The 65,448-nt window shown below is 34.4% G+C and overlaps 4 protein-coding genes and 1 long non-coding RNA gene across 6 annotated transcripts; 3 read left to right on the forward strand and 2 right to left on the reverse strand.

Annotated features, from left to right (window-relative positions):
• Window positions 1-20,318: 20,318 nt before the first annotated feature.
• On the forward strand, window positions 20,319-24,226 carry LOC125061645. 2 transcript variants are annotated; one of them, XM_047667170.1, is made up of 2 exons: window positions 20,319-20,448; window positions 21,473-24,226. In XM_047667170.1, the coding sequence occupies exon 2, from the start codon at window positions 21,490-21,492 to the stop codon at window positions 22,957-22,959; it is 1,470 nt and encodes a 489-aa protein (XP_047523126.1). In that variant the 5' UTR covers window positions 20,319-20,448; window positions 21,473-21,489; the 3' UTR covers window positions 22,960-24,226. The 2 variants fall into 2 exon arrangements, with proteins under 2 accessions (XP_047523126.1, XP_047523125.1); XM_047667169.1 differs by lacking the exon at window positions 20,319-20,448 and adding an exon at window positions 20,664-20,789.
• A 905-nt stretch (window positions 24,227-25,131) lies between these two features.
• On the forward strand, window positions 25,132-47,739 carry LOC125061162 (sterol regulatory element-binding protein 1). The gene is made up of 16 exons (XM_047666389.1): window positions 25,132-25,318; window positions 25,435-26,049; window positions 26,325-26,581; window positions 27,174-27,410; window positions 28,433-28,625; window positions 29,308-29,492; window positions 30,073-30,260; window positions 31,362-31,598; window positions 32,610-32,802; window positions 34,921-35,056; window positions 37,285-37,435; window positions 39,696-39,795; window positions 40,651-40,728; window positions 44,912-45,061; window positions 45,916-46,051; window positions 47,303-47,739. The coding sequence occupies exons 1-16, from the start codon at window positions 25,252-25,254 to the stop codon at window positions 47,518-47,520; spliced, it is 3,141 nt and encodes a 1,046-aa protein (XP_047522345.1). The 5' UTR covers window positions 25,132-25,251; the 3' UTR covers window positions 47,521-47,739.
• A 1,865-nt stretch (window positions 47,740-49,604) lies between these two features.
• On the forward strand, window positions 49,605-51,725 carry LOC125061164 (caltractin-like). The gene is made up of 3 exons (XM_047666391.1): window positions 49,605-49,772; window positions 49,939-50,311; window positions 50,557-51,725. The coding sequence occupies exons 1-3, from the start codon at window positions 49,770-49,772 to the stop codon at window positions 50,718-50,720; spliced, it is 540 nt and encodes a 179-aa protein (XP_047522347.1). The 5' UTR covers window positions 49,605-49,769; the 3' UTR covers window positions 50,721-51,725.
• A 154-nt stretch (window positions 51,726-51,879) lies between these two features.
• Window positions 51,880-52,935, reverse strand: LOC125061163 (ribose-5-phosphate isomerase). The gene has a single exon (XM_047666390.1). It carries the CDS (start codon window positions 52,789-52,791, stop codon window positions 52,003-52,005), a length of 789 nt encoding a protein of 262 aa, XP_047522346.1. The 5' UTR covers window positions 52,792-52,935; the 3' UTR covers window positions 51,880-52,002.
• A 2,301-nt stretch (window positions 52,936-55,236) lies between these two features.
• LOC125061165 lies at window positions 55,237-57,128 on the reverse strand. Its single transcript, XR_007118997.1, has 3 exons — window positions 56,999-57,128; window positions 56,142-56,284; window positions 55,237-55,925 (listed from the first exon to the last, which is right to left on the reverse strand). It is a non-coding gene; the product is annotated as an uncharacterized LOC125061165 (long non-coding RNA).
• Window positions 57,129-65,448: the final 8,320 nt, after the last annotated feature.

A 65,448-nucleotide genomic window follows, 5' to 3' on the forward strand; every position in this document is an offset into this window, starting at 1 on the left:
CGTTAACATATACAAAATATTGTAAACCTATGTAAAAAGAGTAAGTGTGGATTTGCCCATTCTTCTCCAAACGCAACTACCTTTTGGAAGGGGCAACTAGAATCATCTTTATGACATTTTAGGTGGTCTAATTGAAATAAATGATTTGACTTGACTTGTACATTAAAGTCCAAATTAAAAAATTAATTGTAAACGGCCATTAAACATAGGTTTGTTTATCACTTCTAAAAACATATTAGCGGTTGAGCCTTGGCCTCAAATCCGAGGTAACCTCGGCTTACGCGTGTTGTTCAATCAGTATCGCAACTGTATAGATAAATATTTGACAGTCGATCGATATTTCCTTCCGAACCGTATATTGGAATTCGTGGTTGTCAGGTTTTTATTTAAGACACAACCAGCGTTAGTTTGGTCTTATAACTCTTGTCCAATAAGTAGATTATAATCAGTCATGTATCGTATACCTTCAGATTATAACACAAATTACCAGCAAATAGATATATTTAATGTTATTAAAAAATGTTTAAAAAACTTAAATAATTTAAAAGTTCTTCCTTTGCATTAAATATATATTGTGATGAGCAATGAATCTTAGGTCTTAGAACTTAGAATTTATTATAAATACATATATGTATTTGTATATTTTTTGTATATGTATAGGTGAAATTGTGCTTTGTGTATGTTTAAATGTGTATACCGTTTTGGCTTTGTAGGTACAGTGTAATTGTTTGAATATTGTTTAATAAGTAGCTGTAGGAATACCGTTGATCAAATAAATAAATAATTATATATAAGTGGCGCTATAATCCTAAAATGACGACTCATTGGTCTAGTGGTTAGTACCCCTGACTGCGAATCCATGGGTCCCGGGTTCGATCACCGGCTCAGACGAACATCGATGTGATGAGCATTTGGTGTTGTGCTTAGGTCTTGGGTGTTTAAATATGTATTTATATGTCTATCTATCTATAATATGTATGTATATCCGTTGCCTAGTAACACAAGCTTCACCAGCTTATCATGGGACTAGGTCAATTGGTGTGAATTGTCTTTAAAAAAAAATATGGATAGTGGCAAAATGCATCTATCACCGACATCAATTATAAGGAGTATTGTGAATGCATCTGACACAGAACAGGACACGCTTCAATGGACTGACGGCTAACCTCTAGTACTGGAGAGGTAGATATGTTAACGTAAAATTGTAAACACCGTTAGATTGTAATCTATCTCGCGAGATTATAAACTGTCGAAAGATTGTGAACCTCAGCTTAATGCTTACAATTTAACGTATTATTATTCGGTAGATTGTACTACACTAACTTAGTTATCATTCAAACTTCTTTGGTCAATTACAGATTAATTTTACTTTCCAACAATTTCATATAACTACCGAATAATAATACGTTAAATTGTAAGCAGTTCGTTGAGGTTCACAATCTTTCGACAGTTTATAATCTCGCGAGTTAGATTACAATCTAACGGTGTTTACAATTTTACGGTGAGATATACAAAACGAAACAAAAAGAATGCATCCGTTTCTTCGACCATTTTTATTTCATAGACATGTCGTCATTGGGTTTGATGCCTCTTTCTTCTCAATGTATTTACCGTACGAGCGAGTGTCTGCACATACAAGATATGTGCGCATGCGTTGTTTCAAAGTACCACCTAGGCACGCTGAAGCCACTAGGCCAACATTGGTTCAGATTACTGAGAAAGCACTTCCAATTAATATTAGTATATTTGATAATTACTCAAACCTGTCCGTTCGTTTTTGATGGACTTTTAGACGGAATATCCGATAAGCGACTAATTTAATGAAACACAGGGTTTATAGTGCATTTTTAGTGAACTAATTTAAATGTTTGATAGGCTTAAATTACTTCTTAAGGATGTTCAAGGCTAATTTACTTCCTAGTCGACTTTAATTTATAACATATGGGAGTCTTGTTTTGCAATAAGTCTGAATATACATTTATTTTTAAACACAAATAACATAATACATAAAAATTATAAGGCATGCAACGGGCGGCCTTATCTATCGATCTCTTCCAGGCAACCCTAGTATAAAGTTAAAAACTAAAAAAAGTAATATGATGTGTAAAGTGCAAGAAGTGCATAACCAAATCTTATAAAAAATATTTTAACTAATACCTATTTTTTTAAATAATCAAAAAATATATGATACGGAATGGTTTCATACGAAGACCACTATGAGATAGTATTGACGTTGAATATACGAATTGTAATAGCAACTTTATTGCTTTGTATTAAAGCTCATATTACAGTGTATTTGTATTTATTATAGTTCTATTTGGTTTGCATTACATGTGGCGAATAATTTATTCAAACGAGTTTTAAAATAAAAACTTTATTTATGACAGACATATAAAATCTTTTACAACGTTTTAGGTCTGGGCCTCAGATTTCTGTAGCTGTTTCATGACCATTTTACTAAAAGTAGGTGATCAGCCTCCTGTGCCTAACACACGCCGTTCACTTTTTGGGTCTAAGGCAAGCCGGTTTTCTTACAATGTTTTCCCTCACCGAGCGAATGTTAAATGCGCACATAGAAAGAAAGTCCATTGGTACACAGCTGGGGATCGAACCTACGATCTTAGGAATGAAAGTCGCAAGCCGAAGCCACTAGGCCAACACTTCTGATTAATGTAATAAAACATTATAATCATATAATTTAATTATAGATTTCGCTTATTTTATCTATGTATCATTTTGTAATACGCCTTGAATGATATCGGTTTTTATATCGTCGAATATGACCTTCACGATTATATATTGTATGTAAATACCAGGAGCACAGAATCATAGCGCTATATATTTTTATCACATGGTCACGCCTCCGCGAATCTTCGCCAAATATATATGTTTCACACATACAAAGATCTCATTAATGCGTTGTATATAAACGTATAGTTTATGCAAAGTGTTTGACGTCGCATTCTATTTTTAAATTTAAGAACACATCATTAAATATTTTTAATATATTATATTATAAGTTTGTTCAAGTATTACGTAAGCAGATTTACTGCAATTTATCCCCCCCCCCCCCCCTCCTCTTGTCAGCAAAAGTAATCACGCTCTCAAAAATAAAAGTACATAAACGTATTAATTTTTTGTAGGAATCGTCGAAAATGCATTTAGTTTTCAAGCATAGACAATTTTTTTTTTTTATAGAACGGGGGGCAAACGGGCAGGAGGCTCACCTGATTTTAAGTGATACCGCCGCCCATGGACACTCTCAATGCCAGAGGGCTCGCGAGTGCGTTGCCGGCCTTTTAAGAATAGGTACGCTCTTTTCTTGAAGGAAAACACATATTACCCAATGTGTGGGTAATATGTGTAAAACGTAAAAAAATACGGTTGACGTAATCCAAATAAGAAATCAAAGACACTGTCCAGGTGACGGCGATACAAGTAGTGTATGAGTAGTGACTCACAAAATACATAAACATTTTATCAACTGTTATATACCAAATCTACATAAACATACACATAAGGAAGTCCGCGATTTATCTCCTTCGAATTCATAATGCCTTGGTACAATTGTGCGAAATTGACGTAACCACACGGTCTTAAACATTTTTTGCGAACGGCACGCGTCGAATCATTGTTATTGCAAATTCTGAGAAGGGTTCCTCGCTTGTGCAAAAATGTCTTGAATAGTTTTTTTTTAATAGTGATTATCTATGAATTGTTGACTCGTAAAATGGTTTTAAATCCATTTTGTTCACTTGTTTTTATTCGCATAACCGCAAGGAGTACCAGGAGTAACCATTCTGCTTCTGCCTCTCGCATTATTAGATTATCTCGCATTAAAAGAGTACCGAGAGTTTTTTACGCCGGCTTTTTCTCTCGGCCTACACCCTCTGTCTTCTTTGCCGATGAGTAGGGATGCGTACAAATTCAAATTTAATGACGGGGAATTAATTAGTGATACATATATCTTATGTTCCATAATAAACATTTTTTTTATTTTTTTTTATTTGATGATAATTTTTTTAAACGGATGACGAACTCTGTACTGGTCGCCACGATTTTTGTGTGTATGACAGTCCGTTTTCGAGTGGCTTGATTTGTGTTGCGTAGAGATGTGGGGTCTACTTTTAAAAGGCCGGCAACGCAATTGCGTGCTTTCCGGCAATGTGAGTGTTCCGTTTGCCTACTGTGACATAAAAAAAATGCCAGCTGTCTCAGGGATTTCATCGTTAAGAAAAGGGTTGTAGCGCAACTGATTTGATTGATTGGCTAACTAAATATTATTTTATTATACCGAGTGATAAACAAAATTTAAATTTAAGTGCAAGAAATATGTTCGTGAATTCCAATTTCATTAGTTCGAATTACTTTATTATTATTCTGTATTTGCAATAATTGTATAAGTTATTCTATAGAATTTTTCACAATTTTATAAATGCGTAACGCATTGGAATTTCATAATAAACATCACGTATAGGCGACTAGGCACATGATAGTTTGCGAAAGTAGTTTCTATGCAAGAACTAAAAACGTGCGGGAAATACGTGTGCGTATCGCGCGAAATGCAATACGCACGCACGATGCGTACATGCAGATAAAGTGCGTTCGTCTGATAACGAATGATAATTCAAAATGCCCGTAGGTATGGCCTGGAATCGCGTAATACATAAAATGTAATTATTTGTATGTAGTATGACTCAACGCCCATTTGGTCAGTGCGTAAACTTCTGGCTTTACTGGGCACTTCGCAGGTTCTGTTCTGTTCGTTGGGAGGCCACAGCCACGCATTCCAGAACTACGTAGATGACTGATGCCTGTGCGCTGAATAGCCCTTGCTAAGAAAAATTAAATTTAATTAATGTTTTATTTTATTTTTATTATTCTGCCCTCGCGAACTACGTCTGTAGGTGTTTCTTTTTTTTCTATTGTTCCACTTTATGATTGCCTGGAAGAAATCGCTTGTTAGCGATAAGGCCGCCCGTTGCCTTATTTTTTTATATATAATATTGGGGCAAACTAGCTTGCGGGACGACCAAAAAGGGCAGTCTTCGCAGCCCAAAACTTTTGTAACCTGTTTTTTTTATTTTTGTTTTGTGTATGTTTTTGATTAAGATAATAAAGTATAAATAATTAAACAAATACGTTTTGCCATAATATGTGTTTTACTTAGCCTTCATTTTTAGTAGCTACATGCTAACGTATGGTTTCTTTGGTATATAGAGACTCCGATTTTCCAGAATATAAACCTAAGTACATTTTTTTTAAATTTCTAAATTTTTTCATAAAAACCTCGGAAAAGTATAATCGGATTGGTCCAGCCGTCTTCGATCCTTGCGCTTAGGAATTTTGCGGTTCATCTTTATTTATATACATTTTGAATCAGAAGAGAGAAGAGGCTCTGATTGTAGTAGTGTGATTTACACAGCTCTGAAAAGCATACGTGTTTAATGCACAACTTAGAAAATGTTTTATAAAAATAAATGTATGAACTAAATATTGAGTAGTGTTGACAGCATGTTAGTAGTTGCTAGAGGCATCAGCGTACGACTCTCATGCCTGAGGTCGTCGGTTCGATCCCCGGCTGTGCACCAATGGACTTTCTATGTGAGCATTTAACATTCTCTCGAACGGTGAAGGAAAATATCGTGAGGAAACCGGCTTGCCGTAAACCCAAAAAGTCAACGGCGTGTGTCAGGCACAGATGACTGATTTAAAAAAATTATCATGCAAACTACAGAAATCTGAGGCCCAAACCTAAAAGGTTGTAGCGCCACTGGTTACTAAATATTGACGCGAATAAAAGAATGTGCATGTGCAATAATGATACGTGGTTAGCAAGCATAGGCCCACACAGATAATACTATCATTACTGGGAAAAAAATGCGATAAAGCTGATAAGTAATGACAAATTGCAATATCGAAATTTTACCCAAAACGCGACGCGATAAGTGTTTCGTAATGACAATAATATGGGTACGGATTCCCGACGATATTTTTAAGTGGAATAACACAGTTACTGCATTAATTTATTTACACTTAATTAAAGAATAAACAAAACACGGTCGAATCGAGGAATGACAATGAGGAATATTCCTGGTATTGAGAATATCCATAGCGCTAAATCACCTGCATCATGAGCATACGTCACTCATGAATCATCGATTAACGTTCTACGCCCTTGATTTGAGAACTGGCATTAAATGTAAAATTAGAAGCAATTAATGTATATTTCTTTTTTGACGTTCATAAGTGTACACTCTCACCACTCTTTTTAATCGCCAAGTATTTGTTTTACACAATGTTTGAACTGCAACCATTACACCATGTTTCACATGACATCTTAAGTAATTCAACAGTTAATTATTCATAATAAAATAATGTGTATAGAGCTGACAAGAAGTGGAAGAAAAAACTCCGCCAATCTTTTTAATCGCAAAATTTAGGAATAAATAGATATTAAAAATTACGTAATTACAAAATAGAAGCAGAATTAAAAATCCATTATCCACGTTCAATACAAAAACAATCTTATTTTCGATGTATTTGTCAATAATGTCACAATTGGCAACATTACCTCACGGATTTTATTTGGACATAAAAATGAGAAAAGGGTTTTACACAAAGCCCTTTGATACGGGTCCAATTGAGTATGGACAGTATTCGCTTAGTTCTTTTGCTATTTCTATAATAAAACTGTCAGATATATCATGCTTAAGTAAAAATAGGGATTTTGTTTGTGATCGAAAACACTGGTCAGTTATTCAGATGTACTGTCTCTTTTTATCACAGCATAAAATACTTTGACAGAAAGAGACGGACTACTTTAAACGTGAGCAATTACTGATTTAATGAGGATAGTAGTACGTATATGGTCTTACAATAAGTCGTAGTCTGGGATTCGATTTCCGACCAATCATTTGTTTTTCGTTAAGGGACAAAAATAAGTAATGAAACGCAAATCTAACTAATTATTGATTGATATTTGCTGCCCCCGCGAACTTTGTTGTTTTAATAGAACTAAAATAGGAGTAGATGGTCAGAAGGCTCGTCTGATGTTAAGTGAGACCGCCGCACATGGACACTTTCAATGCCAGAGGGCTCGCGAGTGCGTTGCCGGCTTATTTCGCCTTAATATGATTTTTACTTAGGCTGCCTTTTTAGGAGCTACCTACCAACATACGGAACATTTTGCCATGCTACTCCATTGTGACTGATCGCTTTTCCGGAATAAAAACTTAAAAAATATAACTAAATTTTCATTGTTTTGTCCAATTTTTCTCTCTATAAACACCTTCCTCAGAGTTCAAGAAATATAAAAATAACTCGACTTCGTTTGTTGAGCAAATAATTAGCGATTCTTATTATTATAAATAAAATAAATGTGAGTTGTGAATTTTGCTCTAAGTAAATACGTCAATACGTTTTTGACATAAAATAAATAAATCAGTGGCGTTACAACCTCTTTGGGTCTGGGCCTCAGATTATTTTTCAATCTAATAGGTAATAGTAGCCTCCACACGCCGTCGACTTTTGCGTCTAAAACATGTCGGAATCCTTACGATGTTTTCCATCATTCATCAATGTTAAATGCGCACATAGAAAGAAAGTCCATTGGTGCACAGCCGGGGATCGAACCTACGACCTTAGGGATGAGAGTCGCACGAAGCCATTAGGCCAACACTGCTCTCGACGTTTTTGACATACGTCTTACTTAACGCTAATTTATTCCAAATTTAATTACTTAAGTATAACTCTAATTAAAATGGCTCAGTTACCAGTTGATCGTCTGGTGTATCTGGTGTTCCACACGAGTATTAAACGTAATACAAACTAGAATTACACAACATATTGTTACCTTTAATGATCGTTATGAATCGTTTATTTGCAAACACCCCTTGCATGTTGATGTGGGGTTGTGGCCAAAATTGTATTTTTATTATAATAGCCTTATTTTATTGAGAGTAAGCAAGGGTAAACATAGTAGGGTGGTTCAAGTTCCGATTTGTATTCACGTATACTCAACAATTAACATGTTTACATGTTCTAAAGCAATGCACTTGCGAACCTGGCAATTTGTCCATGGGCGGTATCACTTAACATCAGATGAGCTTATATATTATAGCTATAGTTTCACTAAGCATTACATGTGCAAAAATACAGAAGACAATTAAAATAATATTGCGTCTGAAACTTTGAGAGCCTATCTTCTAGTCTATTAAATATGTGGAATATCTTCTCTACTGATGGCAGCAGGGCTATTAGCTTTCAGGTTTCTATGAAGAACTACTAAATTTTCAGGGGATTTCGACAAGGGTGCAGTGGAGAGGCTCTCGGAGTCACCATAGTGTAGTACAGTAGAATCTGAACTCATAAGATGTATGTATGTGGTTTCTTTGCTACTAGAAGGACTACGAACTTCTAAATTTTCAGAGACTTTCAACAAAGGCGCAGTGGAGAGCGTCTCGGAGCCTAGTGAGGATAAGGCATGGTCATCTCATCAGACCCACCACAGTAGGAGCTGATATCATAAGTAGGACCTGAAACTTTGAATACTTACCATATATGACAGTATGAGTAATAAAATCGACTCGAAACCTTTAATAAAAAGCCATGGATATTTTTATGACAGGTTTTAATTTACCCGTAGACAATTTTATTGCAAATGATACCTGTAATTATGGTCCGCGATATCGTGTTGGCATCTATTCGCACCGTTCGTGCATGTGACGGAAATAACGTTATGATTATTGTACTATTGATTTGGACGCACTGGCCTTCATTTTTTAAACATCACCAGTATTAGTGGCCAGTACTTTTGTTACTTTTTATTTGTCTATGACCCGATGGATTAAAACCTTGCCTCTTTATTTGTTGAGGTGGAGGGGGGGATTGCGAGTTGGTTAGCCGATAAAGATAACTGCAGCGCAAAGACTGGATAAGCTTTGGAAAATCTACGAGTGTTTTGCTGGTTTTTAAGGAAAATGTAGTTTGTGAAGAGATCTAATTCGTATCTTCGAGAGAAGACTGGAAACACAATTCGTAGTATCTTCTTTTCTTCTGTAATGCAGAGAACGATCATCGTTAGTTGAAATTGTATTCAATATAAAACTCTGTCGTTCTTATAATAAAAGTAAAGTATTCATCTCTCTCTTTCTATCACAGCGTAAAACAAACTGCTAGAAAGAGACGAAAGACTGCTTTAGTTGAATGTGTACAATTAGTTTTTATGAATGCTATTTGTCCGCATGAAGGGAGTCCTAGGATGTTTCTATATAATCCACGAATTTATTTTCGCAATAAAACAAATAAAATTTCATTTAAAAAAATCAGATTCCTGTATCTTTTTCACGATCATTTGCCAATCTAATAGTAGGTGCAAACAGCCCGCTGTGCTTGACACATGCGGTCGACTTTTTGGGTCAATGGGAAGCCGAACATAGACAGAAAATCTCTTGGTGCACAGCCGGGGATCGAACCTATTACCTCAGACATGAGCTCCACACGCTAAAGCCCCTAGGCCAATGCTCTTTTATTTAAGCAAATTTAATATATTACTACTGTGTAGTAAACGTTTAATTTTATAAGTAAGGGGAAAGTTTTTAACCAATATTTTTGGAGTAACGGCCATGACGGAATGGGATTTTAACGTTACGAAAGTTTTACATTTAGCGACAGAGTCGTAAATTAGTTCTACATTTCGTCTCATTAACGTTGGGTGCGGACATTTTCAATTCACAAGGCCAACAATTACAAGTGTCTTAACATTTTGACATAAATAAAATCTAAGTTTACTCCTGTCGAAATCTAATATATAAAATTCTCGTGTCGCGGTGTTTGTGGTTAAACTCCTCCGAAAAGGCTCGACCGATTCTCATGAAATTTTGTGTGCATATTGGGTATAACTGAGAATCGGACAACATCTATTTTTCATCCCCTAAATTGTGAGGGTAGTCCACTCCTAATTTTTTATTTTTATTTTTAGATACATTTTTTAATATTTATTTTTTTATGATACAGCATTAAAAAATACATACAACCCCTAACTTTCACCCCTCTACGATCGACCCCTATTTTTTTATTATAAATGATATACATGGCAAAACGACGTTTGCCCGGTCAGCTAGTATTAATATATATTTATGTAGACGTTGCAAGAAATACAGTACAATTAAAATAATTAAATAAAATGGCGGCTTTATCGCGTTCGAGCGATCTCTTACTTCTGAACTACTGTTAAGAAAATTAAATACGGTGGACGCAAGATGTGCAAACACGATGTAATTATTACTTAGACATTTATTTACACTTCGTAAGGAATACGTTACAATTAAAATAATTAAATAAAAAGGAGGCCCTTATCATTTTCCAGCGATCTACTCCAGACAACCATTGTGAAAAAAAAATTCAATAAGGCGAAGTGCAAAACTACATAAGAACAAAAAAGAACAGAACAAAGTATATATTGTAACTATTATTGCGTTTATCGCTGAAAGTAGAAAATTTAATTAAGTTTTTTCCCTTTACCACGCATTTATTATCCAGAAACTTCTTCATTTGTTTTAGATAATTGTGGTTGTATATCAATATAAAATTGCAATAATTAAATATTAAATTAATTGTGACCGCATTTGTTATATTATTGACGTAAACTAAAAATGTTATTTTTATAATTTTGAAATGGAATAAGTAAATTTTTACCATTAAAACAGTTAAATTTAATAGATATGCTAATTTCTGATTAACAATATTTTAGTTAAACCCATTCATTAATTGCCTTAATAAAGTGCCTATCTTAAATCTAATCCGCTATTTTACTAGTATTTTTTTCCTTGACAATAGGCAAAAAAAATGTTAACCATAATGGTCGTGTATTTTAGATCTAGATTTAGCATTATATATGTGAACTTTAATAAATATACAACTCCAAGCGTGTAATCAAAAATATCATAACAGGTCTCAAGCGACACAAGAATCAAGAATGTGGGATTTCATTTACTAGTTTCTAATGCATTTAAAATGCATAGTATCAGTGCAACGACCAACTATGGGACGATCTCTAGCAGATCGGGTCCGTCCAAGGACGTCCACTATTCCACCACCCACTACAGCAGAACCTTATTTCTATTATATTAAGAGCTATTTTCGAATGAGAGAAATTAATCCATCGCTTGAGCTGGCAAGAAAAATGATCCTGTATAAAAAAGTAAAAAAAGATGTGGTTGTTTTATTTTGTAGTGCTTCGATGAAACCAACATGGCGGCGAATTTTGTTATGCGGCAATAATGATTCTTATCGCTTTGTAACTGGAAATATAAGCTATATACATATTGAATGCGTATATAAGGTAGGGAAATACCTACTTGAACATTTTAGAAGATAAAAACGTTTTGTTAATGGTCGTTTTGGACACAATTTTAGTTTAAAAAACTTTATTAACGGGTTATTGTTCTTGATTAAAAAACAAAAATATGCGATTTAATTGACTTACAACGTTACAACGTTCGTTGTTTGTAGAATATTGTCCTGTTATAATTTAGACGCAAATAGAAAATTTTATAACTTTGTAGCTTTTAAAAAAGTTATAATTAATAACTATTTAACTATTGCGCTCATTAATACGCGCTTTAATTGACTTAAAGAATACATGACAATTGACTCATCACGTTTTGACGTTTGTAATTTGTAGATAATAAAAAAATACGCGCCATTCCGTCTGTGAAGCAGGTGCAGTTAATATTTTGACAACAATACTTAGCAGAAACACCCATTAATTTTTTTATACCCTCTTGACCTGGCGATGTTATCTTTACCAAATTTGATATACGCTCTACGATAACTGTCAATTGGGTTTGGCGGTTATCTTTGAATAATTGTTGTCATTTAGATTTTGTGTCTGTGCCGTCAATGCAATTTATTGGTAATTTTTTATCTGTTCAATTTTTTTGACTGATATGTGAGATTCGTAGAATTTCGATTGTCTATATCAAAGTGTATGTAGGTAATTAAAAATAAATCAGCGGCGCTACCTTTTTAGGGCCTCAGATTCATGATCATTTATCAATCCAATAGGCAAGTAGGTGATCAGCCCAATGTGCCTGACACACAACAACTTTTTGGGTCTAAGACAAGCCGGTTTCCTCACGATGTTTTCCTTCACCGTTCGAGCGAATGTTAAATGCGCAATAGAGTGTGGTGCACAGCCTCATCGAACCTACGATCTTAGGGATGATATTCGCATTCTGAAGCCCAACACTGCTCTATATTAATTATTAACACAGGGCATAGTCTAGCCTTGATGTGTAAATCCTGATATAAGCAATAAATTATAAATATTAGGACGAAAAATGATTATATAATTTGCACATGTATATAGATAGGTATATAAGCAAGTTTGTCACACAATCTTATATTAAATTCAAAAACAATGGCAGGAAAGAGTATATTGTTTCACTGTGGGTCCCGGGGAGTTTCGCTACAATGGGTAGCATCCGGACTAGCCCGGCTCTCAGTTCCCTAATATTTGAATATTATGCTTAGTTAATTGGATGTAGATATGCTGCAAATTATTTAAGTCAATTGATTGTTAATAACTAGATAATAAACTTGCTCGATATTTTAGTACATTACTCTCGTTAAAACTCTCTTACGTACTCTCTGGAAGGACCAAGAGGAAGAAGGAAAAGAGGCCGCCCAAAAAAAAGGTGGATAGATGAAATAGAAGCGGTAGGAAACAAATGGAGAAAGAGAGCCATAGACAGTCAGTTGGAAAAAACTGGAGGAGGCTTTTACCTACTGAAGGTAGCTAGGATATAGGATAACAAGCAAAAGAAATAAAAATGTAAAATCATCATGATTGAAAATAAAACGGGCTTTATTATTATTACTCTCGTTAAAGTTAACTAAAACAAAGTTGTTTTTAAAGAATACAGTTTTATTGAACTAGTAGAATCAATAGGTCAGAAATGTTCTTCTCATGTCGAATCTTAAAATTCGTGAAACCCCTACTGATACAACTGAATTCTATCACTCCTCCTTAGTCCTTTACTGTGCAAAGTAACCTGCTTTGCCTCTTGATATCAGACAAGTTTAGCAAGTCTTAATATGTTTAAAAATCTTTTTGATCATTTATCTTCTGCCTTGTAATTAGTTAGGACTAGGTTTTACATTTTAGTTTGTATTAATATGTTTTTTAGATTTTACTTTATTCTAGTTATAGTTAGTGTTACAAGTTATTTTATGTGTTTTTTAAATTAATTATTTATTCACTTCTTATACTTTACCTTCTGTAGATGTTTCTTTTTTAATGTTGCATACTAGGGTCGCCTGGAAGAAATCGCTTGTTAGCGAAAACCCGTTGCCTAATAACTTATGTAACCTTTTTTATATGTTTTTGTAAAAGGTTACGAAGTGTAAAGAAATAAATATTTTATATTGCAATCATATCTTAGGGTCCCTCAAGAAAAGAGCGTACCAATTGTTAAAAGGCCGGCAACGAACTCGCGGACCCTCTGGCATTGAGAGTGTCCATGGGCGGTGGTATCACTTAACATCAGGTGGTGTCCTTTTACCCACTGTTCTATAAAAAAATCGTGTGTCAGCCAGGCTCTACCAATAGACAAAAATGACCATAGAGTCTCATAAAACGTTTGAATGATATCAGTGGGATGTCTATTATATAATTGTCTCGTATCTAATAGAGGGTAAGGTCACCCCAGATAATATAAAATAATAAATTCAGCGCGTGGCAGGATGCTGGCGACAAATGACCAGGCGGTCGCTTTGCGTGAAATTTAAATTATCTCGTACCCTTTGCTCATTATGCAAAATCTGGAGTGGCTTTTAAAGTATGCCTAATTGTCCAAACAATTATTATAGTAGCACAGAAGTTCACCAACTTCTCTATTTATTTATTTAGATATAGACATAACAATTGCTAACAAAAACACACACACATGAACACACAAAATAACAATAGTTAAATAAAAATATATAATGATAGATCATATCAAAAAAAATATTTTTATCCTTTATCCGATTCGGATTGTTTCAAGTGGCTGTTATTGGCCCTGGCTCAGCATTATGCTGAGGAGCAGAACGTTCCACAGCGCTGGTCATTCTGCCAGACCACGGCAGCTTATTAGTAATCTTACAGCTAACATACATATTATGAAACAAAACACTTCGACAATATACAAAGCCAAAGTACGTAAAAGTAGAATGTTTATTAAAAATAAATAATAAATCAGTGGCGCTACAACCTTTTTAGGTCTGGGTCTCAGATTTATCTTTCATAATTTGACAAACTAATAGGCAAGTAGGTGATCAGCTGTGCCTGTGCCATCGATGCGCACCGTTCGAGCGAATGTTAAATGCAGTGCACAGCTGGGGATTGATACTATGGCTCTCTGCTATTTAAACATAGTAAAAATAATCGAGCAGTGTTGGCCTAGTGGCTTCAGCTAACGACTCTCATCCCTGAGGTCGTAGGTTCGATCCCCGGCTGTGCACCTATGGACTTTCTTTCTATGTGCGCATTTAACATTCGCTCGAACGGTGAAGGGAAACATCGTGAGGAAACCGACATGTCTTGGACCCAAAAAGTCGACGGCGTGTGTCAGGACCTGGCTGATCACCTACTTGCCTATTAGATTTAAAAATCATCATGAAATAGATTCAGAAATATCAGGCCAAAACCTAAAGAGGTTGTATCGCCACTGATTTTTTCAAATATAAAATATTGTATCGTCATATTTTCTTGTATTTTTAACATTCTATTTATAAATAAATGAATTTAATATACTGGCCTTTTTATAATTCACACAAGTATAGCTACAATTGCTAAACAATGCGACTTAAGCGTATTATGCTAATACCAGCATAAACCATGACCTATCCCACGCGCGCGCAGCAAAAACACTGCGAAGCGGGGCTTATTGAAAAAACTAATAAAAAAGCAATAATGCGATCCCGCATGGTGTCTAGTATGAAATTGACAAACCATATGTAAGGGATCTAATATTTGATAATAATATCAATTATATTGATGGTTGATTAAAAAACATATTTTTTTAACTGGCAACCCTTTATGTTTTTATAATGCTATTTAAATTTGTACGAATTGAATATTTCATTTAAAATTAATATTAATATCATAATACCATCCGTATCACCTCGACGTCCGCCGTGCCATTGAGCGTTTTAAGGCAGGCTTTGTCGCGCACCACCACTATGTGGAACCAGCTGCTCACTGAGGTACTTCCGAATAAATTCCACTTAGAGTCCTTCAAGAAAAGAGCGTGCCAATTCTTTAAAGGCCTGCAACGCACTTGCGAGCCTTCTGGCAATGTGAGTGGGCGGCGCTATCACTTAACATCAGGTTATCAAAAAAAAATATTACATAATTCGATGTTTCGAGTGTAATTTTACTCTCAGCCTTGCGATTTCAAAACTCACTTTTCGAACTCTCGCGGCGGTTTTCGCAGCGGCGGTCGCGCTCAAATCAGTCGTGAAGCAGTCATTTTACGATTTGGCATTCTGATAAACAATAAACTACAAGCTCCCTCCTTATCTCGACAATCGAAAAGTGAGTTATAGAATCGCAAGGCTGCACAGATTAATCTTCAATCACTAGAATACACTGAGTTCTGCATTCTCTGTCAGCTAATTGTCACATTTGAATTTCGAATGTCTTCCTGACAATGTCATATAACACCTCAATAAAGTTTATTGCTCCCGATGTCAATACGCTTCCGCAAAATTCGTGTCTAAATAAGACAATTCATGTCAAAGGTCGCGCTAGTTTTAACAATTACATTTCCATTTCTGCATCGTCTTCGGGGTAATAACCAAATAATTAGCTTGCTTTATGGGACCTTTGATTGTTTAACAAACATTGTTTAACATTTATTTATTAATTACTGCCAGCACATATCCATATTATAAACGAAAACACGTAAACAAAGCCAAAACAAAACACACACAAAATATGTATATGAAACAGAATACAAAAGTACATAAATGACTAAAAATTACTGAAAACTAATATTGGAGGTACAGGGGGCAATAATCAGTTTTAAGTAATAATAATCATTTATATCTAATATATAAAATTCTCGTGTTCTCACAATGTTCGTTCCCATACTCCTCCGAAACGGCTCGACCGAGTCTTATGAAATTTTTTATGCATTTTCAGTAAGTCTTAGATTCGGTTACTATATATCTTTCAAACCCCTAAGCGATAAGTGGTGTCCACCCCAATTTTTTTATATTTTTTAAACAAATTTTTTGTTTTTCTTATTTTATGGTACAGCATACAAAAATACTTACAACCCTTAATTATTCGTTCCGGAAAACCGAACAGTCTCTGGGGTAGCATAGCAAAATGTTCCATGTTGGTATGTAGAAGTAGAAGTCTATGCATTAAGGAGAAAACGAAGTTCGCGGAGGCAGCTAGTATTATATAAATATAGTCTGCAGTCCAAAATGTTTTTGCCAGCAGTTAACCCGCAAATGACAAAGCGACTTCTAAGCCTAAACAGAACTAATCTCAAAACAATGATAGGGACAATTACGGGTCATTGTCTCCTTAATAAACATCATTTTGTATTAGGCGTGAGACAGCCTCATGTACAGAGGCTGTTTCAGCGCAGAGGAATCAGTCACCCACGTTTGGAATAATACTTTTCAGGGCAGCTCTCATATCTTTGTCTATTGTCCTGAGGTTCTCAAGCTCATAAGTAAGCAAATATATTCGCCAGATGCAAGTGGATCGACAGAATTAGATAATTTTACCTTTTTCGCGGCAAACCAACTAATGCCAGTACACAAGTGTGCCGAGTACACACGTTGCGGAACACTACATAGACAAAAAGAAAAACAAACTGAAATTAAAACATGTTCTTTGTATTATAGTGAAGGTATGTGATGCTATAAGTAATTAAGAATTACGTTTTGATAGGTATTTTTATATCTTACATATACAGTAGCTGTCCCGGTTACGCACGGATTTTTAATATTTTGGAAATTTAATCCTGGAATAATAAGGGATAATTAGTCCCATGTAGTTCTGAAATACGTAGGTCTTTTCCAACGAACAGATATCCTCGGAGCAGTGAGGTCGCTCCGTCGCTGCGGAGGAAACTTCTGAGCTGCTAGAAGGAGTTCAGTTAGCCAGGACTTTATGCACAACAGACCAAAGAAGCGTCTAAGTGAGTTCACACATGCATACATACAAGGAATAATTTAACAATAACGCAATTATAATTTTTGTAATCACTCCTAAATGTGTTATACGTTTAAAAAATAAAAATACATACGAAATAATTTTTATAGTATATAATGAGACAAAACAAAAACACAACTCAAAAAAAATATTTATAGAACATTTTTTTCTTTTTTAAAGTTAAACTAAAAAACCGTCTCGATTTTAACTATATTAAAGGGAGTTTAATATTTGTATTTTAACGTGTTTAACCCTATTTCTCATAGTTTGTCTAGGTTTAAGCAGTGGCGATAAAATTGCTCTCAATTAAGTGCACTTATCGCAGCCATTTGCATATCCATGACTGATCACTGATCGAGTTCAATTGTGGGAACTGGCGGTTAATAGTTGACATTGTATACTATTATTTAAACTGCTCGCGTTTGAACAAGTACGAGTACTTTACAAACATTTTGGAGATGAATAAAATTGTATTTTCGATCTACTTTTACCGATAATGGCTTACATATACGATATATATATATCATAGAACTATTTCAGAGCTACATTTCGCCTATACATTATATTCCTGTTAATGCTACAGTATTTTCAACACACGCCAATAAAGGTCACAAAAACGTTTTTTTTTTTTCAACTTATGATGAAAAAAATTTGGCCTATTCCGGCAATATCTTTACGAGTTATACCCTATAACTTATAAACTATTATAAAAACGTATAAAATCTCTTTAGAGTTTTCTCGCGAAACAGGAACAAACATCGAAGAATGTATTCAGTATGGTAAATGAATTAAACGTTTTTTTTTTAATAAGCTTAATTAATTAACTTTGGTAACAGAAAACTGCATTATGGCGTTTATGAAGTTTCAACACACGAACGATTTCAAGAACATTAGCACCAAATTAATTCCTCAGACTTTAAAGTGTTTATTTCCTACAGTAAAAATTAAAAAATAAAAGTTCTACTACTTAAGTTTCCTGATTATTTTATTTTATATATAAGTTATCCTAGATACGCCCGTTAAACACCGAATTTTTTTATTACATTCAATAACACAAGAACAGAGTGTCTTCCACTTAATAGACTCTAAGTAGTGTTATTGGATACTTTCTTATGTTAAATATCCTCTTTAGTAAATAAGGTTTGTTTTAAATTACTTATTAGTCTTAAGTTAGGTTAGATCGTAATGTTAAATGTGCATAGACAATAAAACAATGTATACTGTGGTTTGTGTTCATTGATAAAACTTAAAAATAAATATTGTCTATGTCAATTCAGCAATGTTATCATAAACAGTGTTAATAAAATAAATTACTTTTAATACGAATTCCCCTTTTATCACATTAATGTGATGCGCGTGTCAGTACCATCATTATTAGATGAAGAGTGACAGCATTGATTAATCATTTATAACAAAGTCTAAATTTGCTACGTCTTGAGATTGTTATAACCATTTTGTTTTAACGTAATTTTATTCACACTTGGTACGATTTTGTTTATATGATGTAGAGATGCGCAATAGAGACCATTTTATAATCGTTGTTATAAGACTCTAGTTGTCTATTAAACCACAGATACCTACAACTACAAATCGCAATTAGTGAATTCTATTTTTAAATTCGGATTGACACGTCGTATTTGTTCACGAAATTAAAACTTTCTTAAAGTTTTGGTAAACGTGGGACGGATACCATATCACGAATGCAACATTTAACAAAAAATATTGCACGGCTTGTTCTATTTTTGAGTGCATTTCGCTATTTTGGCGTTCCCCACAGCCAATATGTCAATGACCCGGTTTCGCGGCATTTGTTCACGTACTTTTGGTGGTTTTTGAACGCTCTATCAGTGACTGGCGTAAACTGCGTTACGTTAGGGTTATTTGAATATGGAATAATTTTAAGTCTGTTGTGAATTTGGTTATTTTAGTGTTATATAGTCCACGTCGCATTCATTTGTTTTTTACGTGTTATCGTTTTAAAATTCGAATTAAGTTTTGCTTTTTTGTAAATATTTTTTAAAGTTCGAATTATAATTTGTTTTTAATTGGACATATCCACGCTTGTTGCTACCTTCTCGTAACCTATGGGGGTAACGCTGAATTCTGTATATTTATTAAAAATTGTTAAGACCGAGAGTTTCTATGACAAAAATATTGCTTCGACGGAATCGAACATAGTATCGTCGTAAACCACTAAATGCGGTTGCACACTACAATACCTAACTGTGAATTTTATTAATCGTTTTACACATTACAACTAATTTGAGGTTGACAAATTACAAACCAATTTAAAAAGTAAACTTTACGTTATTTGTGTAACTTAATGCAAAACGATTGCACTTGAAAATGTGTATTAACTCTCTAACTTAGAAAGCATATTAATTGGAATTTTATGTAAATAAAATCGATTTAAACTAGAATTTATTTCTAGCGCGGCGCGAAGTTCAGCGTTAGCATACAAAGACAGGGCGAGGCTACAGCTTTTTATGAGCCGAATTCGGTTTTAATCTACGCGCACACAGGCTCAGACGTGAGTGCAGTGACCTACTGAAAATGCAGTAGATCTACTGTTTTCTCTATGCCGAAAAAAAATCTAGTCAAATATAACCTCCTTGTTTGTTTTATTCAATCTGTTAAAAATAAAAAGTTTTAAAAAGGTTTCATACAAACTTTAGTGGCCCGGATTTCGTCTACATAACTATCGTAATTTTAATAAGTAAAAATTATTAAAAAGGAAATTAAAACAAATTTAAAAATTTTGGTCGTAAACGTATATTAACTAATGGCGTAACTATAGTAATATTATGTTATCAATACGGAATATTAAATTGACTTAGAAAAACATTGACTCGTTTTGGAGACACGTTACTTTAATATATCTACAGAATTTTACTGTACTAGCTGCGGCAGCGTAGCGTTACTTTCGCGAAGCACTATACGTGCGCGGGCGCACTCACGCACACATGGCCCGCTGCCCTCCTCACTGCAATTTGATGGCGCGACCCACACTCTCACGCAATTGCATACTGTGTGCGTAAAAAGCGCACAGAGGCGCGGGGTAAGGCGGGACGATCGTCCGCCTGCAACTAACAGTCACCGCTTGACGCTCGTAAGAGCACACCGCCCCCACAGGGCACAAATAAACGCGTACAACCCCCGTGCGAATAAGTGTTTATACGATCACATGTTGAGTTGGCAGCCCTGAAATCGGATCTTAATTTTTACAGGTGAGTTTCCAAATTTAAAAATTTCGTAGACGTGCTACGGCTCTACGAGAATATTTTTGTACTATACTATACTAGATTAGATTTAAAGTTGATTACCTGTACCTGTATAGGTAATATGTCAATTCAGTAAGGAAGGGCTATGTAAATGGGGTAGGGCGGTGCAGCGGGGCAGTGGACAATAATAATACACGTAGTAGAGTCAGAGCGGACTCACACTTGGTTCTGTCAGTGCGTGTCGAGCGTTCATAGCTGCATGTTAGTGAAGTGCGCGCGTTCTGTAAATGTTAAATTTTGCTACTGTGCCATGTATCCTGCGTCTTCTTGTGACGGCATTTTGCCTGGTATGTAGTTGTTTTAGTAATTATAAGTGACTTTAACAATTCAGTAATGTTGGACGAATGTGCAAAATTAATGCAAAAATTATTAATGCGAGTTAATAATTTGTGCTTAAATACTTTATAAATAATAATTTTCAGGACTAATTTATACGAATAAATGCTTTGTGTTATTTATAGAATTTTATTAGGTTTTTAATTTTTTTTATTCGTTTTTTTTTAATATAACATAATTTATATTTATATTTAAAAAAATATTTCAGATTAATTAACACTATGTTGTGTAGTGATGTTTTTACGTACCAAAGTTTACCTCATTCGGTTTTTTTTGTGTTTTTCTACTCTTAAATTATTGTGCAATAAAAAAAAAACTAAAGCGTTTATTTTAAATATATTTTTTAAAGTAAATTTTATTATAACTCTGAGGGAATTAATTAGTGCTGTTGAGTAAATTTTTTATTTATTTAATGTATTATTTTAAACTCAAATATCCTTAAATATTTTTTTTTATAATTTTTTTTTCGCTTTATACTTTTCGTTGTGTCACATAGTTATCAATAACAACGAACGTGGCGTACAGTCATTGTTAATAAAATAAAAAAAATAATTCTAGTTATGTTTATTCTTATTAGATTGTGAAACATAAATATTAAAGCCTCCTGTTAACGATAATTTTCTATTGTTCGCAGAAGCACAATTCAGCAAAATGGGAAGTAGCGAGGGCCAACAGACCTTCTGCCTAAAATGGAACCATCACAAGACAAATCTAGTAGAGATTTTAGAAGCCTTAATCAAAGTCGAGACATACGTCGACTGCACCCTGGTTGTAGATGATCAGGTCACATTCAAAGCTCACAGAGTGGTACTAGCCGCCAATTCGCCTTATTTCCAATCAATATTGGCCGATGTACCCATGGATCATTGCAGCATACTTTTCCCAGGCGTCAAAGAGTTCGAGATGCGCGCTCTCCTCGAATATATGTACACAGGCGAAGTAAATGTGACCCAAGCTCATATTCCCCGCATCATGAAGGTCGCCGAACAACTGGAGGTAAAGGGCCTGTTCGATATGACAGAGTTGAGACGCCGGCCGGGCAGCAGCGAGCGCACACCGGCTGCATCGCCCCCGCGTGTGGTACCAGCCGCGCCATCTAGCGTGTCACCGCCCGCACCTATCAATCGCTGGCCGCCCCCCGCCCCCCTGCTCTCAGCAGCCTACGATTCCGCTGATATGAACCCGTTGAAACGTAAAAAGCTATCTAGCATGTTAGCCACTCGTGACACACCAATCCTAAGAAACGTCCTCGCTCAGAATACCTCCGTGGACTCATCACAACCTATCTCTCTAGTATGCCACCCCGTTGTTAAGCAAGAACCTCCGCGCTGGCATTCCAATGGCTCAGCGAATGAATCAGAGCGACCCCCAAGTCCTCAGCGTCCCTTCGAACACCGCCCACGAAGATTATCATCGCCCCACTACAACCGCTCGTATCATTCTGAAGACGCCCATTCTCCCTACACTGAGCGTTCTTTTGAAGAGGAAAACACTCGCTCATTCCATCCCTCATCACCACCCACAAGCATGCAACCAGATGTTAGAGCCGGCTTAGCACCGTACGTTCCACCTCAACAAAAACCGGAATGGAAACGATACAAGCAATACACGAGATCGGATATCATGTCCGCGATCGAATGTGTAAGAAATGGTATGAGTGCTCTCCAAGCTTCGCGCAAATACGGCGTGCCATCACGCACCCTTTACGATAAAGTGAAAAAACTAGGAATCACTACAAGTCGACCAATGAGTCGGGGTATAAAGAGGGAGTCCAACGGCGCCGCTTTCCCTTACGGCTTGAGCGGAACGGGAGGCAATGATGAGCACACACCCTCTAATCCATTGATTGACCCGTCATTTCTACAACAAGCTTTAGAAGGGGCGACGAGGGACGGGGGCAGGGAGGCCTTACACGCAATGGCGTTGGCCGCAGCCGCCCACGCCGCGTTGACACCTCGCACGCCACCGCGCTCAAGACCACAGTCCCCACGATCCCCGATTCACGATGATGACCACGTCGAAGATCTTTCGGTAGCGCGACGTCGCGACCCCGATCCTCCGTCTGGTGTGATTGTGCCTCCTCGTAACTTCGCCCTCGACTGCAGCAGTGAACGGGATTAATTACACGCAATGTAAATGACTTGACAAGACTGATATAGGCGTACAAAGTTAGATAAGGCCCTTATTAGACTTAACCGACGCGAAGCCACGTAGACCGAGCGCTCCGGCCGGGCGATTGCAATGGGCCCCGTGGCCACATACTTATCTTCTACCTCTTTTCCTTTCTATTTATTTTCCAGCGCCACACTGCCCGATAGCGAAATCAAATTTCCGTTGGATGGCATGGGATGGCGGTGTCTTGTGATTTTATTTCTTGTTTTCTTCTTTTTTTTTGTTTTTAACATTTGTCTCTGTTAATAGAATAATCGATAAGTTAGTTATATGTGTAATGTTAAGTGACGTAGAGCGGCAACCGTTAAAGGTAGACTAGGATGCGCCGGCGCCGGTAGGCACCTCTGGAAGGTCCACCTAGACGATTTATTGTGCAATTTGTTGTCCGCGACTGTGATGTTTATAGACTGAAACCGCCATTACCTCACGCTCGCTATAGTTTTGACTCTAGTCTGCACAGCACGTTGCAAATCCCGGTTTAATAAACCATAGATATGAAATATTATCTGATGACACCCATCATCCGATTAGCAACTGTTTAATTACATTTTCAGTTCATAGTTTTAAAATGATTATATTTATTACATATTTCTCTTAGACATAATAGCGAAAATGCTCAATGTAATTTAAATAATGTAATTCGATAAAACATCACTTTTAATTGTCAACTGTCATTCATGATTTATGTTAACTGTCATTATTGTTAAGTTAATTTTTTGAAGACTGATTTGTTACTTTAGTCTAGTTCAAATGCCATAGATACGATATATGTAATGCAAGTTGTTTTAATTATTAAGGGTCAACACGTTTTAGAGTGAGACACAAATATCACTAATGTGCCTTTTTGTTAATTTTTGGACATTCCAAGTAGGTTCACGTTTGCGCTGTTATTAAACACAATTAAGGCACTTTTAGATGTAATTTTAACGGGATAATTAATAGTTTATCTTGTCGAATTCCTAATCAATATATACCTCATAATTTAAGCTTTTATCAGATTTGTGATTGTATAAATTTTGTGCCTATTAATATGTTATAATTTTAGTTAAATCGAGTCTTAAGTAGTTGGTTATGTAAGTTAATTGAAAACAATTATCGTGTGTAGTTTAAAATATTATTGAGTTTATGTCATCTACATACCTTATATTAAATAAGAACTTTATCTATATTTACAAATAATATAATGTTATCAATACAAATTAAACGTTTAAATTGATTCCATTCTTTTCCTTTATCCTTAATAAATTAATGGCCGCTAGAGCGCACTTTTCTTTGTAGGCTCATCTGAGTGATTGAAGGAAATTATAATAAATAGTACTAACAGTATTCTATTTAAACTCCATAGCTACGAATTGTGGCCTAGGTAATGCTTAAATAAAATTTTATTGCAATAAATTGGGCACGCCAAATTAGATACAATATAGACTTTACTTACTTACTTTATAAAGCGTTTTATAAATTTGAGGAATACTTAAATGATCCTAATCCTTGGGATTGATTTGCTCCAGTTCAAACAATTTGTATGACAATACTTGGCGATTAAAAAGAGTGGCGGAAAGTTTCTTGCCAGTTCTTCTTACCCGCTCTACGCCCTTGACTTGCGAACTGGTAGTAAATGTAAATTTACAATTAATTAAAGTTGACAATTCAAAAGTGTACTTGGTTACCCACTTGAATAAAGATAGTTTGAGTTTTACTACAAAGCTTCTACCGATACTGTACCGTCGTATATATTTTTTATGGTTAACACGATTGGCAGATTTTTTAAAAGTTAGTTTTAAATAATTGCAACTGGATTATGATATGTGGCGTCATCTCTTGTCAAGCTTTCACTTAACGATGGTTTCATCATCCTTGTCATGGTTGTTAATTTTTACAACACGGTGTACTGCTTAGGGTTAACTCCGCTAGATGTCGCTGTTATGAAAAATAGTTAAATTTATAGTAACTGGTTGCGATAAGATTTAAATAATTCTCTTATTTAGTAAATATTTATATTTATACCTGTTTTATATAATAAGTAAAAGTATGGAGCATATAGGTTTATAAAAATTGCGCTAAATCTACATGGTAGGAAAACCGAGATGACGCAAAATCGCGCCATCGATTTCCAAGAATCTGATTGGCTCAAATTTCTCATGTCAAAGTTGGTGCAAAATAGTGAGCGGATGTAAATAATTGTAAACACGAAAAAAATATTGTTAATGTGCAATAAGTTTTTCTATTAACTAATAGAAAAATATGGATACAGACGAGCCTTTAATGAATAACGACGTATTCAACGTCAATGACATTGCTGATATCGAAGGTCAGTACATTTATATTCCGTTGCAAATAACTATATTAAAACTTAATGACTAATATTTATAAAAACTAAGGCTAAAAAAATGACCTTTCAATAACTCTGAATATAAATTATTTCAGATTTCCTCAGTGGCTGTGATGGAGATTTTATGGTAAAACTTGAGGAAGAACTTGCTTTAATTGACCGAGACATTCAACTAATCGACGTTGAAACGAAACGAGCTGTGGACAAATCTTCGAAGGTTCCACCGGTTGTGACGAGTGGAGGGAATCCATTAGTATCACAATATTCTCAAAATAGAAATTCAGTCCCGGCTCAGGTTGCAGTAACTAAAAGTAGCCCACTGTTAGGCCATTATGGACGTGAAGAATCATACAATTTGGAGATTAAGAATGAGGGACTTACCGATACATTGCAAAATGTCACACAAACCCCACCTGTTAAGGCACCTCAACAGACACCCATTATGGTTCAACAAGTTGTCCAAAGCCCACTGTATGTGAACTTGAGTCATGGAAGCTTACAACAACTTCCAGATGGTCGAGGAATAGTTCAAATTGATGGTGTCCAAAAGGTCAACCAAGTGAAGACTTCAACCAATCAGCCCATTTTACTTCCAAATAACACAAAGGGTGTGACTCCAGTGATTATTAAAAGTGATTCAAGCTTTTCACCAGTTCTTTTGCAGTCAATTAATCCTGAAACTGTTATGTATACCACTGCTCCTATTCAAGGTAAGAATTAGCCCTTTTTTATGCTGTTAAAGCATCTGATATAGTATATAAGTTAATGATGCAATATTTCGTCACACTAATGGTGATGGAGTATTGGTGTTTTTTATTCTTTCTGAAAGACCAGGGTCTAGATAAGCCTATGACTATTTGTTTGAAGGCCGATAACTCTCTGAGACATTTATAATGACAGTGCTTAAGTGTAGTGCTAGCGATTCTAGTCAAAACACATCAAAAGTTAAATTAGTATTTTAATTTACTATTTGTGTTATTTTTAGCATCAAATCCAAGTACAAACACACAAGCGAACAATGAAAATAGGCCAATCCATACAATTTTTGCGAATACCGGACACACACTGTTGACTACAGGAATCGTCTTGGATGATAAATTTGCCTTCAGTCCATCAAATGGTCCACCTAAAGTAAAGGAAGTTAAGAGAAGTGCTCATAATGCTATTGAGAGACGTTATAGGACAAGTATTAATGATAGAATTATAGAACTAAAAAATATGCTGGTCGGAGAAGATGCTAAAGTGAGTAAACAGAATTATTAAATAGGATAAGTTATAATTAAAATTATTCTTGCAATGACCAATCATTTGACTGAGTTTACGGTACTATATGGTCTTTAGTTATGTATTGAGGTGACTTTATTGAAACTAGGTTTATGTTGTTATATTTCCGCTATTCTGAATATGCAATACTTGCAATACTTTTGCATCTATACTATCTTTAATTATATGTTTAGTAGAATAATGTATAGAAATACAGAAATTATATACAATAAACTGAACATCAGTAACAATAGAGACTGGAATTTTTTTTTTTTAAATTCCGACTAGTAAACACTACTAAACAACTTTTCTTTTGATATATTTTTACATGTTTATTAAATACTCAAATAATCCACTTGGTTTCACAATATATAATTGATTAAAAGACTCAACTGAGTTTTTTCTTTCATTTTATTTGAAAAATAATTTGGGGCCAGGGGCTCCACTCCTTTGGTACTCCGAAGCTTCTAGACCTCTAAATCGAGCCCTGCTCCCAGTTAACAGTACCTTACTAGGACACATTACTAGAAGAACTGTTCCAATATTCTGATGTGTTATTTTACGTTTTCAGTTAAACAAATCAGCAATCCTACGAAAAACCATAGATTACATAAAGTATTTACAAAACCAAAACAGTAGGTTAAAGCAAGAGAATGTGGCTTTGAAATTGGCCTGTCAGAAATCAGGAGTCAAAGAGGTGTTCGAAGGAGCGTATACGCCACCCCATAGCGATGTGTCGTCGCCCTATCATTCATCGTCGCCGCATTCGGCTATGGATAGCGATAATCCTTCCTCGCCGGACTTTAGGGTGAGTAATTGTTTACAGATCCACAAATTATTCAATGTTCTAAATACATATACATATCAAACTTTTAACTAATAGTTAGTCTGTGGAAAGAGAACCGTCGTGGACACAAAAGTTATGCATAGGTCGCTGGTTCAAATCCGGCTCGAAGGACCAAAATGTACAACAATGCTTATATAGCTAACTAGCTGGCCTGGCGAACATCGTACCGCCTAACAGTCGATTCTTTATTTTTTTAATACTTATTCTGCTATTCGGGACACCGGTCTAGCTAGTATAAAGATAAAAAAAAGAAAGTTGATAATACAACAAATACATTATGTCAAAAAATAAAAATTTACCTTCCCGGAACCCCTCCACTAACACTTGAACTCTATGATATGGTATTAAAGTTCAAATTGACTTAAGTATTATTATTATACGAATATTTTGTATGGGCATATAGAAAAGTTGTTTTTAGACTTTATCACTCAATATTTTTTAATTTTTTCTCTCCGTAAGAACCATCCTCGTACTTCAAGGAATATTATAAAAAAGAATCAGACAAATCGGTCAAGCCGTTTTCATGTTATGTCGTGACAACGGAAAACGGGTTTCATTTTTATATAAAGAGACTAGTGGACCCGACAGACGTTGTCCTGGATGATATTTCAAGCAATTAGTAAAGCAAAGTATGAAAGTACCGACTGCAGCGCTATCTGGCGGGCTGATTTGTGAATCTAAACCATTCCCAGATCCCCGTGAACACACACAAAAAATTTCATCGAAATCGGTCCAGTCGTTTGAGAGAAGTTCAGTGACAAACACACTCACAGAAGAATTATATATATATATAAAGATAATGTAACAATATATTATGCCTCCGTCTGGCGATATTTGGGGCGTATTTACGACCATTTAAATAATCGCCACTCGAAAGCTGGCCAATGTGAAGGTTTTTTACACACACTGCCAGAAGGCTCGCAAGTGGGTTGCCGGTATTTAAGGAACTTACGCTCGTATCTTAATAATCTTGATGAATGCAGATGGACGAAAAGTACTCCAAAGTGGTGATGGGTATGGGCGACCACTCCCGTCTAGCGCTGTGTGCCTTCATGGTTGGGTTGATAGCGTTCAATCCCTTCAGCGCTTTCTTCGGAAGCTTTATGACGGACACGCGTACGAACGATTTCAATGCGCATTTGGATCAGCGCAGGATACTATCGGACACGGATAATGGTAAGATTTGGGCGTGGACTAGTTGTACCGTTGCCATGGTTACGATGGTTTTCGCTCATTTTATATAGCTTTACTAGCTGACCCGGCAAACGTTGTTTTGTCATGTATATTATTTCTAGGAAATATTATTTTAGTTCAATAAAAATAACTATCTACTGTAATAAAAAATAGGGGTTTATCGTAAAAGGGTGAAAATTAAGGGTTGTTTGTATGTATCATAAAAAAATAAAAACAAAAAAAATTGTTTGGGTTGGACGGACACCCCTTATCACATAGGGGTTTGAAATATAGATAGTAGCTGATTCTCAGACTTACTGAATATGCATAAAAAATTCATAATTATCGGTCGAGCCGTTTCGGAGGAGTATGGGAACGAATATTGTGACACGAGAATTTTATATATTACATAATTACATTTTGGTATTGTGTTGTTATTAAATTATCTAATAGGCAAGTAGGTGATCAGCCTCCTGTGCCTGACACACTCTGTCGACATTTTGGGTCTAAGGCAAGTCGGATTCCTCATAATGTCTGCCTTCACCGTTCGAGCGAATCTTTAAAGGATAAAGTCCATTGGTGCACAGCCAAGGATCAAACCTACGACCTCAGGGATGAGAGTCGTACCATGAAGTCACTAGGCCAACACTGTCTTGGCTAAATCTGAATTTAATTTTTTTTTCAGACGGTTCCCACGGCTGGGGATATTGGCTATTCAATATGTTTTTGATATATCTCGTGAATTTCGTCATACTCGGCGGATGTTACGTCAAACTGTTGGTGTATGGCGATTCTGTTCCCAAACCGCAGTCGAAAGAAGCGAATCTTTTCTATGAACATAAGGCCCAAGCTGATAATTATTTGAAAAAGGTATTGTTAATCTTTTTTGTACTACCCTCATAAATATTTTTTTAGTTTTCTATTTTTTTATATAATAAGGAGGTAAACGCCCATAAAGGCCAGTCATCGCAGCCCATGGACACCCATTTGTAGTGGGTGCGTTGCCGGCCTATGTTATTTAACACTAAAAAAATAATGTTATTTGTGCTTTTTGCTCAATTTAATGCAGTCATCAATAGACAGAAGAGTAAAGAGTATGTAATCTACTATATGTTTGTGAAAAATTATACATAAAAGATCTTTAAACTAATATTTTACTAAAAAATAAATATACTAAGTAATGTTGTTATTAATTCATCTGAACAAAAAACACCGATTCTATGGCTGAGATCACGATTAACTCTTACATGGATATCACAACTTTTTGACGTGACAACGCCTAATAAATCGATGAACGCCCATGTATATGTCATGGCTGGAGACTGGCACGACTACAAAAAAAGCAATCAAATATTATACGTAATTAATCTAATCTATAGGCGCTTACCTACATATAAATTTGTTACTCGTCTAAAAAAATAGATAGCATGAGGGTAGTTTGAAATTTCAGGGTGAACTAGCAAACGCGCGTACGGAATTACACAGGTGTCTGGAGGTGTGTAATAAAAGCGTTCAGTCGTGCGAGCGCGGTCGAGCGAAGTACACGTCTCTAGCCGCTGCGGGATTGCGACAAATGATGCAGGCTATGCCTTTCGGAGGGTTTTTAGCGAGACGGGCGGGAGATTTGTTTAATGACAGGTATGATATGTAAATAAAAACAGTGGCGCCAGTACCTTTTTAGCTCTGGGCCTCAGATTTACTGTATCAGATTCATGATTATTTGACAATCTAATTGGCAAGTAGGTGATCGGCCTGTTTCTGTGTGTAATTTGGGTATTTCATAAAAAACGGGCTCCCTAGTGTGGACTAGCATTAGATCGATTTTCTGTCATGAATAAAGTTTTATTATTTGTACCATGTGAGCAGAGTCGCTTCAGCGTGCGACTCTCATCCCTGAGGTCGTTGGTTGGATCCCCGGCTGTGTACCAATGGAATTTCTATTTACTAGGAAAACATCGCGAGGAAAACGGCTTACTTTAGACATATAAAGTCGACGTCGTATGTCAGGCACAGGAGGCCGGTCTGACTTGCCTTTTAGATTTACATATGATCATGAAACAGATACAAAAATCTGAGGCCCAGAACTAAAATGATTAAAACGTCACTGATTTGTTTTGTTTTTCGTACAGAAAATGTTTGGACAGCTCTTATCGTTCTAGACACTAGAATATATTTATTTATCTAAAAGATATACAGCATAATACAGAAATAGATGTATAACATTGTGAGCTATTTAAAAATCTTCACATATAGTTTTTTTCAAGTGAAAGTTCTTTAGGCGCATGAGGGTAAATTTTTTACGGAACGCCACGAAGTTGTGCAGCGTTTTTGTCGAAGGAAAGGGAGAGAGCGATTGAGACCAATTGAGAGAAAGTGAGAAGGGTGAATTACCTTATAGAAATTCTGTTTAAAATTTCGTAATGAGAGTTTATGAAATATAAGTATTTTATATTCTACGCAAAATCATTTATTGAAATCTCAAATGACGAATTTTAAATTTAAATGCACTTAATATCTTAATGAAAATTACATTAATTGAATTCCTAAGATAACTTCCTTCCCTCTAAGACTCGGAAATCTACTTTTTCAAAAATTCCTCAGAAAAAGTCATATTATAATGTGTTTTAAGTTAAAAATACCTGTGTCAAATACCCAGCTCTTCCAAGGGTCAATATTTATTTTTAATTACAACATTAGTACTCCACGGGAATTCGGTTTAATTCCTTCTTTTATTTCAAGCCCCGCCCGCAAAGCAGCAAAGCACTGGGCTTTCGAAGTCTCCACTGTATCGCATAGATTGGCCCAGTTGGAGCTTTTATCGCCTCACAGCGGTCGTAGCGAGCGCTTGTTACTCGCCCTTCAAGCTGTGAATCACGCTGAAGTGTCTGGAAACAAGCATCTATTGGCTGACACGTATACAACTGCTGCTTTGGTCTTTAAGGAATATATGCCGAAGGTCGGGAATCGCCTGTGCGGGTGAGTGAAAATATTAGATTTGTATTGATAAAAACTAGGATAAGCACGGTACTGTATACGTAAGTACCTGAAAGACCGGCAACGCACTTGAGAAACTTCTGGTGTCGCAGGTGTTCATACGGTGCGGCACTTAACTTTACCGCCGGAAAATCTGAAATAAATACCGCACTGTATACACATCTTATAGGCCGGCAACGCAACTGCAAACCTCCTGGTGTCGCAGGTGTTCATACGGTGCGGCACTTTACTTTACCGCCGGTGAACCTAAAATAAATACCGCACTGTATACGCATCTTATAGGCCGGCAACGCAACTGCAAACCTCCCGGTGTCGCAGGTGTTCATACGGGATGACACTTAACTTTACCGCCGGAAAATCTGAAATAAATACCGCACTGTATACGTACTAAAAAGGCCGGCAACGCAACTGCAAACCTCCCGGTGTCGCAGGTGTTCATACGGGATGGCACTTAACTTTACCGCCGGTGAACCTAAAATAAATACCGCACTGTATACGTACTAAAAAGGCCGGCAACGCAACTGCAAACCTCCCGGTGTCGCAGGTGTTCATATGCGGCGGCACTTAACTTTACCGCCGGTAAACCGTAAATAAATACCGCACTTTATACGCATCTTATAGGCCGGCAACGCACTTGCAAACCTCCTGATGTCGCAGGTGTTCATACGGGATGGCACTTAACTTTACCGCCGGTGAACCTAAAATAAATACCGCACTGTATACGTACCTTATAGGCCGGCAACGCAACTGCAAACCTCCTGGTGTCGCATGTGTTCATACGGTGTGGCACTTAAGTTTACAGCCGGAAAATCTGAAATAAATACCGCACTGTATACGTACCTTAAAGAACGGCAACGCACTTGCGAACCTCCTGGTGTCGCAGGTGTGCATATGTTCGTGTGCCTCATGTGTTACATAGTAATAATTTAGAGGTGTTTATATAGTTAGGGATTATCAGTAAATATTTAAATAACAATTTAATAAATTTTCAAGGTATTATCTCCGCGCATGTCATCTATGTTGGGACAATGGGACGGACTGGCCGCTACGTGTACGCTGGTCGGCGAGTGCGCGCGGTCAACAGTTCCTGCGCAAGCGCACGTGGACGTACGAACTTGCGCCGCCCGCTGCAGCGCTCTTCTCGCGTATACCTTGCCCACAGGACCCACTTTCATATGCCATGAGGGTATGAAATTCTTTTTATAATTGTAATAATTTAATCCTTGAAATTTTCTAATAGGAGCGAAATATTTAAGGAAACTTACCTTTCTTCGATTTATGTTCGACAAATTTTCCCTATAAATAAACCTGTATTCCAGTACTATAGATCTACCAGAATCTGATGGCAAAAAAAAATTAAAAATTAGCGATTTTCATATGGCAATAAAAGAAAAATTTCATGTGTCAACTGAAATTTCGAGGAATTGTTTTTGGTTTGGCTTCAAATTTCCTTTAAAAAGTGATGAAAATGTCGAAGAAACCTCTTCGATCGCAAGCAAGACATATTGTTTTCAATGTTTATCAAAGAATACTTGATCAACAAGATGCAGAACATACACAATCATCGATATTGAGACATGTGCAAGCGTTGACTGGTTAGTAGGAATGACACGTCTTGATACTTTGGTTTATGGGATTTTTCGTGTGTGTATTATGTACTTATACTAAACTTTGGTTTATTTCAGGGGTTTCTTATACTACAAATAAACTTGGATAGTTTTAATTTAAAATTAATCAGAAACAAGATAAATGAGTTTTATACTGTTTCTTTCTCTCAATCAATGAATAGCGAAAATCTTGTGAACATGTAATAAAAATTGAAAATCAGTTCATAGAACAAGATCGGTTAATTGAGATGCAGGAGGAAAGGTTTATTATAAATACTACGTTGAAGACTTTTTTTATGGATGGAATATTTGGAACCATTTTCAAGTTCTTAATTAATTAATAAACTCATGAACAGAGTAATTGGAGTTTTCATCTAAATTTCAAACCCCAAATTCGCCACATTTTCAAAAATTATCATTGGATAAATTTTTATATATTTTGCATGTATCACACACAGAATCAGCCGCTATAAGGAAAAAAAAGTAACAAAACGTTTTACTCCAATTTCCCCAGTATTGCTAGCGTCAATTTCTTTTTTCCCTTTTTGCCATCAGATCCTGGTAGACCTATACATAATCAGGATTAATATTGCCATGTCATTATTTATAAAATCCAAATTCTTCTTTTTTTTAATCCTCGCCACGTTTTCCAATTCTCCGCTATCTCTTTTTCATCATCCCAGGTTTTTGATGGGCGTCCTCTAATTTTTTCTTCCCACTCGAGTCAGTCCAAGTAAGGTCTTTTTGTCCCATGTCATCATAAGCGCGGGCAATGACTTTTCCACTTTAACTTTCTGGAGTGTCGGTCGGATTTACGAACTTTTTTCCAGAATTTTTTCCCAATATGACGATAAATTTTGAATAATTATGACGACAAATATTTATAGTGACTGTATTTCTACTCAGAAATATGTACTCTTTGCCTGTAAGTACGAATTTAGAGTAGTCCTTATCGTTTTCGTCTACTGAATATTAAATGCTAGCTGATGCTCAGCCTACCTTTTTAGGAGCTACCTACCAACACTTGGAATATTTTGCTATGCTATCCCTTAGGGACTGTTCGTTTTTCCGGAATAAAAATCTACCAAAGTTTAACTCGATAAAAACCTTACTCAGACATAAAATAATTAATAAAAAATACTCGAATTGAGACGTCGAGTTTTGCGCTTAGCAAAATATTTTGTGATCCATTAAATTAAGTATAAAAAGTTGTTTATGGAAATTTCAATGCCATGTCAGCCTCGATGGCATTTCTCCCCGTTTTCTGCAGTGTTTGCCCAGCCTTCTGTAACTTTAATCTCGTCTTTCCATTTAGTCAATGGTCTATTCTGTTCTTTTTCCCTTGGGTTTTTTTTGATGCTTACAAAAACATTTGTTGCTTCACCAATTTTTGTGTTTTTGGTTTTGGTTTCATCTGGAATAGGATTATATAATGTGATATTCAAAAAATATATTAGTCCTTCATTGGTTTTAAATCAAAAACGCAAGTGACAGCTCTCGTAATGTTGTCTATGGTATGTTTTGAAATAACCACAGAATCATAAAGTTAAAAAAAAACTACAGGTCGTTGAAATTGGCCGGGCCATTTATTTGAATTTCGAATAAATTTTTAATCATAATATTCATAGTTAGGCGTAATGAGGGATTCGCTAAGCTAATATCCTATAAATCATATAAACGTAGGCTTAATATTTCAGTCATATCACCTGGAACTTCTGCAAAAGAGTCTTCATATGCTCCTATGCGCAGACGAAAGGAGCAACACGAGGGACGTGTTGGAACTAGTTAAACTTATAACTGACGACGTCTCTACGGACGCTCCGAATCATTCAGGTATCAATTATTAATCAAAACCATTCCAAAACGTATCCCACAATCTCGTCTTGGGCGCTGTCAAATATGTCAAACTATATAAAAATGGTTTGACAGCTCTTTAAACCAGATATAGGTCGGTTATCGAAAGCTGGCGGGTTCACAGTACTCTCACTAATGCAATTTCACATACAGTATGTTTCAAAATATGATTTTTTTGCCATGCTATACATTTTAGTCCACTCTGGTTTTAGTAAGGTTGGGTGGGTTGTAAATAAATAAAAATGTGTCAAATACATATAAATATTAGGTGACTGAAACTTGAAAGAGTAGTTCGTGTAAATAATTTTTCATTTTTCGACATAAGCTCCATCTAGCTCAACACACTTCACTTTTACTTCACTAACTATTCTTTCAATTAGAAAAGAAACCCCAGTCGCATCTGATGTCAAATTAAATATAACATTTTTTCATTAAACTGTTTTTATTAAGATGCTTAAAATAATTAAAAACATTGTGCACCATTTCACGAGATTGCCCTGGTAATGTTTGAAAAAAGATCAACATGTATAAAATAATAATAATATAAAACAGTAAAGATCAACATAAACAGTAGCAAAAGAAAAACAATAACTGTCTCTTTTATACTCATAAGCTTGACCGAGCGCGAGAGAGATGGACAGACTTTTCATGATGTATTTGTGATTGTATTTCAGTTTGACATCACGTCTCGCGCTTATTCACAGACACTACACAAGCACAAAGTGTAAATGTGTTGAAGCCGCCAGCTTTAGATAACATACCTATAATAGTCTACGAAAAAAATTTAATACTTTGTCAATATCCTATTTGACACTATAGTCCGGTCAATCTAGACCAAAAAATTAGAGTGATGGTACATAAAGTCCCAATAAGCTGAAAATCAGTAAAATTGTTCAAAACATAATTAATTATAAATAATATTTAAAAGTTCTCCATCATTCCCGTGTATGGATAATGTTTTATTCAATGTAAAAAAAAAAGACTTTTTCGCGATTTTCAGCAAAACTGTAAGTTTTATCATGAAACTACCTAAGACAAAAATTTAGATCATAAAATTATCTATAAAAATGTATCAATACTTTTTTTTCTACTAATATTATTAATTATATTTTTTTAATAGCACGGGGGGCAAACGGGCAGGAGGCTCACCTGATGTTAAGTGATACCGCCGCCCATGGACACTCTCAATGCCAGAGGGCTCGCGAGTGCGTTGCCGGCCTTTTAAGAATTGGTACGCTCTTTTCTTGAAGGACCCTACGTCGAATTGGTTCGGAAATACTTCAGTGGGCAGCTGACTTTCAGCTTGTTGGGACTTTATGTACCTTCGAATGTCTAAATTGACCGGACTGCTAAGAAAGTGTTATTGATAGTAATCCAATAAAAATATTATATATACCAATATCTTGTAAGTAATCATTCGACGTGTGACGACTCATTGGTCTAGTGGTTAGTACCCCAGACTGCGAATCCATGGGTCCCGGGTTCGATCCCCGGCTGAGACGAACATCGATGTGATGAGCATTTGGTGTTGTGCTTAGGTCTTGGGTGTTTAAATATGTATTTATATGTTTATCTGTCTATAATATGTATGTATATCCGTTGCCTAGTACCCATAACACAAGCTTCACCAGCTTAGCAAGGGACTAGGTCAATTGGTGTGAATTGTCTTTAAAAAAAACATCATTGGTATATAAAAAATCTATAATTGATAATATTGCCATACATCAGTCACGTGAGAGAACCGTCATGTATAATGTTTGTAAATAATAAGTCTTCGCTTGTTTAATCATAATACAGTAATAATTCCGTCAAAAACTGTTTCTGTGTTTACAAGCATGTTACGTCATAGGGATTGGTGAGACGCCATCTTGCCTTTTTTCACAGCTTGCATGATCAAAGTTTTCATACAGAACCTTAACTTTTTTGAAAATATTTTATAACTATGTTCATCAGGGATAATCTAGGGTTCTAATAGTGAAAGATTTTTCAAATCAGTCCAGTAGTTTTGGAGACTATTCAATGCAAACAAACAAAATTTTCCACATATAATTAATTATTCTACTGTAGATAAATAACAGTGTAACACTTCAGAATAGTTGGGGAATGATTGAGTGGTGACTTCGTCTAAATATAACTCCTGCTTGCTTACAACTCTTTGCAATTGTGAAATTGAAACCCCGCGCATAAAGAAAAGTATTGATATTTAGGTTGTTGGGACCCCGTAATGGAGTGGTGGGCGAACATAGTGGGCGTGGCTGCCACCTGGTTATTGGCGGACAGCAACAGATCTGCTGATATCGGAGACAGATTGAATATCCTACCGGAGGCATTGGCGAACTGTGAAGATCCTCTACCGGGGTAAGTTTTATAGTTGTATAAAGCTGTATAGTTTTTGTATGTTCGTTTAAGGAGGATTGTTTTCATTTAATGCAAGCTTGCTAAAGCCATGTAAATCTATAATCTATAAAATGAGGGTAGGTAATTTAATGGATTACCGTCAAAACTAATCGTATTTTAAAATGTAAAAAAACTGTCTGTTTCTAAAGATATTTAAACATTTTTGCCGCGGATGAAACCGAGCGGTATTGCTAGTTATAACTACAATTTAAAAACGTAATTAAAGTATTGTCAAATTAAATTAAAAGTGCAATATTTTTTTAATATCAAAAAGGAAAAGAATCTGATCGACCCAATCAGAAACTACTATATTATAGAATTTCTGGCCTTGAATTGTCAATATATCAAGGAAGACTGTTTATAAAACAAACCAGTGGCGCTTTAACCTTTTAGGTCTGGGCCTAAAATTCCTGATCATTTATTTTCTAATTGGCAATTGATTCTTCCATTAGACTTTTGGGTCTAAGACGTTTTCGTCACGATGTTTTCCTTCAGCGTTAGAGCGAATGTTAAATGCGCACATAGAAAGTCCATGGGTGTTCCTACGACCTGAAGTAGGAGAGCCACACTCTGAATAACACATTTATATGGGCTATTAATAAACCGCGGGGAAAGACATACACTCTACGCTGGCTCTGCGACCCAGAAAGTCTCTTTGCCTCCGAAAGAAGAATCTTCCAGCGTTCTCTATCCTATTCCACAACAATTGCTGGCTGTCGATCTAGCAGTACCGGCCGACCTACTGGTCTCTGACCACTACGCAGGCCTTAATAGGCTTCCGTCACGTTGTTTTTCTTCTTCATACGAGCGATATTAAATGCGCATATAGAAAGTCCTTTGGTGCACCTAAGACCTGAAGGATGAGGGTAGAACATCATAATATATAGTGTAATAATAAACCGCGGAGGAAAACATACTCACTCCGCTAGCTCTGCTATCCAAAGAGTGTCTAGACGTCCGAAATGACAATCTTCCAGTGCTGTCTGTGCCACCTCCCGCCTTCTGGCTTTCCGCTGCATCAGATCCTCCTCCACTCTGTCGATCTAGCAGTACCTAGGCCAACCTACTGGTCTCTGACCAATACGCAGGCTTAAGTAGGCTTCCTTCACGATATTTTTCTTATCATACGAGCGATATTAAATGCGCATATAGAAAGTCCATTGGTGCACCTAAAACCTGAAGGATGAGGGTCGCATACTGACCAACACTGCCCTAGCATATCATAAATAGTGACTGCGACCCAAAAAGTTTCTTAGCCTCCGAAATAACAAACTTCCAGCGCTGCCTGTTCCGCCAATTTCTGGCTTTCAGCTGCAGCAGGTTCTCCATGTTGTCGATCCTGCGGGACCTAGGCTGACCTACAACTTCCGATCTTGGCCTATCAAGGTGCCCCAGCCAACGAAGTCTATGGGCTTTGTATTCCCTTATAATGTTGGGCTAAGTTACCAACTGTTCTATTTCAGGGGAATATATGCCTACCACAAAGTTTCAACCTTTTCATAGTTTCGGCTTTATTTATTAGTCAGAATTATACAAGTGGGTACATCTTCTCGATTCCAAACACTATAGATTTATAGACTAGTTACCATGGTAACCATTATTTTTGTAATGGCGTTGCCATGGTAACTGACGTACCTGTATCTGTTTAATGATCTTTTGTCAATCTAATTGGAAAGTAGGTGATCAACCTGTGCCTGACTCACGTCGTCCACTTTTTAAGTCTATAGGTGCGCGTGAGGCGAGAACCATACTAAAAAGTCTCTAGGCTAGGCTTACTGAAGGAAAAAAAACTTCTTAAAGTCTTAGTTGGTAGATAATATTGCACTATCCGCTGCTCACGTTGCGTCTGGCTGCAGGCACCATCCACCGCTCCCGTATCGTCACACATAGCGGTAAAATCACCGGTGGAAAAAAGGAGTTGTATTATTATTCGCCACAAGTCTAAGGCAAGGCGGTTTCCTCACAATGTTTTCCTTCACAGTTCGAGCGAAATGCGCACATAGAAAGAAAATCCCTGACACAACCTCAGTATTGAAAGACGCACGCAAAACAAGGCCAACACTGCTTTTATTTTAAAAGTCTTTATGCCGTTTAAAGCGGCCATTTTTAAATTAAAATCTTTGTGATGATTAGATTCTAACCGATGTTTATAAACACAGCCATACAGTTAATTGTATTAAATGGTTTATTATCATATTATTGTTTGAATTGTAAACAATAGAGCGCTCCATATGGCGTACAAAAGCCGACGCGGTCTACTCTCCTTAACTCAGTGCAAGGATGGACGGACTATCGAGAAGACCTCACAGACTATACTTAAGGTATTTATTTGTTTATTAAATTTGTAATTATAATGTTTTGTGTTCTTTACAGTTGTGCTTAGGGTTGATTTAAAATTAGTGCCGAGGTCATACTGACTTTTAATGTTAGAGTTTTGAGTCCAAAAATATCCTATAATTATTTATATTATAAAGAAACTATTTTGAGAGTCCCCTTGAATTTATTATTTTGCAAAAACTATGTTTAAAAATAAGATATTAGGTCCTTACATATGAAATTGGCGATTTGTCGTACTGGCCACTTTGAGCTCAAGTATCTCCTCTATGGTTAGGAATTTCAAATTCAATTTTTACAGCTATTTAGTGTTTTTTGAAAACCATGATTTATTTCATTTACCCGTTTTAATTTTTTTTTTCTTTGCATCACTCTATTTATAAAAAGGACCTAATATAATAATCATTCATCTCTTTCTGTCCAATTGTATTTACGATGCGATGAAAAGAGCAATTATCATTTAGAGTGATGTTTTTATAGACAATTTTGACATTGCCAGAATTAATTATAACTAATATTATAGCCGTTTATGTCATTCTATAACATCGAACTTAAATCCAGTTGCAAGAACTGTCAAACCATTTTTTCTATATGATATTTGACAACATAAGATTTGATACAAATTGCTATATGGACCATAAAATTCCAAATAGATATATATATTTTTTTAATATTATGGCAATTGTTTTCACTTTATTCCAGTTTCAAGTAAAAGGTTGGGAAACTACACGCGAGAAAAAATAAACAAAGACATCAAAAGGAAATAAAGGGACCCAATAGATATTTCGATTATATATTTGTATGGTTTTCTCGAATCTTCCATTAATACCTTGGTATTCCAGGTATGCGATATTGCTGGAGCGCGGTTGGCCGACTCCCTGGCATATTATTGCTGCAAGAAGCCTACACAACTCATGATGGTGAGCTATCTTTTGTATTAGCTTTTTTTTGCATCTATTAATTTACCAAAATACAAGATTATATGAAATTTATTTAAGTAGCGCAGATACATTTATTATTTTAAAAACTGTAGAATTTTCACTCATCAAAATACTTTTAAATGAAATTGCATTTGACATTAGACAGTTTTGACGCAACCAAAACATGCAGCGTCAACTGTCAGCTGTCAAGTCTCGCGCATTTGAGTTGACACGTTGATTTTGGGCTGTGTTAATTATGAAATCAGAATTTCTTAATTAAATTCTTGCCTATATAGAACACAATAAAAGTATTCCGTAAGAAGTGTTATTGGACACTTTCTTATATTAAATATCCTTTTTAGTAAATTAAGTCAGATTGAAATTACTAATTTAAAGTTAAATGAAGACAAAAATATAAAAAATAAATTTATAATTGTTGTGTGTTACTATGACAAAATGTATAAATGGTTAGATTGTAAGCTTGACATTGACATACAGGTGCAGAAGTTTGATTGTCACGGGAGTGCATTGTAGTTGCATTGCACTTGTCATTCATATTGTGCAATATAACTACAGGGCAACTCTCGCGCCGGTCATTTGCGTCGCATGCAAGATAGAAGCTTTTTAGAATTTTTATTTTTATTTAAGTTGCCAACAGCTTTTTAAACCAATTGTATTTATTAAGTTCATGTACGTATTAGGGAGCGTTCAAGTATGATGTCACGCAATTTTTGAAGATTCTTGACCCCCCCCCCATGTTACGCGGTAACATTTTTCTGTACCCAATAGTAAAACGTTTCGTGACCACCCCAGTGATTCTTTATACCTAAAAGCTACCATTATGTGATGTAAAGTACTGGAAAGTCGAAAATAATATTAACAATAACGCGTAATTAAATCCCCGCCCCGCATCGTAACGTTTTACAAGAAACATTCGTTACATAATACTTGAACGCTCCTTTAGGTGGGCTGAAAAGTTCGTAGGCTGACACATAGATGGCGCTTTTACTAAATTAATATGATTTTTAGTGAGAACAAGACACGTGTATAAATTTGACAACTACTAGTTTGTGAGATATAGTATTTTCAGTGAAGGAAATTTTGTTTGTTTAAACAATGAATAAAAAGGATTTTGCTTATATCAAAAAAATATTATTGAAGCAAAAGTTTCGCTTGATAAACATAATTTATCACCACGAAAATTAACTGTTGAGAAGGGGTTTGCTAAGTTTAAATGGGCACCGATGACGAAGTACGCAGTAGACGGCCCAAAGCGGCTGTTTTGGAAACATCAAAATAGTCCACGAAATAATTTTGGATAACCGAAAAGTGGATCCTAAAGATATCAAAACAACGTCTTGGACATATCTTGTATTAATATTTGTTTGAACAACAACGATTTGATGACTGATCAGTGTTTAAAACTGTTCGGTCGAAATAGATCCGTATTCTCCAGATTTGGCACCCAGCGACTTTTTCCTGATCTCTGATCTTATGAATGCTCGCTGAAGAAGAGGTAATCGCCGAAACTGAAGCCTATTTTTTATATATAATCGTACTATAAAAATGCCCGATCTCGATATGGAATAATCAAATCAAATTCTATTTAAAAAAAGATTTTTTCTATGTTAGCCTAGCGAACTTTTCACACCTTTTATGTGTTTGTGCGTTTATGAGATTGTTTACTTAATAAATTATTTTAGACTTAAAAAATACTGAAATTTGGAAGTCGTGAAAATTCTTCTAAGAATCAAATTTCCTCATATATAATTTATATATATTAATAAATATAGCGATTCCTCTATATTTTATACTAATCTAGTATATTATAGTCGGTGCTTTGCATTCCCCGCGAATGTGGAACAAAATACGAAACGATTTGACCGTTTTACTAATTACAATTAAACGTAGCGTCTTTTGTTTTACATTCTCCAATTTTTAAGATTTTTTTTTGCCTGTGAATTTTAATTTAGTTTTTTTGAGTACTAGTAGAATTTTGTAGTTGCCAAAGAGATTTAAATTATTTGTGCGTTAGTATTACGAAAATTTGTATGCAAGTGTTTTCCACTCAAAAAAATGTTTTTTTTTTATATATATAATAGGGTGCAAACAGGCAGATACCATGTTATACTATTGAGCTTACTTGACTTAAAACTTGTGAGCTTACTTGACCGCGGTTTTATGGCTCGTCGGTAAAGCTCGCCGGTGTATCATTGCAAAACCGCGGTTTTAAATACCGCCAAGCCTGGCTCGCGGCTCGTCGTCGTGTTATATTTTTTACTCGGCTCGCCATGCAAAACCGCGTGTCGATCACGGCCGGCGAGCCGAGCCGTCACTTTTCGGCGACAGCGCTAGAGGACGGATGTGCGCCAGAAGAGCTGTGTACCTAGTACCAACCTACTACAAACTTCGCGTGCGTGCTCAGTCCGTGTCACAATAATGGATCTACGTACTTGCAGCCACGATTTTATAATACAATTTATAAATGCCTTTCGAGACTGTCCCTGTTTATGGCAAACTAAATCAAGCGAGTATAAAAACAAAGCAAATAGGCTTGCAGCATATAATAAACTCGTGGATATTGCAAAAAAATATGAACCAAACTCGGATATAACCGATATTAAGAAAAAAAATCATTAAAAATTAAAATAATAAAAAAATAAAACAAAGAAAAAATAAAAACATAAAATTTATTTATCCCATGGCGAGATAACACAAGGCTTCAGACTCGAAACAAGACATGTTTGCGACTGTTTTGCTTGCTAATCGATCAGCACCAACGAGCCGCGAGCCAGGTTCGTCGGTATTTAAAACCACGGTCTTACTCGCCCGTCGATCATAGGCTTTAGTGTCCATGGGCAGCGGTATCACTTTAGCAATTTAGCAATTAACATCAGGTTACCCTCCCACCTAACCAGGTTTCGCAATATACAAATAGTATTTTGTTTATATAATATCTCTTTTAGTTTAAGTTTTTTTAAATACTTTCGTGTACTAAAGACTGAAGAGTGAGTTTTTGTGTAAACTTTATGAAGGACTAAGCCTGGACGAATAGTGTTTTATATAGCAAGCTATGTACTTTTGTCAGTATTTAAATAAAAATAGAAGGTCTATTCTATATATTATATATACCAGTTCACAAATCAAGGGCGTTGCAACAAGAAAATCTCCGCTACTTTTCTTTATCGCGAATAAGCAAGGAAATTGTAAGGAAAACAATGAAATAAGTTACTAACGTATTTGTGTTCAGTAGATATCTAAAACTATTAGAACAATTAAAAATTATTTTTAAAAACTAAACCAGTTTGTTGCAGCGTTTGTTGTAAAAATAGTACAATAACACTGATTTAGTTTTTTGGGTGAGATTCAGAAACGAGACTGTCAAAAATGTGATTTAGAAACTAGACTTAGTCGTAGTCTATGACTAAGTCTAGTTTCTAAATCACATTCTTAGTCCTATTCTTTGTACCTATTCAATGTAGTCCGTGATTATGCTTTTATGTTTCTTCGCTAAATTAATACGAAAATTATATGTGATGACGTTGTGGTTTATGACATTTTCCTTTGAATAATTGTATTGTAGAGGGAGGGTAAAACTTGCTGAGTTTCTTGCCCGTTCTTCTCAGAAAAGGACTCCTGGTAGTTTTGCGAACGGATGGCGTAGTCTTGCTCTTTCGTGAATTTTGTAAACGTTGTTCACATTCATAAGCACGCTCTAAGAAGCATCTAAATTGAATAAATGTATTTTGATTTGATAACAATAACGATTTTGTTCACATCGCTATGACGTTAAGTCAAACGTCAAATCTTAACACCTGTCACTTTCTCTAAGTAACGACAATAATTATGCCGCATTTATTCCTTGAATAAGACACAGAAATAATTATAATTACATGATTCCTATAATTATTTTGTTTTCCAAGGACTTTTATAGAGAATAGGCCTCCGCCAACTCAACAATCTCTCTCTCTATCTTGAGCTTTTTTCTCCCAATCTTCTCCACCAACTTCTTTAACACTATTCTTTTTCACTGGTGGCTCTTTCCCCCTTGTAACTTTCTCATGTTTGCATTTCTTGTTATTGTGGCTAAAATCTGTCAAACTAATTGTATTACTTTCCAGACTTGACATTATCTGTCAAACCTCACCTGACGTTTCCAAATCTAATGTTATGGATTTCACAGTTAATGCAAGTACTTTGCTGTGATTGGATGCTGGAAGTCCGCGCTGGAGTGTGGGAGGCTACTGTGGAAGTAGGCGCGGCGTCGCCTGCGCAGCTTAAGGCTTTTCAGCGGGATTTGCATTCCTTGAGGCGTCTTTCGCAACATTTACCGGTAAAGTTCAATTTTACACGCTTTATATTAGCTTCACCTGTATGTATGTATGTAACCGACTCCTTCGGACTCGATTTTGACCCACTTTAAACGGACAGATTTAATTCAAACTTTGTACACTTATAAAGAATCAGCGACAATATAATAATTTCATAGGTTTATTACACGCTTTATATTAGCTTCCCTGTATGTATGTATGTCATACTTCTCTGTGCCATATTTTTCGTCTATCGAGCAACCCACGCTTTTTCACAATAATACCAGTATTTTTTGTTCATTACCATTTTCAGCCTAAATTAGGAATTATTTTTCACTTTTTAGTTTGATGTGCTTTAAAAGCGTGTTTTATAGTTTTTTTAAACTATATTTATTTTATAGGCTTGTATTTTTACAAGACATTTTTAATAAATTAATTAAATGCTTTGCAAAGAAGCAGTGTTGGCCTAGTGGCTACCGCGTGCGTCTCTCATCCCTGAGATCGAAGGTTCGATCCCCGGCTTTTAACATTCTTAACAACTTTTAGCATTAAACATTCGCTCGAACGGTGAAGGAAAACATCGTGAGGAAACCGGCTTGCCTTAGATATATATATAGATAGATCAGGCACAGGAGGCTGATCACCTACTTGCCTATTAGATTAACAAATGATCATGAAACAGATACAGAAGTATGTAGTGTGGACTCAGTTTCTACACTTAGACGCCCATTTGAAAGGCCGGTATCACATAACAGTTGCCCTGCCTGCCCATTTATTCCGTTATAAAAAAAAAATAACAGGCAAAATAGAACAGGTTTATTTGCTAAATAAAAAAATTTTTTTTTTAGGGACTTATCTTATTTAATAATATTTTCAGTGGGTGACATCACGGGTCTTCCTCCACTCGGCCGTGTGTCGTATGATGGCTGGCGCAGCCCCACGACGCACTCAGCAGTTGCTGGATGGATCATTACGACCGAGGCTCAATAGATCCTCTATTATTTGTGGAAAAGGTATACATATATTATTAATAGATTGTATTAGTACACAAAAGTCTGCCAATAGGGGAAGGATTTTTGAAGTTATACTTCTTTAGGCGCGTTATCAAAAATTGATGAGAGTGAAATTTTACGATGCACGCGCACCGTGACACAAAATTAACAGAATGAAGTTGCCCACGGAAGATTCTACGGCATTGGACATAATTTAAAAACAACATTCGAATAATAAAAGCATTTATGTTACACTTAATGTAAGAGAATAATAATAAATATTTATTTATTTAATTTTTCAAATGTAAACTGAACTTTATTGACTATAATTGCTCCTTTACCAGTCTTTGATTATTTAATTGTAATTTATGCCAAAGTTATTAGTATTAATAATGCCAAAGAAGTATAACTTCTTACGCGGGTTTTTTTTTTTATTACTAACAAACCTAATAAGGTAATTCGTAACAAACCTAATTTACTTAAATATATTTTATATAAGTGTCCAATACTTACAGTCTCTATTAATAGGAAGACACTCTGTTCTTGTGTTCATGGTAGACTGTTCTTTGAAACCAACTTGGTAATCCGGTATGAGCTGCTTGTTGATGATAGGGTTTCTAGTATTTCTATGTGCGCTTTTAACTTTCGCTCAGTGAAGGAAAACATCGTCAGGAAACCAATTTGACTCAAAAAGTCGACGGCGTGTGTCAGGCACAAGAGGCTGATCTGACTTGCCTATTAGATTGATAAATGATCGTGAAATAAATACAGAAATCTGAGGCCTAGACCTAAAAAGGTTGTAGTTGCAATGATTTTTTTAAGTTACTATACAGCGAGAAAAACAAAAATACTCGACAATTTAAATTAAGTATTGAGAATTACAAATTTTAATCTTATATATAAAATTCTCGTGTCACAATGTTAGTTACCATACTCCTCCGAAACGGCTTGACCGATTTTTATCAAATTTTATATGCATATTCAGTAAGTCAGAGAGTCGGCTACTATCTATCTTTCAACCCCCTAAATGATAAGGGGTGTCCACCCAAAAAAAAAAAAAATATTCTTTAGATTTTTTTGTTTTTATTTTTTTATGATACAGCATACAAAAATACATATATCCCCTAACTTTCACCCCTCTACGATCAACCCATATTTTTTATTATTGTTTCTATTTTTATTGAACTAAAAAAATTGTCCTAGAAATAATATACATGGCAAAACAACGTTTGCCGAGTCAGCTAGTTATTATTATAATATTAAAATTTCTAGAACGGGCCCTGGCAAGTGGAGGCGGTGAGGGTGAACGCGCAGTAGCCTTATACATGGCGTGCAAACACCTGCCCAGCGCAGTTCTAGCTGCCCCAGGCGAAAGGGCCGGAATGCTGCAACGAGCTGCTGCTACTTTACAGCGCATCGGACATCGCAGCCGCCTGCCGCATTGCTATCGGCTTATGAAGTCCTTTGGGACGTTGCCTGTTGCACCATAGATCACAAAATCTAGCTTTCTAAATATGTTATATTTATTCAATTGTTTCGTTTCACATCGTATATATTTAGAGATAGATCACAAATTTCTGGCTTTTCAAATATTTTTTATTTATTTAATTGTTCGTTTCACATCGTCTATATTTAGAGAGATAGATCACAAATTTCTATCTTTCAAATATTTTTATTTATTAAATTTTTTCGTTTCCCATCGTATATTTATTTAGAGATAGATTACAAATTTCTAATTTTTCAAATATTTTTTATTTATTAAATTGTTCGTTTCACATCGTATATATTTAAAGAGATTGATCACAAATTTCTTCCTTTTCAAATATTGTTTATTTATTCCATTTTTTTGTATGGAGACGTCTGTGTTGTATATTTTTCCGGCCTCCATTATTATTTTTTGTCTGTATAGTCTAAGTTATAAAATGCAATTTTTCTACAATTAATGAGTAAGTTATAAAAAATAAAACTCACTAAAAAGTAACTTATCCGCCTTGAAAAACGTGGATACAATTTGTCTGTTACCATGGTAACGATGTTATTTCCAAATAAATAAATGATAACCATAGTAGGAAATAATAGTTTTATAATAAAACCGAAGAGGTTTTGTATAAAAAATATTTATAAACTGAAATTTGATATTTTTTACAAATTTAATGTCTATTATTAATTCATAGTGCCCACCCATAAAATGTTTAATAAACTGAGAATATATTTGGAGAGAAACATTTAAGAAATTGCCTGAATTTGCGCTCAGTAAATTCTTACCCCAAAAGAACTATTCGAATCTAGAGATTACTTAGTTACAAATGAAGTTTGTTGACAATTGACAGATGACATTTGTCACTACTATCCATTTATTATTTAAGAGTTTTCACTTAAAAATAGTAAATTAATAATATGATTACGCAACAAGAATAACACTGTTATTCTATTTTAAGAATTGATAGCACGAACAATGTTTCATAGAATTATTCTTTTACCTACGCGACGTAATAGGCTATTTGACAGTATGACAAATAATGGTTACTGAGAGTACGAGTGCTGAGTACCTGTATAAAACGTGGCTTTAAAAACAATATTTAATTTACCAAGAAATCATAATCATATTAGATTTTTTTTTTATATCCCCCGGCCATAACGGTCACAGAATATTCGAATCGACAATGGCGAGCTTGTCAATATGTTTTCGCCTTATCCTAATACTCACTTTGAATTTCGACGGGGAGTGTTTTTAATCGAAATATATCTATTTTTATTAATTAATGATCAGTTTTCACAACTTATCGTTTGTTTACGTGTTTACAGACTTGGTATGTCACAGGAACCATGCGACGCCATCTTGGCTAGAGAAGCGTTTTGGCGGGGTTTTTGAAACTATGAATGTTTAATTTGAATCTTCTAAATCAATACTTAACAGAATTAAAAATAATACATGTACTAATTAATAATCTGATTTTTTTTACAATCTTGTCATGTAGCGTGTCACCACTACGAAAAAATAGCCCACTGAAATCTTCTAAGACAAACTTTCTTGTTAGTTTAGTTTTCAGAATGACCGATATAATATTTTGTATGTTAAGAATGTAAATTTTGAAATAGATTATGTATACTTTCATTTAATAATAAGTAGACCATTATAAGCTGTTTAGAATATGTTTTAGCTTTAAATGTAGTTTGTACTACTTTTTACTTGTGTAATGATAAAGTTTTTACAAAAAAAAATGCATTTTGTTATTATCCAATTATTAGTGTGAAATTAAACATCGGATCTCAACTTGGCCAGATGGGATGTCGTACAAGCACATCTTCCCTTAACACTTTAATCGAAATTCTCCTCGGAAAAGCAACTTCTAGTACCGGTAATTGAATATATAAACATCAAACGTTTAATTAAATAAACAAATATTAAGAATAAAAATTATCATGACATTTACCTACCTGTAAAATGTACCGAAACGTTATAAAATATATTTTCTCTGATACTGGAGGCGTTTACTTTTTTGTTAAATATAGAACCTATCTGTGGTTTATCATAAACGCCAGAAAATATAGTTTTACTTATCTGTGCCCTCTTCATAATTAGTAATCTGTGGGCAAATTTCAGTGCGATTTTTAAAAACAATTAAAACTTGGTGATAATAATTTCAATAAACTTATATCTGAAAATTATATTTTTAGGATTTACGTGTAATTGATAATTAGTTAACAACCCAGAGAAGAATATTGGTTAGGGTTTAACATGGTGCGTATTCCTAGTATACTTTTCCTGGTCAAATTATTGATTATTTTAAGTTAGGTATTCCAATATATTTTATCAATTCTAATCGAATAATATACAATATAACTGCGTCAAAATATTGCAGTGAGTCGAGTTGTCTTGTGTATTATTTATATAATGTTATTTTAAGGCAACTGTGGTAGCTAATCCACCGAAAAAGACTAGCAATTCTAACAACCAAGCACCAACTGGCGTTCGTAAAAAGTCTGGACCAAAATTTGAACTTTCTGAAGAACAGAAGAGGGATATTAAAGAAGCTTTTGATTTATTTGATACAGAAAATACTGGTAAAATAGACACTAAAGAATTAAAAGTAGCTATACGCGCTCTAGGATTCGAGCCAAAGAAAGAGGAAATAAAAAAAATGATTGCAGAAATAGATAAAGGTGATGGGAAAGTCTCGTTTGATGATTTTTTAGATTTAATGACGGTTAAAATGGCTGAAAAAGATACAAAGGAGGAAATAATGAAAGCATTCAAACTTTTTGATGATGATGAAACAGGTAATTTTCTAAATTTTATAATTGTTCTTTACAGTATCAATGTATCAATTAATGTCATCTTAGCTTTGAAACCCACTTGGTTAATTTTATGAATACATGTTGCATTCTTTTTTTCTATTTTTTATAAAAAATAGTCATCATTAAGATCATTGGTAACAAGAAAATAAGTCCTTAATATTTATTAGAGGACCACCCTCTTTATCTGTTCAATGTCTTTACTCATATATCTTATTTTTCAATTACAGGAAAAATATCTTTTAAAAACCTAAAAAGAGTTGCAAAAGAATTAGGTGAAAATTTAACTGATGAAGAACTTCATGAAATGATAGATGAGGCAGATCGGGATGGCGATGGTGAAATAAATCAAGAAGAGTTTTTACGCATTATGAAGAAAACTAGTCTATATTAGGTTTAGTATTTTCATGAAAGAGCACAAAAGCTTTTAGTTTTTATGTGGCTGGCACTATGTATACTGTAACAATTACTTTAGTTAAAATGTGCAGTTTTTCTTTTTGTGATTGTTTCAAAGAAGTATACTGTTTTGATATAGTATTAAGAGCCATAAATTGAAAAAATATGAGGTCAATATTCAGAATGGAACTTGAGCTCAACAAAAAAAACTATGAAGGTAGCTCTAAAAATATAAAGTCAAGCAATTTACTAAATATTTTCTTCATTATATTTCTCTAAATGAGTATATTACGTCTCAATCAATGTTGTCAACCTCAATTTAAGACTGCTGTTAATTCTGTTGTACAATTGATATTTTTAAGACAGTATATGTGGATACTTCTAATCATTTGATGTTCTGTTATTACTTATAGAAAAATTACTTAAATCAGACTTAATGTTTTGGCTTATGCAAGTACTACAAATTTAAAAAGAATCTTTAATAGTTATAAACATTTGTTTAAAAACAATAATGTGCTTGACAGTTTTTGAAAATTATGTAATAAAATATCCATTAAACAACTGACTAGAAGTAGACTTTTTACACTACTTTTTAGTGTAATCAGACTCCCAAAAAACAGTCATGGTCTTATTGATAAACCTATCTTGTACTTAAATATATTAGTGATTTATCATTTCCAAAAACATTGAAAATTTGATCCAATATCATTGTTATAGACATTAAGAGTTACGTCAAATGTATCTATTATTCAGTATTATTTGCACAACAACTATTATTTAAGGTTAGTTAAGACTTTACCTAATAAAAAATTATATTCTAATAATAATATCTGTTTATGTACAAAAACTAAGGTCACAGAGTTATCTTTGCAATGATAGCAGCAAAGTAACAATGGTTCTATAATTTTTATATATTTAGATCTGAAAATATTTTGTATGTTTCTACTGAATTCAATTTGTATTCTGTGTAACACATTGGATATATTAAATGTTTATAAAATTATCAGTTTTTTAGGTGTGCAACTAATTGATTTACGTCAACAGCCACAATATGTATTTTAATCAAGGTCTTCATTGATAACTATGTAAATTTTTCATGTTCATGTATTGCAGATTAAAATACATGGCTTGAAATATTTTTTATTTGGACAAAAATGTGCAACAAATTTATTACATGTTTAATAAAAATACATAAAATACTTCTTTGAAAGTTAACATATAAACAATTTATAAAAAGGTAGAAAACATTGAGATACAAAATTGAGAACAAATTTATCTATCTAAACAGATCTTTCTATAACAGTGCCTTCTGCTTGGCCAAAATATGCCTTTTCACACATCTTAACAAATAAACCAATTTCAACAACACCAGGCATCAACTTTATGGTGTTGCTTGTTTTTTCCCAATCTAAATCTTGATTTGTAAACATCCAATCTAAGATGAAATTGCCATTGTCCGTAACAACAGGCCCTGCTTTGGCTATTGCACTGCGTAGCTTTATCTCACCACCAAACATACCCACAACCTTATTTTTAATAGGAACATAAGCCATAGGAATAACTTCAATAGGAATTCCTTTTTTATACCTATCACCAAGTTTTTTAGAATCTTTGGTGTAGTCTGCTATTACTATCATTTTCTTTGAGCAGGATGCAACAATTTTTTCTTGTAGTAAGCACCCTCCTCCACCTTTTATCAATGTCATATTGGCATCTACTTCATCCGCCCCATCTATTGTTACATCTATGTTTGGGTGAGTTTCCAACTCTCCAAGAGTTAAATTATATTTTATAATCAATTGTTTTGCTTGGAAAGAGGTTGGTATACATATTACCTTCAAGTTTTCTGTTTCCACTCTCTCAGCTAGTCGTTGTACTGCGTATACAACAGTTGAACCGCTTCCAACTCCAAAAACACAGTGACCTTTTACAAATTCATCCACTGCCCGGTATGCAGCCACTTGCTTGGCTTTTTCTAAAGACATTTTTGGCAGTTCCCGTGAATTTATAAATCTTTTATTTATTCCGTTAATGCAAGGATACCGAAATTTGAAAATATTCTTAAACATGCGAACATCTATTTATAAAGTTAGTGTTTGAATTTTGGGTAATGGGTTGAGTTAGCTGAAAAAGTTAATTTAAGAGTTCAATTTAAATCGAGTTGAATATCGAATACAACCACAGGTTCAACTTTAAAGTTTAAACTAGTACTGCGTGTGCATACTGCATAGTGAAGTGTGAACAGTTGTGAGTTGACAGATAACAACTTGATAGATTGACTTATTGTATTCTGCGAGTGTTAGGTCAAATTGAAAACAACTTAATAGTACGGGAGGTAGCAACGTTTGAAAAAAAAGAATTTTAGGTCAGCTGATTTTGTGATATGTCTTCCTTCTTGCACTTCCGGTTAGAGTCTGGGCAATCTGGCTGGCGGTAGTGGTTGCGTTCATTAGTGCGCATCCTATCTGTCCAGGTAAAAATCCTGGATTTTAAAAGCATTTTAAGAAGCGTAATTTTTGATTTTTCCTTTTTAAATACGTCTACCTGACATACTTTTTTTATTGCCAGACATTTTTCACGTTGCTAACTATGTGCCAGACGCGATTTTAAGTTTTATTTTTATGAAAATTTCAAAGCATTTTAGAATGTCTGTAATTTTAATATTATGTTATTTAAATATAAGGAAAACTGAAAATGAATTTGCCAGACATTAATTCGGTTGTTAAGTCTTGAATTAAAATGATAAAGTTTTGCAGTATGATGAAGCATTGCATTTTAAGAAGCGTAATTTTTGATTTTTCCTTTTTAAATACGTCTACCTGACATACTTTTTTTATTGCCAGACATTTTTCACGTTGCTAACTATGTGCCAGACGCGATTTTAAGTTTTATTTTTATAAAAATTTCAAAGCATTTTAGAATGTCTGTAATTTTAATATTATGTTATTTAAATATAAGGAAAACTGAAAATGAATTTGCCAGACATTAATTCGGTTGTTAAGTCTTGAATTAAAATGATAAAGTTTTACAGTATGATGAAGCATTGCATTTTAAGAAGCGTAATTTTTGATTTTTCCTTTTTAAATACGTCTACCTGACATACTTTTTTTATTGCCAGACATTTTTCACGTTGCTAACTATGTGCCAGACGCGATTTTAAGTTTTATTTTTATGAAAATTTCAAAGCATTTTAGAATGTCTGTAATTTTAATATTATGTTATTTAAATATAAGGAAAACTGAAAATGAATTTGCCAGACATTAATTCGGTTGTTAAGTCTTGAATTAAAATGATAAAGTTTTGCAGTATGATGAAGCATTGCATTTTAAGAAGCGTAATTTTTGATTTTTCCTTTTTAAATACGTCTACCTGACATACTTTTTTTATTGCCAGACATTTTTCACGTTGCTAACTATGTGCCAGACGCGATTTTAAGTTTTATTTTTATAAAAATTTCAAAGCATTTTAGAATGTCTGTTATTTTAATATTATGTTATTTAAATATAAGAAAAACTGAAAATAAATTTGCCAGACATTAATTCGATTGCTAAGCCTTGAATTAAAATGAAAAAGTATTGCAGTATAATGCTTGTAGTACGAGCATAAAAAGGAATATAAAATTAGATTAAAATTAATAATCAACACTTTATTTAAATTGTCCTAATTACTAAATGTAAGTTATGAATAATTCATGCAACGTGAAAAATGTCTGGCAATAAAAAAAGTATGTCAGGTAGACGTATTTAAAAAGGAAAAATCAAAAATTACGCTTCTTAAAATGCAATGCTTCATCATACTGCAATACTTTATCATTTTAATTCAAGACTTAACAATCGAATTAATGTCTGGCAAATTCATTTTCAGTTTTTCTTATATTTAAATAACATATTATTAAAATTACAGACATTCTAAAATGCTTTGAAATTTTTATAAAAATAAAACTTAAAATCGCGTCTGGCACATAGTTAGCAACGTGAAAAATGTCTGGCAATAAAAAAAGTATGTCAGGTAGACGTATTTAAAAAGGAAAAATCAAAAATTACGCTTCTTAAAATGCAATGCTTCATCATACTGCAAAACTTTATCATTTTAATTCAAGACTTAACAACCGAATTAATGTCTGGCAAATTCATTTTCAGTTTTCCTTATATTTAAATAACATAATATTAAAATTACAGACATTCTAAAATGCTTTGAAATTTTCATAAAAATAAAACTTAAAATCGCGTCTGGCACATAGTTAGCAACGTGAAAAATGTCTGGCAATAAAAAAAGTATGTCAGGTAGACGTATTTAAAAACGAAAAATTAAAAATTACGCTTCTTAAAATGCTTTTAAAATCCAGGATTATTACCTGGACAGATAGGATGCGCACTAATGAACGCAACCGCTACCGCCAGCCAGATTGCCCAGACTCTAACCGGAAGTGCAAGAAGGAAGACATATCACAAAATCAGCTGACCTGAAATTCTTTCTCGAAAACGTTGCTACCTCCCGTACTATAATGTGACATTTTATAAATGCGGTAATTTCAAATGCTCAATTAAATTGACGCCCTCAACTGTTCGTCCCTGCAAACTGTTGAAGACTTGGAAGTTAAGATTAGAATTATGTATTACATACTTACAAATAGTTTATTATATATTTTCTTTAGACAAGCTCTCTAATTCTTTTAGAATGTTCGTTTGTTCATTAACTAACGATTGCATGTTTGTTAAATATAATTTTATGTTATGTTGTCCATTAAAAATAACTGAATTTAATTTGGGGATAGGGTATAATTCTGAGTCTTTTTGACAATTAAGCAGTTTGACCAATTTAAGGTTTTCTTTTTTAAATTGATCGTTTTGGTTTATTAAATTTTTTAGATGATTTTCAGTCAGCATTAATTTCGTTGCAAGAAATCTTTTTTTTCTCTCCAGATTTTCAGATTTTGCTTTTTCTTGGCTTAACATGGTAGCTGTGGTATTTAAAAGACAGATAATTTCTTTTAATTTATCAATCTCTGATATACAACGTTCGTCTTTGTTGGAACAATGTTGGTCATATGCCATATTAATAAGTTTTGAAAATGTTAAATTATGATTTATTATATGCGAGTTAAATTCTGGATTCGTGGAATGTTTAACGGTAGTAATTTGTTGTAATTCATAGGTATTTGTTCCTTTCTTTCCATGGATTGCCAGGAGAATCTTTGCGAATACTAGGAAAGATACAATATTTATAAATGAGTAATGTATCTTATGATTGGTACTTGTAATTAAGTATTAATTAGGTACCTTCTTGAAGGGCTAACAGCAAAATTAAAAAGAAATACGTGACGTTAGAGATTTCAGTTAGCGGGTTCAAAGTAATAATTAACCATTTTTATATTTTGACTTGAGGGTTTTGCACAGCGTTCTAAAGCTAAGATACTTACCACAGGCAATATGCAGCTTCTTCTTGAGAGTGGCTAACAGTTTTGTCTTTGCTTTAACACTCGTCTTGTACAATCGAAATTCATCAAATATAGGATTTAAATGTTTCTTATAATTTTTATTATTGTTTCGTTCCAAATGAAACCTATGAAAATATTTGTATGAAATTAAAGTCCTGTATTATCACGGTCATTGTTTTATTTTATGTCGAACGAGTCTACGGGACGCCTAAAGGTGCGTACAGACTATATAACATAACATGTTATACAACATTGCTATACAACATATTTCTGATAATGTGGACACTGAATGTTATAAAACATGTTATAATAACATGTTATTGATACGTATGCTAGGACGAACCCAGCATCTACGTTTTTTTGTATTTCTTTTGTTATTTAATATGGTTATATAACATTGTTATATTGCTTTGTTATTCTAATGTGTACAGTATTGTTTTAAGTTTATAATGTTGAATAACAAGGTTACATAATGTGGACGTGTTATAAAACACAAGTTATATAATATGTTACATAGTCTGTACGCACCCTTAAGAGGACAATCATCGCAGCCCAACGACAGCCATTTTTAGTCTTTTAAATCTACTTAAAATTCTTTGGTGTTTTTAAATTATTGAAACTCTAAAGCACGTGAATTTCGGGTTTCATAATTATAATTTCAAAATAATCGTATTTATCCGGTTAACGTTTTTTGTAGTAATCTTTCTTAAAGGCTCACTGATACATACTTTCGGTGTCTGCTTTTGCGTGTATCTAGGATCATATATAGGTATATGTGATATATTTTTCAAAATAAACAAACTATAATTTAATAAGTTAATTTCAATGAAAATACTCACTTTTTAATTTCATTAGCAATCGAAAATAAGGCATTGCGATTTTTAACATCTTGCTTATCCATATTTTTATTGCCTTTAAATTGTTTTAAAAAACGTAATCGTGTAAACTAATAAAACATAAATAATGATTACATCTGTCATTTCCTATTAACATATTATTGTCTCTGGGCGTCAAAAATTCATAAAAAATAGAGCATGATTTCCCGCCAATATTTATACGTACTTTTTATTATCTTCTGTTTCAATTACTTTTTAGGATTTTCACTTCGACGAGTGACATTGTAGGAATGATATATTACTTGAATATAAGGATCCATTTTCTACCAAGGCAAATTTAGTGAATATGAATAAATCTTTGTTCTACGTTCACCTTTCTACTACACCTTAGGGGCTTCATAAGATTTTATTCATAATAGACGCCTTAAATAACTCAGTCTTAGTGTTTTAAAGAGATTTTTGCTATGTAATTAACAGTATTAAATATACTAAAACAAAGTTCTCGTAATACTAATCACTATGTATTATTCGATCATTAGTTTCGTATGTAGTACATAACTTTATACGTATATTTATATTTTATATTACATATTGACTGTAAAATAATGTAAATTAAAACCGCAAACATGACAAGTCTGTTCTAAAGGAAAAGTTTTCCTTCCTTTTAATCATCGACATATTGTGTTAAGTAATACGTGTAAATTCAAAGTAGACGCAAGAACAAACGATATGCAAAAGTGTTTTCATTTTTTAGGCTAAAATACTACAAAGATTGCACAGAACATTGTGTTGTTTTTTTTCATCTATGGTGCCCAAAGACAAGACAAATGTGTTACAATGCAACATTAGTCCTTTAATTTCATTTAGTCTACAAATCTTCTTAAATACATTTAAATAAGGTTTTTGCACATTGTTCCAGCAAATGCACAGGCGCTAATTAAAGATTTCAGTTGGCGCCTAGTAGATAGTAGACGGTGACCCCATAGCTGCTGCTTTCCTCCCTCAATTGCCACAGGGACCAAACTTTATTTTTTTCTTATCTATTTTTAATTATTACCTTACGTATATGCAGTAAGCTTATTGTTAAAACTATAGGTATATTTGTGTGTTGGAAAGGATTTTTTTAATTTTAAATAGGAGGCTAACGGGCAGAAGACTCACCTAATTTTAAGTGATACTGCCGCCCATGGACACATTGTCAGAAGGCTCGCAAGTGCGTTGCCGGCCTTTTAAGAATTGGTAAGCTCTTTTCTTGAAGCTAATAATAGGAATACTTTATTATTTCAGTAAACAATCATATTAACCCTGAATATTTTAACCGAGTTTCATACCCTTACCATATTCCCACTGACCCAACAAAGAGCCAATGTATTTCTGTGAAAAATATAATGTCCAATCGCCAACCGAAGATACCCATTTAGTTCTAGTTAGGTGTAGTTCAATTGTGCCAGCCAATTTTCCGCCAAACGCCGTTTCGATCCTATTTCGTTTGTTCGCGAGACAGCCGCTCCGTGTGGTAACTATTTCACGGTCGATTTCACCAGCACCACAGGGATACAGACTGTGCATTATGCAATCTTTCGTTCAATTTATAACCTACTAGACATATTCTTTCAACTACGGCTGGAAAGAAAAACTTAAAATTTTTTTTTTAAATATTCACGACTTCGTTTCTATTTTCATATTGTTACTATCAATAGTTTTATTTTTATTTTTATTATGGCTCTGGCACGATTTGTGCATTAGCCAGCGTCAAGTATAGGATTTTTATAATTCGTTCTTTTTGCGTTAGAAATTCGACCGTGTCCTCCATGTACGGTTTAGGCACTCGCCCGGTACCGCACAACCCTCCCAAAGGTCGAGAACAAATTTAAATTAGATTAAAACTTGCCCTCGAACCGGGAATCGAACCCGGTACCCCTCACCTAGCTGCCACTTAATAAGACCGCTAGGCTATGAGGCCCCCACTATCAATAGTTAGACACTCATGCAATCATGCGTGTAGTGAACAGTTTAAAAAGTACGGAATTTATTTATGTAGTTATGGGATTTTTTAGTTATTCTTATACGTTACTAGCGGACCCGGCGAACTTCGTTCCGCCTAACAGTCTAATAATATCGTGATTATTTGGGATTTCATGAAGGTAATAACATTAATACAACTTTTTTTGCAAATACAGAAATGTTTTATTGCTTGCCATTGCGAAAAAGGAATGGCGGTTTTACACATTAGGCTTCTTCTCTCTAACGCCAATATTGCGCAAAAGCACTTTCTGAAATACAATTTTTTTTTATGAGAACACACGTCTTTGATCAAGATCAAAGCCTAAGTTTGCATCTCCTCATTCACCTCAAGATCGGAATTTCTTGAACTGACACGAATTCGATGTAAAATGATGCATAGTTTTGTCAACAGATGGCACCACATGCTGTTTGCATTCGTAAAATTAATTAATTTATTTATTTTCTTCGATAACATATCCGATTTTTTATTACTTATTCTGCTAATCGGAGCGGAGAAGAATCCACCATAAAAGAGATAACTAACATCGGTCCAGCCGATCTTGAGTTATAAGTGGTGTAACTAACACGACTTTGTTTTATATATTTAGATGAATTGTGTATTTTTTAGTGTTTGCATGAATACGCTAATCAGGAATTACTGGGTCAAATTGAAATAGCATTTTGTTTAATAGGTGGACCGTTTCATACTATGTAAAGAATCTTTTTATATTCAATCAATTGATTGATTGATCTAAATCATTTATTCATATAGGTAACACAATGCACACTTATGAACGACAAAAAAGAAATACATATTAAATGCTTCTAATTTTACATTTACTGCCACTTCTCAAATCAAGGTCGTAGAATGGAAGAGAAGAACTGGCAATAAACTCTCCGCCGCTCTTTTTATCGCCAAGTTTTTTGTTTTACACAATGTTTGTAAGGAGCTGTAGCTGTAATTTAAATCTCTTTAAATTTATCAAAAGTGATAAGTACTATAGCTTAAACCTGCAATTCCCTAGGACGTCAAAGGCCGGCGGTGACTCATTGATTTTTTCCTAAACCTCGCTCATACGGTGTCAGGTAAAACGCTTACGTATAAAACAAGGATCACCTTTTTATAAAAAAAATCCAATGGGTGGATACATCCAACATGGATATTAATTTAAAGTTTGTACAACTGTACCGCGACCATGAATGTCCGTGGAACGCCACCCTTCCAAGTTATAAACGTGATTCAGCACTACAAAAACCTCTAGTGCGAATGGGCACAGATTTGAAGTAACTCATTCAGTCGAATAGTGTTTTTTTTTCGCATGCAGCTCATTTTGGACGTATGGTCACCTCAGTCACTGCAATAGTACTAGCTTAAAATAATCCTAGCCTCATGTAAACAGAACTAGCATGTTCCAAGCCAGGACAGTACTTGTTTGCTATCCTAGCTTGAAAAACTAGCTGTAACCCGGGAATTACTACATTTTCATTGAAAACATTTTAAAAACATTTAATTAGACCGATGAATGGGAGTGATCCGCCAATTTATTCCAAAAAGGATCTTAGCCGTTATCCATACGGTCGGTTTATTTCAATTTCGTTCATAAAAGACGCTATTCTCGGATTTGAAGTAGATTTATCATGCTCGGATAAAGCGAACTTTTTGTGCTTTTCTTGTGCCTGGATCTGACCCGGGATCTGTCCACTTAATGTGAATAATGGTGTGCGATGGAAAACGAATGCGGACCCGAACAAAAGACAACAATACGAAGTGATTTCAAGATTTGATACAATTTTTTGGTTTTGGGGAAGATTTATCTGTATTGTTCTGACGACAAACAACACGACGTACGTATTTGCTTCAGATAGATCTTGTTTGGTTATCAGTCTTTAGTAGGACTTCAGCTTATGCTTTACATGTGTAAGAAATAATATGCTCTAGGAATGGATATAATTATTTATTTAAATTCAGATTACGTCAAAAATTGTTGTAAACGCTGTATTCCAGGAGGCTGTGCTTTCCCTGTTGCTTGTGTTGTGTAGCAATAGAAAATATTAATAAAAAAATAAAGAATCAAACTATTTAAATAATAAAAGATAAGGTAATTTTTTACATATTACATACAATTTAGAATATTGTCCAAATCATCATCATCTTAAGTATTACGTCAATAATGTTAGGAAATACTTCTTCTGGTGTCATTAAAAATAAAGAAATCCTCATTTTGTAACTTATTTTTTCGTTTTTAGGATTTTTACTAAACTATTTATAGTAAAAATCTTCAGGAAACCCGGCATGCAAAAATTGCCTTAGACTCTTGACTATTAGAAAAAATAAATGATCACAAAACTGATGAAGAAATCTGAGAACCAGACCTAAAATGTTATAGCGCCACTGGTTTTTTAAATTGATTAAAAAATGTCAGTCTTCAGCGTGCGACTTTCATCCCTGAGGTCATAGGTTCGATCCCCAGCTATAGCAATGGATTTTCTATGTGCGCATTTAATATTCGCTCGAAGGAAAACATCGTAAGGAAACCGGCATTAGACCCAAAAAAGTCGACGGCGTGTTTTAGGCACCGGAGGATGATCACCTACTAGCCTTGATTGACAAATGATAATCAAACAGATTCAAAAATCTGAAACCCAGACCTAAGAGGTTGTAATGCCACTGGTTTTTTTTAAATAATGACAGCATAAGATCGTAAAATTCACTATAAGTCTATATTCGTTGACTTATTTTTACTCTATGATAAATTTAAGTAAAAAATACTAGGCTTGACAAATTTGGCTTGACGAAAACTTCAAAATATTTGTGTCTCGTCACGTCTGTGAACCTAGTCGATACACCGTTACTGTCATAGATATAAATATTGCCAGTAAATAAAAATTAACCGTTATAAGGGGAATAATTTGAAGTCGTCTAACGTAATTTATTAAAATGTCTTAATAAACATCTAGAAAATACAGTTCTAGGCTTCAATAAATGTGAGACAAACTTAGGAACAACTGATATGATAGGTTTTGTTATCTGTACTATTAATATAATATATTTTAAGATACCTAGCAATCAGAACCGTTCGATAATTAAAACTTTACCATTATAATAAATAATACAAGGAATTAAAATTGGATTTTTATTAGATGTTGGTAGGTAGTAAAATTATTTACTGTCCGCACCAAAATGGCGACGGTAGTACCAATTTCAGCCGCCGGCCAAGAAAAGTATGTGGCGCTGTATGCTACGAGCACGAAACAAAGCTACAAAAGTAGATATGATATGATACTGTCTACTTTTTTGAAGTTATACTTCTTTAGTCGCGTTATGAAAAATTGATGAGAGTGAAATTTTACGATGTGCGCGCACCGTGACACAAAATTAACAAAATGAAGTTGCCCACGGAAGATGCTACGGCATTGGACGTAATTTAAAAACAACATTCGAATAATAATAGAATTTATGTTACACTTTATGTAAGAGAATAATAATTAATAATTATTTATTTAATTTTTCAAATGTAAACTGAACTATAATGCCTCCGTTTCCAGTCTTTGATTATTTAATTGTAATTAATTATTTCCATGCAATCAAAAACTATTTTTGATAAAGCCAAAGAAGTATAACTTCTTACGCTCGTACATAAGTACACGCATCCTTTTTTTATGTACCTAATAGGAGGCAAACGGGCAGAAGACTCACCTGATGTTAAGTGATACCGCCGCCTATGGACACACTGTCAGAAACCTTGTAAATGCGTTGCCGGCTTTTACAGATGGTACGCTCTTTTCTTGAAGGACCATAAGTCGGATTGGTACTTGCTTCGTCTGATCTTTCTCCACCTTTTCAAATTTAAATATAGAACATGTTTTAAATTCAATGTCGAATCTAAAACAATTTGTAGTAAACCTTTTCGATTTCCACATAAAAACTCTACATAACTAAAACGCATCTAATACACATGTGATAAAGTTGAAATTTGTATCGCACAGCTGTGTGCATTACAATGTCGGTATAGTAAAACCTTTTTGTTCGATCTTTTGTTAAGAGAATCTGTGATGCCCAAGGGAATGTAGGCACGCTTTTCATTACACGAAAGAGTTAGACCCTTAGCAATTTTCAGACTGAAAATAAACTCTTTTTATCAGTTTATTCTGGCCAAAGAACTAAACTCCACATACAGTGTTAGGTTATTTTGAGTAGTAGTATCTACGTAACCTCCTTTTTAATATATGTACTAGTCCAATTTTAACTGTCTCTTTTCATCTCAGCATAAACACAATATGAAAGAAAGAGTACTAGTTGACAGCGTGCAATTGGGGTATTCAGAGGAGTTGTTCGGACCTGCAGCTAAGTTTCATTATCGGACGTTAAGGCAGAATGTAAAATACCATCCGTATCACCTCGACGTCCGTCATTCAACAACTGAGCGTTTCTTAAGGCAGTTTTTCTAGTCCTTCAATTTTAGTGTCCATGGGCAGTAAAGTAGTTAGAGAGTTAATTGAATCTCTAGACAGTTAGTTAAATATCGATATTCAATTAGCTAAAGTTGACTGAAACAAGTGACTGAACGAAACGTTTAACGAGTTTCCTAAACGTTCCTAGACAACTGATGAGTGAGCGAATTTTGATGTTCGTATAAATATTGGAACAATAGCAATAACGAAACAAAAAACAAACTTAAATCCCGTATATTTAATTGTTCGTAACAGTGCTCGGCAAATGGGCTCATTAGTTGAAAATATTTTCGCCATGTTAATGTCTGGTGATTCCGTAGACGACCAATACAATCAAAACATTTAAAGTAATTATCATCATCCCTAGGCGTTTTATTGACATTGATCGGAGTTGCCGTTTATTCAATTAAAACCAATAGCTTTGCATTCAACTTTGTTGAACGGGTTTTTGGTATTGTAAAAACTTTAGGGAAAATGCTAAAGCAGGTTTTGCAATTCTAACGTGATTTTGAATTTGGAATGTCATATCGCGAGGTCAATATTTATTAAAACTATATATTATACGTACAATATTGGAAATTCGTTAAAACATAGGTTACCTGTCAAGTCTTTATATATTATTTTGATCCATTAATGCTTTCAGAAATGTTCTATGAAATATATCTACACAAATTGCTAGAGTAGAGAAATCATGATAAATAACGATTTGAGCACAATGTCATTAGTACCTTTCAAAACAAAGAAGAATTCCTAATCATTCCAGATAAGATATTTGACGAATTTAGTGTCTTATTTCTGTTGTCTCAAAACAATTAGATTTAATTTATTGAACTGTTAAAAAAAATTTATATGTCACACACTATTTCAAGAGATTTGCTCTTAATGGGATAATTGTAATAGAATTTGACATAGTATCGAATCCAAATCTAAAATTTTTGTTTACTTTAAAAAACGACAGTAATATATTTATTAATATAAATTTGCATAAGGTTAAGAGTATCTTCTAATATATAAATTCTCGTGTCACAATGTTCGTTCCCATACTCCTCCAAAACGGCTCAAGCGATTCTTATGATTTTTTAATGAATATTCAGTAAGTCTGAGAATCGGACAACATCTATTTTTCATCCCCCTAAATGTTAAGTGTTCCCACCCCAATTTTTTTATTTTTTAGACAAAACTTTTTGTTTTTATTTTTTTAATAACATACAAAAATACATACAACCCTTAATTGCCACCCCTCTATCGTAAACCCCTATTTTTTATTATAGTAGATAGTTTTTTTCATTGAAGTAAAGAAATGTTTCCTAGAAATAATATACATGGCAAAACGACGTTTGCCGGGTCAGCTAGTTGTAAATATTTTTGTTATAAAACAAATAACGTTGTCATTTGAGAAACACAAATCAAAATATTATTTCATTTTGCATGATATAATCACTTAGTTCTGGTCTACAATTATACAAACTTATATAATTGTGATATTGTTGTAATTCGATGTTATTTTTTTATTTATTTATACGTTCTAAAACAATGTATATGCCTAAAAACACAAGAAAATATGACACACATACACATCAATTATATTAGAACATACTTAATCTATCAAAGGAAAAAAGTAAAACAAACAAACACAAAAATAAATAAATAACTAAAACTAAAAAGATAAAAAGTAAAATAAATATAACAATAATAACCTAAACTAAATGAAAACTTAAACCTTATTACGATCATAATAAGCAAAGTTACGGTAAGTTGGAAAGTTGTTGTAAAATATATCAATATTTTCATCAATGTTAGGAATTAAGTTGTAAGAGCGAAACAGCCTATTCATTGGACCATTCAAAGTAGCAGATAAGCGAGCCGTAGGTACGTATAGAAGACTTTTAGTTCAAGTAACTCTTTAATTTAATTAAAACGTTAATCGTAGAAATGGCTGGACAGATTTTAATGAAATTTTTTGTGTGTTCAAGTGGAATCGAGGATTTACATTATTA

Source organism: Pieris napi, chromosome 23 (genome assembly GCF_905475465.1).
Source record: "Pieris napi chromosome 23, ilPieNapi1.2, whole genome shotgun sequence".
Classification (NCBI taxonomy): domain Eukaryota; kingdom Metazoa; phylum Arthropoda; class Insecta; order Lepidoptera; family Pieridae; genus Pieris; species Pieris napi.

Bases quoted from the DNA above. Each gene is read 5' to 3' on its own strand.
- LOC125061645 (XM_047667169.1), top strand. From the start codon at position 20,702: ATGTTAGTGAAGTGCGCGCGTTCTGTAAATGTTAAATTTTGCTACTGT. The intron at 20,790-21,472 runs GTATGTAGTTGT...TATTGTTCGCAG, and splicing joins TTGTGACGGCATTTTGCCTG to AAGCACAATTCAGCAAAATG.
- LOC125061162 (XM_047666389.1), top strand. From the start codon at position 25,252: ATGGATACAGACGAGCCTTTAATGAATAACGACGTATTCAACGTCAAT. The intron at 26,582-27,173 runs GTGAGTAAACAG...TTACGTTTTCAG, and splicing joins TGGTCGGAGAAGATGCTAAA to TTAAACAAATCAGCAATCCT. The intron at 28,626-29,307 runs GTAAGATTTGGG...TTTTTTTTTCAG, and splicing joins ACTATCGGACACGGATAATG to ACGGTTCCCACGGCTGGGGA.
- LOC125061164 (XM_047666391.1), top strand. The intron at 50,312-50,556 runs GTAATTTTCTAA...TTTCAATTACAG, and splicing joins TTTTGATGATGATGAAACAG to GAAAAATATCTTTTAAAAAC.
- LOC125061163 (XM_047666390.1), bottom strand. From the start codon at position 52,791: ATGTTTAAGAATATTTTCAAATTTCGGTATCCTTGCATTAACGGAATA.